Source organism: Aquarana catesbeiana, linkage group LG03 (genome assembly GCF_042186555.1).
Source record: "Aquarana catesbeiana isolate 2022-GZ linkage group LG03, ASM4218655v1, whole genome shotgun sequence".
Lineage (NCBI taxonomy): Eukaryota > Metazoa > Chordata > Amphibia > Anura > Ranidae > Aquarana > Aquarana catesbeiana.
In genome coordinates, this window is record NC_133326.1 from 620419064 (window position 1) to 620490180 (window position 71117).

Below are 71117 nucleotides of genomic sequence, written 5' to 3' on the forward strand. Positions count from 1 at the left end.
AATGTGGCCCTCCACCATCCACGCATTCACATACATTGAATGCCGGCCCTTAAGTGGAAAAAGGTTGCTGACCCCTGTCCAAAAGGATGAATATATATATTATACTAAGGCTATCCAATTCAATACTTGAAGCGCTTTATAATTAATTCTTACTATCAATATTATTCATGTTTTATCTTGCATATGTATGCACTACATAGCTCTAAGATTAACTTCAGCAATTTAGCAATATTATTTTCTAATTCAGTTGCATCATACAGCATCTAATCTTTTGAATGTAAAGCTTGTACAATTCAGATTCAAAGCCCTTTTCTCTCCTCCAAAAGATCTAGGCCATTCCAGCAAGTTCAAGAACAATGCAAATCAAAAAAACATTGGAAATGGAAAACACTGCAACGAAGCATTTAAAATATTTGTTTAATTCTAAATGTTTTTTTGCCTGCACTTCATTAAGTTGTTTACAAGGACTACTTAAGTCTGTGTATTAAAGTCAAAATCCACCATTTTCTGCACAAGTCTTATCTAAAACATTTTAGGGGCTCTACTGGAAAGCTTCAGCTCCATATTCCCATTGTTCAATTAGTGCTATCAAACAATAAAGAAAATGAAACAGATGTATTTTATTCATTATATTTTAATGGATAATAATCATACAATGACTGCACTGTAAACTACAAAATACATTTTAGGCAATAAAAAATATAAATATTTAAAAAAAGTATTTGCCCTTTATAAACCAGGTTTTATCTCCAGTTCATGGCAATAATGTAGGCCAGCAATGGAAGTTTCTTTTCTTCCTCTGGCTCCAGTTTTTAGCTTTTGAACTCTTTTTAACTTAAAGCAGAGAGTTCAGCAGGCCTTTCACCAGACACTGCAAAGTGCCATTATTCCTTTAAAGTCACTGCTTACTTTGCATCTTTTCAATACTTGTGACATATGTTTTAGCAGTTCCTCAATGACATCCACATTCTTCTACAATCATATCTTCGTGGTGTTTCATTACCACATCTCCATTGTCATTCATCAGCATAGACAAAGGTCTCATTTTCACTGGGGCACAGGAGGCACATTCAACTTTATCTGAATTGAATAGCTTCAGCAAACTCTGTAAAACAAAAAAATAGATATTTGTTAGTTTACAAATCTACCAGAAAATGATGATGCACACATCAAACAATCCACATATTTAGCACAGCAATATACAATTGATACATCTAACATTCCTCTAAATTAGACATGTCAAACTGGTTGGGCTTCATGCATCTCATCTACATCTTTCTTATGGCCCTCAGCCAATATGAGGATTACAATTGAACATAGCATTGGTTTACTGTAAGGTGAATTACATTAAAAAAACAAGGCTTTTTAATTGCCATGCTGATGCCTAAACATAACTGTAAGAGAAATTCCATAAAATGCTGCCCTTTATAGAGTTTATCCAGATTTGGACTCCGCATTTTTGAGTTTGACATGCCTGCCCTAAGGAGTCAGGCTAGTTGACACTCCTCTAAGGATCCATAAAGACCTATAAACCCATAATAAAAGTTACATGCAATATGCAATATTCCTCCAATGCTGTCCGTCTAATGGCACCCATTATTACGAAATACTGAATAGCACCAAATATTAAAGAATACTTGAAAAAGGCAAGGACAATTATCAGTAAAAAAAAATGACACTTACCATAATGTAAGCATGGTTGGTTGGTTTGAAGGGCTCACTTAGGGGAATGGGGCAGGCTCCTTCACATCTGTAGGCATTGAAATTCTTTGGGTGGATAATCAGATTTCCCCACCCGAACTTCTCAAAGTCCACCATCATATCAACCCTTTGACACAAGGGTTTTCCATCCTCCACGGTTCTGGATGGAAAGTGGTTCATTATGATGCTGTCTTTTGTATTTCTGTTCTTCCTGTGCCTTTTGATACCTTGTTCACTTTTGACTTCTGGTGACATCACATATTTAGAAGACTCCACTGTTTGGATGAGGTTGGGATATCCATTGACTTTAGCAGAAGGGTTGTCCTTTGTGAACACTATCAATAAAACTCTGTCAGTAGATATGTCTGTGCAACCGTTCTCATGATCCTTCTGAGATGAGGTTCCACCCCCCATGATATCATCATAATATGAAGTTTGACGAAGGTTGAGATAAGCATTCAAAATTTTAGTGAGGGTAAACACTTTCCAGGAGTCACCCATTGTTACAGAGGAATCAATGTGAAAAGACTGCAGAAGCAATCTCTTGGAACCTTGTTCGCTGTGGTAAATATGCAGTATCATATCTTGTGTTTTCTCTGTAGGAGAAAGTTGAATCCTAAACTCTGCCAATTGAATCTCATTACTGCTTGAGAGAGAGGACATGTCAAAGTAGAGTGATCGATGATTGTCCATCTTGGTGCATCCTGGGGAAGAAAGAACAAAAAACATGACATAAAAATCAATCTAATTATAAAAAGACATACTTCGTTTTTACAATATATGAATCTATGGTTAAAATATATTAATAAATATATAAATAAATAAATAGTATTAAATAAATAAATAATACATATATAAAAAAAATATTGTTATATAAAGCAATATTCTTTAAAATGATGTTTACTATTTAAAATAAATCTTTAGGCAGTAGGCGATGTATGTGAAACTGCTAAGGCAAATCTGTCATATATGAGGCATGTCAGGAGTGTTAAAGGGAAGACTAAAACTACAAAAGCACATACTTTTAAGTTAGTTTTATCACTGTTAGAGAATCGGCTATAAGAAATAAATTGCCCTTAATTAAAATGCCTGACACAAAAAGTGTTCTTGCCCTTCTCTGTGGAAGATAATCTAGCCCATCAATAATAAAATTATCATTACATTTAGGTAATAAATAAAGCAGCATGTTACATTGTTATATGGGAAAATATAGAGTTCCGTATTTACCTTTGGCAGTAAGTCTTAGGACAGTATCTGAATCTTGAAGGATGGAATGCTCCAGGCTGGACAGACCTGTGTCATTCCCCATAATGAGGCTCTGATAGAGCTGCATCATAAATGGTGAGTACTTCTTATTTGGAGAGTATGCCTGTCCATCAAGACTGCTTGAAGTTCTTAATCCATGGTTAGATTGTTGAAGAGGAATTCTTTTTTGGTTTTCTTGCATAAAGGCTGGCAATCCCTGGACCATGGAGATGGTTGTGAGGTAGAGAATGACATTCATCCAGGTCATTTCTTCTCAGATTTCCTGTACCCTCTCTTGACTTGTAATGTTTAGGAGATGTTCATCAGAAGATCTGCAAGCCTGAAGTGAAGTCCTTATGATTCCTTCATTTTTTTTATATGGTTGGATGAATAGGTCCCATGTTCACACCTGTGACCTTTGATGTCATTGACCTCAACATCAAAGACTATCAAGGTAACTGTCAGTTATCCTTTCATGTTAGTAACACATGCTCAAAATCCTATGAGCTAAATATGCATTATTTAAATGAGGTATGAAAATCTTTTGACAGTATCAAGTGAACAGAAACTATTATATTATTTTAATGTAGAAACTGAAACTTTGTCAGTAATATATTTATACACGTTTACATTTACACAAAATATATTTCTGAAATATTTTTGCCTTTAGTGAACAATATAATTCCAATCATAGAAATAACAGCAAATTATTGTAATGGATTGTAATTATTGTATATTATTATTTGTTTTGAGTAACAGAAGAAAAGTATTATATTGTATTATACTATATTATATTCTGTTTTCTTTAAGTGACGGGGACAAGTGTATGTTTGGTAGCATTTTAATTTTGAGTATGTAAAACATTGCTTTTAAGCATAGTATCCTGAAGTATGTTAGGTTATTTAACCAGTTCCCGCCCGCCCTATAGCGGATTGACGTCCGGGAAGTGGTTGTGTTATCCTGACTGGACGTCATATGACGTCCAGCAGGATAACATGCCGCAGCGCGCCCCCGGGGGCGCGCATCGCGGCGATCGGTGGAGCGGTGTGTCAGTCTGACACACCGCTACACTGATCTTGGTAAAAAGCCTCCGGCGGAGGCTCTTTACCACGTGATCAGCCGTGTCCAATCACGGCTGATCACGCTGTCAATAGGAAGAGCCGTTGATCGGCTCTTCCTCACTCGCGTCTGACAGACGCGATTAGAGGAGAGCCGATCGGCGGTTCTCCTGGCAGGGAGGGTCTGTGCTGATTGTTTATCAGCGCAGCCCCCCCTCAGATCACCACACTGGACCACCAGGGATCACCACTAGGACCACCAGGGAAGGGGCAACATGTGGATGGCCAGGTATGTACCCCATGGCCATCCACATGTGCCCAGTGTGCCCAGTCAGTGCCAATCAGTGCCCACAAATGGGCACTGATTGGCACCATTATGTTGCAGTGATGCCCAACAATGCCACCCTTAGGGGCATCACTGCAAACAACCAGTGCGGTCAGTGCCACCCATCAGTGTCCATTCATGCCACCTGTCAGTGCCCATCCGTGCCCATCAGTGCCCATCTATCAGTGCCCATCCATGCCCATCTGTGCCAACTATCAGTGCCACCCATAAGTAACCATCAATGCCACCTATGAGTGCCCATCAATGCCACCTATGAGTGCCCATCAGTGCCGCCTATAAGTGCCCATCTGTGCCACCTATGAGTGCCCATCAGTGCCGCTTACCAGTGCCACCTATCAGTGCCCATCAGTGCCGCCTATCAGTGCCCATCAGTGCCGCCTATCAGTGCCCATCATCAGTGCCCGTCAGTGCCACCTCATCAGTGCCACCTCATTGGTGCCACCTCATCAGTGCCCATCAGTGCCGCCGTATCAGTGCCAGTCAGTGCCCGTCAGTGCAGTCATATCAGTGCCCGTCGTTGAAGAAGAAAACGTACTTATTTACAAAAAAATTTTAACAGAAACAAAGAAAAACTTGTTTTTTTTCAAAATTTTCGGTCTTTTTTTATTTGTTGCGCAAAAAATAAAAACCGCAGAGGTGATCAAATACCACCAAAAGAAAGCTCTATTTGTGGGAACAAAATGATAAAAAATTTGTTTGGGTACAGTGTAGCATGACCGCGCAATTGTCATTCAAATTGCGACAGCGCTGAAAGCTGAAAATTGGTCTGGGCGGGAAGGTGTCTAAGTGCCTGGTATTGAAGTGGTTAAAGCATACTACCCATATATCACATTTAAATATTTTTTTTTACATTCAGATATAATAATAAATAATGGCTATTGAATATAAGTATATAATTGGGGACCTAATGCTACCAGGTAATGTTTACTAAGAATTTTCTTATTCTATTTTAATTTATATGTTTGTTTTTTGATATATACAGTACATACAATACTAACAATAATCACTTATTTATCATATACCATAAACAACTCAATGTTTGAAACATATTGCCAATTTATCATTTGGCTTATATTGACTGACATGTGCTCTCCTAATTGACCACATGATAGCATTTTGAGATTTTAACTATAAACTATTTAAACTATAAACTATACTGTATATGTTTTTTTTTTGCATGATCTACAAATATTAAACTGCAATTAAATATCATGAAAATCCACATTTTCTTTATGAATTGAAATAGCAGGGTACAAAAAAATCCCCTGCCACAAATTCTATTGATTAACTTAATAACAATTTCAGTGATAGAAATTATTCACATATGGTTAGAATAACCAGTATACTATCCCATAGACTCAATTTGTAAAGAAGAATAACCATTTGAGACATCATAAATAATTACAATGAACTATTTATTAGCTCTAATAGTTTATTTGTAGACTAGTATGCAATATGAAAAGCCTATGTATATGCAAAGCATCAATACATGACCCATATAATTACTTTATCATTTGACATATTAGTTTGATACTTTTGGCAAACCTGCTTTATGGAATATTATAGGGCTTTATATAACATTGCAAAATAATATATATATAAATGTATGCAATTCTAAAATTGTTTTATAATATGGAATTTGATTCAACAGTTTCTATCAATATAAAAAGTGTTTAAAAGACATTTAAAGTGTAATCATTCATTTTATAAACTATGTATACTTTTACGATTATACATTTAATGTTATAAATAATTAAGGCAAACCTACATATAGATATAGCAGATACTTAATCTTTGAATGTTGCTTTGATCTGCTGTTGTTGTAGACAGTCATTGCATGCACAACAATCAATTATGTCAAAACATCAACATTTAACACTTTACTTTAACACATAGTACACATGAAATGAAATCAGTATGTTCATTTTCTTTTATGGTTAGATTAAAGGACATATTTGTTTGACATTAAAGAACTAATCTACCCAACAGTGAAACTTCAGGGTTAAAGTGAAAGTATACAGTACTTTCAGTGAGGACATATTTTGTGTTAACTTTGTTCACTTTAAAATTTGGAGTGACTTTTACAAATTAAAATTTGGAGTGACTTTTACATTTTTAGATGTTTGCTATATTTTATTATTACGTCAAAATTAGCTGTTTCAGTCACTCAGCATAACTGCTCAATAGATATTTAGAAAGGCTATCAACAAAACAAATTATCTTTAGTCAGTCAGCTGACTCATAGACATCCATTGTGAGAAGGAGCAGTAAAGCACAACCATAGTGTAGCACTGCAAAGCAGGAAACAGAGTCTTCGTATGCCATGAGCAAATAATGCTGCTCCTATGTACATATATGATTACAAATCATGCATGGAAACACATCAAACATTAAATTGATAACTTTATTTACATCATGTTGATTTCTTTTACAGCTGTTCCTACAAATATCTGTAAAATGGCTATTCCAACCTATCAGTTGGCGTGCATCACAGTAACTTGTATGAAAAACATTTAATCATTAGGCTCTGGGGAAAGCTCATTTGCACAGTGCACTTGCCTTGCAAAGTGAACAGCCTATTTGCCTTTGGTAAATCAAGCCCAATGTATCCTTGTAGTACAACCTAAACTAACTTTAACCTCCCTGGCGGTATGATTATTTCTGATTTTAGGTGCTGAAAGCGGTACAATTATTTTGCACAGAAATTTGGCGTTTTATATTGTAGGCCTGTAATTCTTAGGAATAGTTCACTTGAATCTGTCCAAACAAGAGTCTAGTAGACATCCCGGGTATGATAAAGTTTGAAAAACGAAATAAAAAATTATAATATAATAAATAACTATAAATAATTATAACAAATAATAATATAATAATAATAAAAATTATTCAATAATGTAATCAAATCAAAAACACTGAAATTTGCTCAGTTGCAGAATTTTAGCTTTTGTTACTTTTAGTGTTTGATGACGGATCTCCTCACAAATCACTATCGCTCAATTCTGCGAGTGATTCTAATTTATTATCGCTTTTTTCTAGCTGGTCTAAAACCACTTTTGATGTAAAGAGACAGTTTTGGTTGCTATGGACAATCTCCAGTTTCCTGGCAGAAAGAACAGTTTTATATATATAAAACTGCATGCAGGACACTGGGCAGACCACTAGGGACAAAGGGGATGTGTAGTTATTTGATACAGTACTGTAATCTGTAAGATTACAGTATGCTGTATCTATACTGTGTGTTTCACTTTTGAATTTACCGCCGAACTCCGTCCCCGTGCGTCGCAACGCTCGCAGGGAACGGAGCTCGGCACTGTGAATCGAGCGAGACACAGCGGCTCGCCGATCACAGCGGGGAGACATCGCAGGAACCAGGGGACAAGGTAAGTATGCTCTTCCTGGATCCTGCGATGCAAGCCCGAGTCTGGCTCGGGGTTACCGCTTTTGGTATGAAAAATCCAACCCGAGCCAGACTCGGGAATACCGCCAGGGGGGTTAAATAATAAAAATTTATCTTACAACATTACAGGGTGGCCTCATTGATCGTTTGGTTTTTGGAAGATGCTGAAGTGTTAAACCATCTAACAGTTTCTTAGATCTTTCAGGAACTCTTTTGGTGAGATCTCTGTGTTAAGTCCCCGGGTATGCATAGTTCCTGTGGGCCTTATGAAGGGCTCCCACTCTGCCTGACTTTTTATTGATTTTGTATTATGTGAAATGTAACTGTAGGAGCTAGACAAGAGTAATGCCCCTCATACCAAATCTGTCAATGGCATGTACAATTTAAAAAAAACTGTCTAGGACATATGAAAATACCAAAAGATTATGACCTATTGCAATGAACACCATAGCCAATTACTTTCACATGTCATGTTCCATCTTAAAGGTTTAAAGGGTTCTCCTATTTTTTTCCTATTGCTGGATCCAAGTCTTCACACCTCCCACCTTTCATATTAATGATCCCAATATCAAATATTACCAGTGTCAATAATACAATTTGCACTTCTTCTGTTATTCAGGGCCCTCTGATTCCTTCTGTATACAAGGGGAACTGCACTCTGCTCACATAATTTGTAATACAAACATCTTTGCCATTCTGAAGCTTCCCTCCAACCACTTTGCATATTATTTCATATATACTGTGATTCTGTACTTGCCAAATATGCTGCAGAAATCTCCCTCCACCGAGTCTGGCTGCAACCATTTTAACTGTGGGCAGCTAAAGCTGCTGCCTGTTAACTTTCTGGATTTACACAGACACACAGAGGCACACCTTCAGCTCTACAGCTCTCATTAGCCCTCCTATGACTCATCCCCCCTCCCTTCCTGGCAAACTCTCACGAGAGTTAGAGAGAGAGCTGTTCATGATGTCATAAGCCTAGGCTTTTTACCAGACAAGAAACAGGAAGTGGGCTGTATAAGGATTTTACTGGCAGAATCTTTTTTTTACTATCCAACATTAAAACAACAAGGGCAGAAGATTTAATACATGGAAAGTTGAAAAAATTACTGAATGTCCGCTTTAAATTGTATATGTACTGTCTGTCCTTATTTTGTAAATCGCTGCGTGAACTGTTGGTGCTATTTATATACTGTATAATAACAATAATGTTGAGGAATTACAGATATTAGGTAACGTTAACACCAGTTTATATTAAATATTTTCTTTAAAAGTATGTGAGCTAGAAAATGACAAACCCATGTTATTATAAAAACATACATTCTCATTTTAACAAATCAAACTTAATCTATGAATACCACTGCACTTTAGGCAAAGCACAATACTTTTCTTTCCAAGTATCTCCTTAAGCAGGGGTCAGCAACCCATGGGCCGCACCCGGCCCACCACCATTTAATGTCCAGCCCGTCAGGGCCATGAGTAATTCACTGGCACCCAGGCTACGGAGATTTTTGCCACTGTCCTCTTCATTGGACAGCAGCGAGTGGCTGGTATCACAGGGCTGGATGGGGCAGGAACCACTGGAGTTAACTTTTTTCGTTAAACAGCAGGTGATTGGTTTCCAGGCGATCGTAGCAACCAATCACTAGCCTGTTAATGTAAAAAGTTAACTTCAGCAGTTACCACACTAATCCAGACCTGTGATGCCGATCTCTGCTCTGCTGCACATGTGTGTAAGGTAGGAGAGTTCTACCTACACAGTGTGTTTTTGTATGGGGATTGGGTGGGGTGGGGTTGGGTGCAGGGGGTAAGAGGACACTACAGTGGGGGCAGGAGACAGGGACACCATCACCCCTGGGGACAGGGACATCTTCTCCCCTGGGGACAGGGGCCCCTTCTCACCTGGGGACAGGAACTCCTTCTACCCTGTGGACAGGGACTCCTCTTACTTGGGGACAGAGTCCCCTTCTCCCCTGGGGACAGGGACCCCTTCTCTCCTGGGGATGTGACCCCATTACCCTGGTAATGGGGCCCCCATCTCCCCTAGTAACAGAGAACCCCTCCCCCTGGGGACCCCATTTCCCTAGGGACAGGGACCCCATCTCCCCTGGAGACAGGGACCCCTTTTCCCCTTAGGAAAGGGACCCCTCTCACTTGGGGACAGGGACTCCATCACCCCTGGGGACAGGGACCCCTTCTCACTTGGGGACAGGACCCCATCACCCCTGGGGATGGGGACCTATCTCCTCTAGTAATGGGGACCCCATCTCCCCTAAGGGCAGGAACCCCATTTTCCCTAGGGACAGGAACCCCATCTCCAGACCATGCTGACTGGCAGGGCTGGTGTCAGCCACCCTTGGGTACCAGGATGGGGGAGGGGGCAGTAAAATCTGAATCCCCAGCCACATGATCCCTCAGAGTCAACTTGCTTTTTATTAGTGAAGCACCTTAAAGTGAGGTAAACCTGTACTGGTATTATTACTATGTTAGGATTATTATTATCTTCATTTATTAGCAGGTGAATGTGGCCCTCCACCATCCACGCATTCACATACATTGAATGCCGGCCCTTAAGTGGAAAAAGGTTGCTGACCCCTGTCCAAAAGGATGAATATATATATTATACTAAGGCTATCCAATTCAATACTTGAATCTCTTTATAATTAATTCATACTATCAATATTATTCATGTTTTATCTTGCATATGTATGCACTACATAGCTCTAAGATTAACTTCAGCAATTTAGCAATATTATTTTCTAATTCAGTTGCATCATACAGCATCTAATCTTTTGAATGTAAAGCTTGTACAATTCAGATTCAAAGCCCTTTTCTCTCCTCCAAAAGATCTAGGCCATTCCAGCAAGTTCAAGAACAATGCAAATCAAAAAAACATTGGAAATGGAAAACACTGCAACGAAGCATTTAAAATATTTGTTTAATTCTAAATGTTTTTTTTGCCTGCACTTCATTAAGTTGTATACAAGGACTACTTAAGTCTGTGTATTAAAGTCAAAATCCACCATTTTCTGCACAAGTCTTATCTAAAACATTTTAGGGGCTCTACTGGAAAGCTTCAGCTCCATATTCCCATTGTTCAATTAGTGCTATCAAACAATAAAGAAAATGAAACAGATGTATTTTATTCATTATATTTTAATGGATAATAATCATACAATGACTGCACTGTAAACTACAAAATACATTTTAGGCAATAAAAAAATATAAATATTTAAAAAAAGTATTTGCCCTTTATAAACCAGGTTTTATCTCCAGTTCATGGCAATAATGTAGGCCAGCAATGGAAGTTTCTTTTCTTCCTCTGGCTCCAGTTTTTAGCTTTTGAACTCTTTTTAACTTAAAGCAGAGAGTTCAGCAGGCCTTTCACCAGACACTGCAAAGTGCCATTATTCCTTTAAAGTCACTGCTTACTTTGCATCTTTTCAATACTTGTGACATATGTTTTAGCAGTTCCTCAATGACATCCACATTCTTCTACAATCATATCTTCGTGGTGTTTCATTACCACATCTCCATTGTCATTCATCAGCATAGACAAAGGTCTCATTTTCACTGGGGCACAGGAGGCACATTCAACTTTATCTGAATTGAATAGCTTCAGCAAACTCTGTAAAACAAAAAAATAGATATTTGTTAGTTTACAAATCTACCAGAAAATGATGATGCACACATCAAACAATCCACATATTTAGCACAGCAATATACAATTGATACATCTAACATTCCTCTAAATTAGACATGTCAAACTGGTTGGGCTTCATGCATCTCATCTACATCTTTCTTATGGCCCTCAGCCAATATGAGGATTACAATTGAACATAGCATTGGTTTACTGTAAGGTGAATTACATTAAAAAAACAAGGCTTTTTAATTGCCATGCTGATGCCTAAACATAACTGTAAGAGAAATTCCATAAAATGCTGCCCTTTATAGAGTTTATCCAGATTTGGACTCCACATTTTTGAGTTTGACATGCCTGCCCTAAGGAGTCAGGCTAGTTGACACTCCTCTAAGGATCCATAAAGACCTATAAACCCATAATAAAAGTTACATGCAATATGTAATATTCCTCCAATGCTGTCCGTCTAATGGCACCCATTATTACGAAATACTGAATAGCACCAAATATTAAAGAATACTTGAAAAGGCAAAGACAATTATCAGTAAAAAAAAATGACACTTACCATAATGTAAGCATGGTTGGTTGGTTTGAAGGGCTCACTTAGGGGAATGGGGCAGGCTCCTTCACATCTGTAGGCATTGAAATTCTTCGGGTGGATAATCAGATTTCCCCACCCGAACTTCTCAAAGTCCACCATCATATCAACCCTTTGACACAAGGGTTTTCCATCCTCCACGGTTCTGGATGGAAAGTGGTTCATTATGATGCTGTCTTTTGTATTTCTGTTCTTCCTGTGCCTTTTGATACCTTGTTCACTTTTGACTTCTGGTGACATCACATATTTAGAAGACTCCACTGTTTGGATGAGGTTGGGATATCCATTGACTTTAGCAGAAGGGTTGTCCTTTGTGAACACTATCAATAAAACTCTGTCAGTAGATATGTCTGTGCAACCGTTCTCATGATCCTTCTGAGATGAGGTTCCACCCCCCATGATATCATCATAATATGAAGTTTGACGAAGGTTGAGATAAGCATTCAAAATTTTAGTGAGGGTAAACACTTTCCAGGAGTCACCCATTGTTACAGAGGAATCAATGTGAAAAGACTGCAGAAGCAATCTCTTGGAACCTTGTTCGCTGTGGTAAATATGCAGTATCATATCTTGTGTTTTCTCTGTAGGAGAAAGTTGAATCCTAAACTCTGCCAATTGAATCTCATTACTGCTTGAGAGAGAGGACATGTCAAAGTAGAGTGATCGATGATTGTCCATCTTGGTGCATCCTGGGGAAGAAAGAACAAAAAACATGACATAAAAATCAATCTAATTATAAAAAGACATACTTCGTTTTTACAATATATGAATCTATGGTTAAAATATATTAATAAATATATAAATAAATAAATAGTATTAAATAAATAAATAATACATATATAAAAAAAAATATTGTTATATAAAGCAATATTCTTTAAAATTATGTTTACTATTTAAAATAAATCTTTAGGCAGTAGGCGATGTATGTGAAACTGCTAAGGCAAATCTGTCATATATGAGGCATGTCAGGAGTGTTAAAGGGAAGACTAAAACTACAAAAGCACATACTTTTAAGTTAGTTTTATCACTGTTAGAGAATCAGCTATAAGAAATAAATTGCCCTTAATTAAAATGCCTGACACAAAAAGTGTTCTTGCCCTTCTCTGTGGAAGATAATCTAGCCCATCAATAATAAAATTATCATTACATTTAGGTAATAAATAAAGCAGCATGTTACATTGTTATATGGGAAAATATAGAGTTCCGTATTTACCTTTGGCAGTAAGTCTTAGGACAGTATCTGAATCTTGAAGGATGGAATGCTCCAGGCTGGACAGACCTGTGTCATTCCCCATAATGAGGCTCTGATAGAGCTGCATCATAAATGGTGAGTACTTCTTATTTGGAGAGTATGCCTGTCCATCAAGACTGCTTGAAGTTCTTAATCCATGGTTAGATTGTTGAAGAGGAATTCTTTTTTGGTTTTCTTGCATAAAGGCTGGCAATCCCTGGACCATGGAGATGGTTGTGAGGTAGAGAATGACATTCATCCAGGTCATTTCTTCTCAGATTTCCTGTACCCTCTCTTGACTTGTAATGTTTAGGAGATGTTCATCAGAAGATCTGCAAGCCTGAAGTGAAGTCCTTATGATTCCTTCATTTTTTTTATATGGTTGGATGAATAGGTCCCATGTTCACACCTGTGACCTTTGATGTCATTGACCTCAACATCAAAGACTATCAAGGTAACTGTCAGTTATAAAGTCATCCTTTCATGTTAGTAACACATGCTCAAAATCCTATGAGCTAAATATGCATTATTTAAATGAGGTATGAATATCTTTTGACAGTATCAAGTGAACAGAAACTATTATATTATTTTAATGTAGAAACTGAAACTTTGTCAGTAATATATTTATACACGTTTACATTTACACAAAATATATTTCTGAAATATTTTTGCCTTTAGTGAACAATTTAATTCCAATTATAGAAATAACAGCAAATTATTGTAATGGATTGTAATTATTGTATATTATTATTTGTTTTGAGTAACAGAAGAAAAGTATTATATTGTATTATACTATATTATATTCTGTTTTCTTTAAGTGACGGGGACAAGTGTATGTTTGGTAGCATTTTAATTTTGAGTATGTAAGACATTGCTTTTAAGCATAGTATCCTGAAGTATGTTAGGTTATTTAAAGCATACTACCCATATATCACATTTAAATATTTTTTTTTACATTCAGATATAATAATAAATAATGGCTATTGATTATAAGTATATAATTGGGGACCTAATGCTACCAGGTAATGTTTACTAAGAATTTTCTTATTCTATTTTAATTTATATGTTTGTTTTTTGATATATACAGTACATACAATACTAACAATAATCACTTATTTATCATATACCATAAACAACTCGATGTTTGAAACATATTGCCAATTTATCATTTGGCTTATATTGACTGACATGTGCTCGCCTAATTGACCACATGATAGCATTTTGAGATTTTAACTATAAACTATTTAAACTATAAACTATACTGTATATGTTTTTTTTTTTTGCATGATCTACAAATATTAAACTGCAATTAAATATCATGAAAATCCACATTTTCTTTATGAATTGAAATAGCAGGGTACAAAAAAATCCCCTGCCACAAATTCTAATGATTAACTTAATAACAATTTCAGTGATAGAAATTATTCACATATGGTTATAATAACCAGTATACTATCATATAGACTCAATTTGTAAAGAAGAATAACCATTTGAGACATCATAAATAATTACAATGAACTATTTATTAGCTCTAATAGTTTATTTGTAGACTAGTATGCAATATGAAAAGCCTATGTATATGCAAAGCATCAATACATGACCCATATAATTACTTTATCATTTGACATATTAGTTTGATACTTTTGGCAAACCTGCTTTATGGAATATTATAGGGCTTTATATAACATTGCAAAATAATATATATATAAATGTATGCAATTCTAAAATTGTTTTATAATATGGAATTTGATTCAACAGTTTCTATCAATATAAAAAGTGTTTAAAAGACATTTAAAGTGTAATCATTCATTTTATAAACTATGTGTACTTTTACGATTATACATTTAATGTTATAAATAATTAAGGCAAACCTACATATAGATATAGCAGATACTTAATCTTTGAATGTTGCTTTGATCTGCTGTTGTTGTAGACAGTCATTGCATGCACAACAATCAATTATGTCAAAACATCAACATTTAACACTTTACTTTAACACATAGTACACATGAAATGAAATCAGTATGTTCATTTTCTTTTATGGTTAGATTAAAGGACATATTTGTTTGACATTAAAGAACTAATCTACCCAACAGTGAAACTTCAGGGTTAAAGTGAAAGTATACAGTACTTTCAGTGAGGACATATTTTGTGTTAACTTTGTTCACTTTAAAATTTGGAGTGACTTTTACAAATTAAAATTTGGAGTGACTTTTACATTTTTAGATGTTTGCTATATTTTATTATTACGTCAAAATTAGCTGTTTCAGTCACTCAGCATAACTGCTCAATAGATATTTAGAAAGGCTATCAACAAAACAAATTATCTTTAGTCAGTCAGCTGACTCATAGACATCCATTGTGAGAAGGAGCAGTAAAGCACAACCATAGTGTAGCACTGCAAAGCAGGAAACAGTGTCTTCGTATGCCATGAGCAAATAATGCTGCTCCCATGTACATATATGATTACAAATCATGCATGGAAACACATCAAACATTAAATTGATAACTTTATTTACATCATGTTGATTTCTTTTACAGCTGTTCCTACAAATATCTGTAAAATGGCTATTCCAACCTATCAGTTGGCGTGCATCACAGTAACTTGTATGAAAAACATTTAATCATTAGGCTCTGGGGAAAGCTCATTTGCACAGTGCACTTGCCTTGCAAAGTGAACAGCCTATTTGCCTTTGGTAAATCAAGCCCAATGTATCCTTGTAGTACAACCTAAACTAACTTTAAATAATAAAAATTTATCTTACAACATTACAGGGTGGCCTCATTGATCGTTTGGTTTTTGGAAGATGCTGAAGTGTTAAACCATCTAACAGTTTCTTAGATCTTTCAGGAACTCTTTTGGTGAGATCTCTGTGTTAAGTCCCCGGGTATGCATAGTTCCTGTGGGCCTTATGAAGGGCTCCCACTCTGCCTGACTTTTTATTGATTTTGTATTATGTGAAATGTAACTGTAGGAGCTAGACAAGAGTAATGCCCCTCATACCAAATCTGTCAATGGCATGTACAATTTAAAAAAAACTGTCTAGGACATATGAAAATACCAAAAGATTATGACCTATTGCAATGAACACCATAGCCAATTACTTTCACATGTCATGTTCCATCTTAAAGGTTTAAAGGGTTCTCCTATTTTTTTCCTATTGCTGGATCCAAGTCTTCACACCTCCCACCTTTCATATTAATGATCCCAATATCAAATATTACCAGTGTCAATAATACAATTTGCACTTCTTCTGTTATTCAGGGCCCTCTGATTCCTTCTGTATACAAGAGGAACTGCACTCTGCTCACATAATTTGTAATACAAACATCTTTGCCATTCTGAAGCTTCCCTCCAACCACTTTGCATATTATTTCATATATACTGTGATTCTGTACTTGCCAAATATGCTGCAGAAATCTCCCTCCACCGAGTCTGGCTGCAACCATTTTAACTGTGGGCAGCTAAAGCTGCTGCCTGTTAACTTCCTGGATTTACACAGACACACAGAGGCACACCTCCAGCTCTACAGCTCTCATTAGCCCTCCTATGACTCATCCCCCCTCCCTTCCTGGCAAACTCTCACGAGAATTAGAGAGAGAGCTGTTCATGATGTCATAAGCCTAGGCTTTTTACCAGACAAGAAACAGAAAGTGGGCTGTATAAGGATTTTATTGGCAGAATCTTTTTTTTACTATCCAACATTAAAACAACAAGGGCAGAAGATTTAATACATGGAAAGTTGAAAAAATTACTGAATGTCCGCTTTAAATTGTATATGTACTGTCTGTCCTTATTTTGTAAATCGCTGCGTGAACTGTTGGTGCTATTTATATACTGTATAATAACAATAATGTTGAGGAATTACAGATATTAGGTAACGTTAACACCAGTTTATATTAAATATTTTCTTTAAAAGTATGTGAGCTAGAAAATGACAAACCCATGTTATTATAAAAACATACATTCTCATTTTAACAAATCAAACTTAATCTATGAATACCACTGCACTTTAGGCAAAGCACAATACTTTTCTTTCCAAGTATCTCCTAAAGCAGGGGTCAGCAACCCACGGGCCGCACCCGGCCCACCACCATTTAATGTCCAGCCCGTCAGGGCCATGAGTAATTCACTGGCACCCAGGCCACGGAGATTTTTGCCACTGTCCTCTTCATTGGACAGCAGCGAGTGGCTGGTATCACAGGGCTGGATGGGGCAGGAACCGCTGGAGTTAACTTTTTTCATTAAACAGCAGGTGATTGGTTTCCAGGCGATCGTAGCAACCAATCACTAGCCTGTTAATGTAAAAAGTTAACTTCAGCAGTTCCCACACTAATCCAGACCTGTGATGCCGATCTCTGCTCTGCTGCACATGTGTGTAAGGTAGGAGAGTTCTACCTACACAGTGTGTTTTTGTATGGGGATGGGGTGGGGTGGGGTGGGGTTGGGTTCAGGGGGTAAGAGGACACTACAGTGGGGGCAGGAGACAGGGACACCATCACCCCTGGGGACAGGGACATCTTCTCCCCTGGGGACAGGGGCCCCTTCTCACCTGGGGACAGGAACTCCTTCTACCCTGTGGACAGGGACTCCTCTCACTTGGGGACAGGGTCCCCTTTTCCCCTGGGGACAGGGACCCCTTCTCTCCTGGGGATGTGACCCCATTACCCTGGTAATGGGGCTCCCATCTCCCCTAGTAACAGAGAACCCCTCCCCCTGGGGACCCCATTTCCCTAGGGACAGGGACCCCATCTCCCCTGGAGACAGGGACCCCTTTTCCCCTGGGGAAAGGGACCCCTCTCACTTGGGGACAGGGACTCCATCACCCCTGGGGACAGGGACCCCTTCTCACTTGGGGACAGGACCCCATCACCTCTAGTAATGGGGACCCCATCTCCCCTAAGGGCAGGAACCCCATTTTCCCTAGGGACAGGAACCCCATCTCCAGACCATGCTGACTGGCAGGGCTGGTGTCAGCCACCCTTGGGTACCAGGATGGGGGAGGGGGCAGTAAAATCTGAATCTACAGCCACATGATCCCTCAGAGTCAACTGGCTTTTTATTAGTGAAGCACCTTAAAGTGAGGTAAACCTGTACTGGTATTATTACTATGTTAGGATTATTATTATCTTCATTTATTAGCAGGTGAATGTGGCCCTCCACCATCCACGCATTCACATACATTGAATGCCGGCCCTTAAGTGGAAAAAGGTTGCTGACCCCTGTCCAAAATGATAAATATATATTTTATACTAAGGCTATCCAATTCAATACTTGAAGCTCTTTATAATTAATTCTTACTATCAATATTATTCATGTTTTATCTTGCATATGTATGCACTACATAGCTCTAAGATTAACTTCAGCAATTTAGCAATATTATTTTCTAATTCAGTTGCATCATACAGCATGTAATCTTTTGAATGTAAAGCTTGTACAATTCAGATTCAAAGCCCTTTTCTCTCCTCCAAAAGATCTAGGCCATTCCAGCAAGTTCAAGAACAATGCAAATCAAAAAAACATTGGAAATAGAAAACACTGCAACGAAGCATTTAAAATATTTGTTTAATTCTAAATGTTTTTTTGCCTGCACTTCATTAAGTTGTATACAAGGACTACTTAAGTCTGTGTATTAAAGTCAAAATCCACCATTTTCTGCACAAGTCTTATCTAAAACATTTTAGGGGCTCTACTGGAAAGCTTCAGCTCCATATTCCCATTGTTCAATTAGTGCTATCAAACAATAAAGAAAATGAAACAGATGTATTTTATTCATTATATTTTAATGGATAATAATCATACAATGACTGCACTGTAAACTACAAAATACATTTTAGGCAATAAAAAAATATAAATATTTAAAAAAAGTATTTGCCCTTTATAAACCAGGTTTTATCTCCAGTTCATGGCAATAATGTAGGCCAGCAATGGAAGTTTCTTTTCTTCCTCTGGCTCCAGTTTTTAGCTTTTGAACTCTTTTTAACTTAAAGCAGAGAGTTCAGCAGGCCTTTCACCAGACACTGCAAAGTGCCATTATTCCTTTAAAGTCACTGCTTACTTTGCATCTTTTCAATACTTGTGACATATGTTTTAGCAGTTCCTCAATGACATCCACATTCTTCTACAATCATATCTTCGTGGTGTTTCATTACCACATCTCCATTGTCATTCATCAGCATAGACAAAGGTCTCATTTTCACTGGGGCACAGGAGGCACATTCAACTTTATCTGAATTGAATAGCTTCAGCAAACTCTGTAAAACAAAAAAATAGATATTTGTTAGTTTACAAATCTACCAGAAAACGATGATGCACACATCAAACAATCCACATATTTAGCACAGCAATATACAATTGATACATCTAACATTCCTCTAAATTAGACATGTCAAACTGGTTGGGCTTCATGCATCTCATCTACATCTTTCTTATGGCCCTCAGCCAATATGAGGATTACAATTGAACATAGCATTGGTTTACTGTAAGGTGAATTACATTAAAAAAACAAGGCTTTTTAATTGCCATGCTGATGCCTAAACATAACTGTAAGAGAAATTCCATAAAATGCTGCCCTTTATAGAGTTTATCCAGATTTGGACTCCACATTTTTGAGTTTGACATGCCTGCCCTAAGGAGTCAGGCTAGTTGACACTCCTCTAAGGATCCATAAAGACCTATAAACCCATAATAAAAGTTACATGCAATATGTAATATTCCTCCAATGCTGTCTGTCTAATGGCACCCATTATTATGAAATACTGAATAGCACCAAATATTAAAGAATACTTGAAAAAGGCAAAGACAATTATCAGTAAAAAAAAATGACACTTACCATAATGTAAGCATGGTTGGTTGGTTTGAAGGGCTCACTTAGGGGAATGGGGCAGGCTCCTTCACATCTGTAGGCATTGAAATTCTTCGGGTGGATAATCAGATTTCCCCACCCGAACTTCTCAAAGTCCACCATCATATCAACCCTTTGACACAAGGGTTTTCCATCCTCCACGGTTCTGGATGGAAAGTGGTTCATTATGATGCTGTCTTTTGTATTTCTGTTCTTCCTGTGCCTTTTGATACCTTGTTCACTTTTGACTTCTGGTGACATCACATATTTAGAAGACTCCACTGTTTGGATGAGGTTGGGATATCCATTGACTTTAGCAGAAGGGTTGTCCTTTGTGAACACTATCAATAAAACTCTGTCAGTAGATATGTCTGTGCAACCGTTCTCATGATCCTTCTGAGATGAGGTTCCACCCCCCATGATATCATCATAATATGAAGTTTGACGAAGGTTGAGATAAGCATTCAAAATTTTAGTGAGGGTAAACACTTTCCAGGAGTCACCCATTGTTACAGAGGAATCAATGTGAAAAGACTGCAGAAGCAATCTCTTGGAACCTTGTTCGCTGTGGTAAATATGCAGTATCATATCTTGTGTTTTCTCTGTAGGAGAAAGTTGAATCCTAAACTCTGCCAATTGAATCTCATTACTGCTTGAGAGAGAGGACATGTCAAAGTAGAGTGATCGATGATTGTCCATCTTGGTGCATCCTGGGGAAGAAAGAACAAAAAACATGACATAAAAATCAATCTAATTATAAAAAGACATACTTCGTTTTTACAATATATGAATCTATGGTTAAAATATATTAATAAATATATAAATAAATAAATAGTATTAAATAAATAAATAATACATATATAAAAAAAAATATTGTTATATAAAGCAATATTCTTTAAAATGATGTTTACTATTTAAAATAAATCTTTAGGCAGTAGGCGATGTATGTGAAACTGCTAAGGCAAATCTGTCATATATGAGGCATGTCAGGAGTGTTAAAGGGAAGACTAAAACTACAAAAGCACATACTTTTAAGTTAGTTTTATCACTGTTAGAGAATCAGCTATAAGAAATAAATTGCCCTTAATTAAAATGCCTGACACAAAAAGTGTTCTTGCCCTTCTCTGTGGAAGATAATCTAGCCCATCAATAATAAAATTATCATTACATTTAGGTAATAAATAAAGCAGCATGTTACATTGTTATATGGGAAAATATAGAGTTCCGTATTTACCTTTGGCAGTAAGTCTTAGGACAGTATCTGAATCTTGAAGGATGGAATGCTCCAGGCTGGACAGACCTGTGTCATTCCCCATAATGAGGCTCTGATAGAGCTGCATCATAAATGGTGAGTACTTCTTATTTGGAGAGTATGCCTGTCCATCAAGACTGCTTGAAGTTCTTAATCCATGGTTAGATTGTTGAAGAGGAATTCTTTTTTGGTTTTCTTGCATAAAGGCTGGCAATCCCTGGACCATGGAGATGGTTGTGAGGTAGAGAATGACATTCATCCAGGTCATTTCTTCTCAGATTTCCTGTACCCTCTCTTGACTTGTAATGTTTAGGAGATGTTCATCAGAAGATCTGCAAGCCTGAAGTGAAGTCCTTATGATTCCTTCATTTTTTTTATATGGTTGGATGAATAGGTCCCATGTTCACACCTGTGACCTTTGATGTCATTGACCTCAACATCAAAGACTATCAAGGTAACTGTCAGTTATAAAGTCATCCTTTCATGTTAGTAACACATGCTCAAAATCCTATGAGCTAAATATGCATTATTTAAATGAGGTATGAAAATCTTTTGACAGTATCAAGTGAACAGAAACTATTATATTATTTTAATGTAGAAACTGAAACTTTGTCAGTAATATATTTATACACGTTTACATTTACACAAAATATATTTCTGAAATATTTTTGCCTTTAGTGAACAATATAATTCCAATTATAGAAATAACAGCAAATTATTGTAATGGATTGTAATTATTGTATATTATTATTTGTTTTGAGTAACAGAAGAAAAGTATTATATTGTATTATACTATATTATATTCTGTTTTCTTTAAGTGACGGGGACAAGTGTATGTTTGGTAGCATTTTAATTTTGAGTATGTAAGACATTGCTTTTAAGCATAGTATCCTGAAGTATGTTAGGTTATTTAAAGCATACTACCCATATATCACATTTAAATATTTTTTTTTACATTCAGATATAATAATAAATAATGGCTATTGATTATAAGTATATAATTGGGGACCTAATGCTACCAGGTAATGTTTACTAAGAATTTTCTTATTCTATTTTAATTTATATGTTTGTTTTTTGATATATACAGTACATACAATACTAACAATAATCACTTATTTATCATATACCATAAACAACTCGATGTTTGAAACATATTGCCAATTTATCATTTGGCTTATATTGACTGACATGTGCTCTCCTAATTGACCACATGATAGCATTTTGAGATTTTAACTATAAACTATTTAAACTATAAACTATACTGTATATGTTTTTTTTTTTTGCATGATCTACAAATATTAAACTGCAATTAAATATCATGAAAATCCACATTTTCTTTATGAATTGAAATAGCAGGGTACAAAAAAATCCCCTGCCACAAATTCTAATGATTAACTTAATAACAATTTCAGTGATAGAAATTATTCACATATGGTTAGAATAACCAGTATACTATCATATAGACTCAATTTGTAAAGAAGAATAACCATTTGAGACATCATAAATAATTACAATGAACTATTTATTAGCTCTAATAGTTTATTTGTAGACTAGTATGCAATATGAAAAGCCTATGTATATGCAAAGCATCAATACATGACCCATATAATTACTTTATCATTTGACATATTAGTTTGATACTTTTGGCAAACCTGCTTTATGGAATATTATAGGGCTTTATATAACATTGCAAAATAATATATATATAAATGTATGCAATTCTAAAATTGTTTTATAATATGGAATTTGATTCAACAGTTTCTATCAATATAAAAAGTGTTTAAAAGACATTTAAAGTGTAATCATTCATTTTATAAACTATGTATACTTTTACGATTATACATTTAATGTTATAAATAATTAAGGCAAACCTACATATAGATATAGCAGATACTTAATCTTTGAATGTTGCTTTGATCTGCTGTTGTTGTAGACAGTCATTGCATGCACAACAATCAATTATGTCAAAACATCAACATTTAACACTTTACTTTAACACATAGTACACATGAAATGAAATCAGTATGTTCATTTTCTTTTATGGTTAGATTAAAGGACATATTTGTTTGACATTAAAGAACTAATCTACCCAACAGTGAAACTTCAGGGTTAAAGTGAAAGTATACAGTACTTTCAGTGAGGACATATTTTGTGTTAACTTTGTTCACTTTAAAATTTGGAGTGACTTTTACAAATTAAAATTTGGAGTGACTTTTACATTTTTAGATGTTTGCTATATTTTATTATTACGTCAAAATTAGCTGTTTCAGTCACTCAGCATAACTGCTCAATAGATATTTAGAAAGGCTATCAACAAAACAAATTATCTTTAGTCAGTCAGCTGACTCATAGACATCCATTGTGAGAAGGAGCAGTAAAGCACAACCATAGTGTAGCACTGCAAAGCAGGAAACAGAGTCTTCGTATGCCATGAGCAAATAATGCTGCTCCCATGTACATATATGATTACAAATCATGCATGGAAACACATCAAACATTAAATTGATAACTTTATTTACATCATGTTGATTTCTTTTACAGCTGTTCCTACAAATATCTGTAAAATGGCTATTCCAACCTATCAGTTGGCGTGCATCACAGTAACTTGTATGAAAAACATTTAATCATTAGGCTCTGGGGAAAGCTCATTTGCACAGTGCACTTGCCTTGCAAAGTGAACAGCCTATTTGCCTTTGGTAAATCAAGCCCAATGTATCCTTGTAGTACAACCTAAACTAACTTTAAATAATAAAAATTTATCTTACAACATTACAGGGTGGCCTCATTGATCGTTTGGTTTTTGGAAGATGCTGAAGTGTTAAACCATCTAACAGTTTCTTAGATCTTTCAGGAACTCTTTTGGTGAGATCTCTGTGTTAAGTCCCTGGGTATGCATAGTTCCTGTGGGCCTTATGAAGGGCTCCCACTCTGCCTGACTTTTTATTGATTTTGTATTATGTGAAATGTAACTGTAGGAGCTAGACAAGAGTAATGCCCCTCATACCAAATCTGTCAATGGCATGTACAATTAAAAAAAAAACTGTCTAGGACATATGAAAATACCAAAAGATTATGACCTATTGCAATGAACACCATAGCCAATTACTTTCACATGTCATGTTCCATCTTAAAGGTTTAAAGGGTTCTCCTATTTTTTTCCTATTGCTGGATCCAAGTCTTCACACCTCCCACCTTTCATATTAATGATCCCAATATCAAATATTACCAGTGTCAATAATACAATTTGCACTTCTTCTGTTATTCAGGGCCCTCTGATTCCTTCTGTATACAAGAGGAACTGCACTCTGCTCACATAATTTGTAATACAAACATCTTTGCCATTCTGAAGCTTCCCTCCAACCACTTTGCATATTATTTCATATATACTGTGATTCTGTACTTGCCAAATATGCTGCAGAAATCTCCCTCCACCGAGTCTGGCTGCAACCATTTTAACTGTGGGCAGCTAAAGCTGCTGCCTGTTAACTTCCTGGATTTACACAGACACACAGAGGCACACCTCCAGCTCTACAGCTCTCATTAGCCCTCCTATGACTCATCCCCCCTCCCTTCCTGGCAAACTCTCACGAGAGTTAGAGAGAGAGCTGTTCATGATGTCATAAGCCTAGGCTTTTTACCAGACAAGAAACAGAAAGTGGGCTGTATAAGGATTTTATTGGCAGAATCTTTTTTTACTATCCAACATTAAAACAACAAGGGCAGAAGATTTAATACATGGAAAGTTGAAAAAATTACTGAATGTCCGCTTTAAATTGTATATGTACTGTCTGTCCTTATTTTGTAAATCGCTGCGTGAACTGTTGGTGCTATTTATATACTGTATAATAACAATAATGTTGAGGAATTACAGATATTAGGTAACGTTAACACCAGTTTATATTAAATATTTTCTTTAAAAGTATGTGAGCTAGAAAATGACAAACCCATGTTATTATAAAAACATACATTCTCATTTTAACAAATCAAACTTAATCTATGAATACCACTGCACTTTAGGCAAAGCACAATACTTTTCTTTCCAAGTATCTCCTAAAGCAGGGGTCAGCAACCCACGGGCCGCACCCGGCCCACCACCATTTAATGTCCAGCCCGTCAGGGCCATGAGTAATTCACTGGCACCCAGGCCACGGAGATTTTTGCCACTGTCCTCTTCATTGGACAGCAGCGAGTGGCTGGTATCACAGGGCTGGATGGGGCAGGAACCGCTGAAGTTAACTTTTTTCGTTAAACAGCAGGTGATTGGTTTCCAGGCGATCGTAGCAACCAATCACTAGCCTGTTAATGTAAAAAGTTAACTTCAGCAGTTCCCACACTAATCCAGACCTGTGATGCCGAGCTCTGCTCTGCTGCACATGTGTGTAAGGTAGGAGAGTTCTACCTACATAGTGTGGGACCCCTTCTCTCCTGGGGATGTGACCCCATTACCCTGGTAATGGGGCCCCCATCTCCCCTAGTAACAGAGAACCCCTCCCCCTGGGGACCCCATTTCCCTAGGGACAGGGACCCCATCTCCCCTGGAGACAGGGACCCCTTTTCCCCTGGGGAAAGGGACCCCTCTCACTTGGGGACAGGGACTCCATCACCCCTGGGGACAGGGACCCCTTCTCACTTGGGGACAGGACCCCATCACCCCTGGGGACGGGGACCTATCTCCTCTAGTAATGGGGATCCCATCTCCCCTAAGGGCAGGAACCCCATTTTCCCTAGGGACAGGAACCCCATCTCCAGACCATGCTGACTGGCAGGGCTGGTGTCAGCCACCCTTGGGTACCAGGATGGGGGAGGGGGCAGTAAAATCTGAATCCCCAGCCACATGATCCCTCAGAGTCAACTGGCTTTTTATTAGTGAAGCACCTTAAAGTGAGGTAAACCTGTACTGGTATTATTACTATGTTAGGATTATTATTATCTTCATTTATTAGCAGGTGAATGTGGCCCTCCACCATCCACGCATTCACATACATTGAATGCCGGCCCTTAAGTGGAAAAAGGTTGCTGACCCCTGTCCAAAATGATGAATATATATATTATACTAAGGCTATCCAATTCAATACTTGAAGCTCTTTATAATTAATTCTTACTATCAATATTATTCATGTTTTATCTTGCATATGTATGCACTACATGGCTCTAAGATTAACTTCAGCAATTTAGCAATATTATTTTCTAATTCAGTTGCATCATACAGCATCTAATCTTTTGAATGTAAAGCTTGTACAATTCAGATTCAAAGCCCTTTTCTCTCCTCCAAAAGATCTAGGCCATTCCAGCAAGTTCAAGAACAATGCAAATCAAAAAAACATTGGAAATAGAAAACACTGCAACGAAGCATTTAAAATATTTGTTTAATTCTAAATGTTTTTTTGCCTGCACTTCATTAAGTTGTATACAAGGACTACTTAAGTCTGTGTATTAAAGTCAAAATCCACCATTTTCTGCACAAGTCTTATCTAAAACATTTTAGGGACTCTACTGGAAAGCTTCAGCTCCATATTCCCATTGTTCAATTAGTGCTATCAAACAATAAAGAAAATGAAACAGATGTATTTTATTCATTATATTTTAATGGATAATAATCATACAATGACTGCACTGTAAACTACAAAATACATTTTAGGCAATAAAAAAATATAAATATTTAAAAAAAGTATTTGCCCTTTATAAACCAGGTTTTATCTCCAGTTCATGGCAATAATGTAGGCCAGCAATGGAAGTTTCTTTTCTTCCTCTGGCTCCAGTTTTTAGCTTTTGAACTCTTTTTAACTTAAAGCAGAGAGTTCAGCAGGCCTTTCACCAGACACTGCAAAGTGCCATTATTCCTTTAAAGTCACTGCTTACTTTGCATCTTTTCAATACTTGTGACATATGTTTTAGCAGTTCCTCAATGACATCCACATTCTTCTACAATCATATCTTTGTGGTGTTTCATTACCACATCTCCATTGTCATTCATCAGCATAGACAAAGGTCTCATTTTCACTGGGGCACAGGAGGCACATTCAACTTTATCTGAATTGAATAGCTTCAGCAAACTCTGTAAAACAAAAAAATAGATATTTGTTAGTTTACAAATCTACCAGAAAATGATGATGCACACATCAAACAATCCACATATTTAGCACAGCAATATACAATTGATACATCTAACATTCCTCTAAATTAGACATGTCAAACTGGTTGGGCTTCATGCATCTCATCTACATCTTTCTTATGGCCCTCAGCCAATATGAGGATTACAATTGAACATAGCATTGGTTTACTGTAAGGTGAATTACATTAAAAAAACAAGGCTTTTTAATTGCCATGCTGATGCCTAAACATAACTGTAAGAGAAATTCCATAAAATGCTGCCCTTTATAGAGTTTATCCAGATTTGGACTCCACATTTTTGAGTTTGACATGCCTGCCCTAAGGAGTCAGGCTAGTTGACACTCCTCTAAGGATCCATAAAGACCTATAAACCCATAATAAAAGTTACATGCAATATGTAATATTCCTCCAATGCTGTCTGTCTAATGGCACCCATTATTACGAAATACTGAATAGCACCAAATATTAAAGAATACTTGAAAAAGGCAAAGACAATTATCAGTAAAAAAAAATGACACTTACCATAATGTAAGCATGGTTGGTTGGTTTGAAGGGCTCACTTAGGGGAATGGGGCAGGCTCCTTCACATCTGTAGGCATTGAAATTCTTCGGGTGGATAATCAGATTTCCCCACCCGAACTTCTCAAAGTCCACCATCATATCAACCCTTTGACACAAGGGTTTTCCATCCTCCACGGTTCTGGATGGAAAGTGGTTCATTATGATGCTGTCTTTTGTATTTCTGTTCTTCCTGTGCCTTTTGATACCTTGTTCACTTTTGACTTCTGGTGACATCACATATTTAGAAGACTCCACTGTTTGGATGAGGTTGGGATATCCATTGACTTTAGCAGAAGGGTTGTCCTTTGTGAACACTATCAATAAAACTCTGTCAGTAGATATGTCTGTGCAACCGTTCTCATGATCCTTCTGAGATGAGGTTCCACCCCCCATGATATCATCATAATATGAAGTTTGACGAAGGTTGAGATAAGCATTCAAAATTTTAGTGAGGGTAAACACTTTCCAGGAGTCACCCATTGTTACAGAGGAATCAATGTGAAAAGACTGCAGAAGCAATCTCTTGGAACCTTGTTCGCTGTGGTAAATATGCAGTATCATATCTTGTGTTTTCTCTGTAGGAGAAAGTTGAATCCTAAACTCTGCCAATTGAATCTCATTACTGCTTGAGAGAGAGGACATGTCAAAGTAGAGTGATCGATGATTGTCCATCTTGGTGCATCCTGGGGAAGAAAGAACAAAAAACATGACATAAAAATCAATCTAATTATAAAAAGACATACTTCGTTTTTACAATATATGAATCTATGGTTAAAATATATTAATAAATATATAAATAAATAAATAGTATTAAATAAATAAATAATACATATATAAAAAAAAATATTGTTATATAAAGCAATATTCTTTAAAATGATGTTTACTATTTAAAATAAATCTTTAGGCAGTAGGCGATGTATGTGAAACTGCTAAGGCAAATCTGTCATATATGAGGCATGTCAGGAGTGTTAAAGGGAAGACTAAAACTACAAAAGCACATACTTTTAAGTTAGTTTTATCACTGTTAGAGAATCAGCTATAAGAAATAAATTGCCCTTAATTAAAATGCCTGACACAAAAAGTGTTCTTGCCCTTCTCTGTGGAAGATAATCTAGCCCATCAATAATAAAATTATCATTACATTTAGGTAATAAATAAAGCAGCATGTTACATTGTTATATGGGAAAATATAGAGTTCCGTATTTACCTTTGGCAGTAAGTCTTAGGACAGTATCTGAATCTTGAAGGATGGAATGCTCCAGGCTGGACAGACCTGTGTCATTCCCCATAATGAGGCTCTGATAGAGCTGCATCATAAATGGTGAGTACTTCTTATTTGGAGAGTATGCCTGTCCATCAAGACTGCTTGAAGTTCTTAATCCATGGTTAGATTGTTGAAGAGGAATTCTTTTTTGGTTTTCTTGCATAAAGGCTGGCAATCCCTGGACCATGGAGATGGTTGTGAGGTAGAGAATGACATTCATCCAGGTCATTTCTTCTCAGATTTCCTGTACCCTCTCTTGACTTGTAATGTTTAGGAGATGTTCATCAGAAGATCTGCAAGCCTGAAGTGAAGTCCTTATGATTCCTTCATTTTTTTTATATGGTTGGATGAATAGGTCCCATGTTCACACCTGTGACCTTTGATGTCATTGACCTCAACATCAAAGACTATCAAGGTAACTGTCAGTTATAAAGTCATCCTTTCATGTTAGTAACACATGCTCAAAAGCCTATGAGCTAAATATGCATTATTTAAATGAGGTATGAAAATCTTTTGACAGTATCAAGTGAACAGAAACTATTATATTATTTTAATGTAGAAACTGAAACTTTGTCAGTAATATATTTATACACGTTTACATTTACACAAAATATATTTCTGAAATATTTTTGCCTTTAGTGAACAATATAATTCCAATTATAGAAATAACAGCAAATTATTGTAATGGATTGTAATTATTGTATATTATTTTTTGTTTTGAGTAACAGAAGAAAAGTATTATATTGTATTATACTATATTATATTCTGTTTTCTTTAAGTGACGGGGACAAGTGTATGTTTGGTAGCATTTTAATTTTGAGTATGTAAGACATTGCTTTTAAGCATAGTATCCTGAAGTATGTTAGGTTATTTAAAGCATACTACCCATATATCACATTTAAATATTTTTTTTACATTCAGATATAATAATAAATAATGGCTATTGATTATAAGTATATAATTGGGGACCTAATGCTACCAGGTAATGTTTACTAAGAATTTTCTTATTCTATTTTAATTTATATGTTTGTTTTTTGATATATACAGTACATACAATACTAACAATAATCACTTATTTATCATATACCATAAACAACTCGATGTTTGAAACATATTGCCAATTTATCATTTGGCTTATATTGACTGACATGTGCTCTCCTAATTGACCACATGATAGCATTTTGAGATTTTAACTATAAACTATTTAAACTATAAACTATACTGTATATGTTTTTTTTTTTTGCATGATCTACAAATATTAAACTGCAATTAAATATCATGAAAATCCACATTTTCTTTATGAATTGAAATAGCAGGGTACAAAAAAATCCCCTGCCACAAATTCTAATGATTAACTTAATAACAACTTCAGTGATAGAAATTATTCACATATGGTTAGAATAACCAGTATACTATCATATAGACTCAATTTGTAAAGAAGAATAACCATTTGAGACATCATAAATAATTACAATGAACTATTTATTAGCTCTAATAGTTTATTTGTAGACTAGTATGCAATATGAAAAGCCTATGTATATGCAAAGCATCAATACATGACCCATATAATTACTTTATCATTTGACATATTAGTTTGATACTTTTGGCAAACCTGCTTTATGGAATATTATAGGGCTTTATATAACATTGCAAAATAATATATATATAAATGTATGCAATTCTAAAATTGTTTTATAATATGGAATTTGATTCAACAGTTTCTATCAATATAAAAAGTGTTTAAAAGACATTTAAAGTGTAATCATTCATTTTATAAACTATGTATACTTTTACGATTATACATTTAATGTTATAAATAATTAAGGCAAACCTACATATAGATATAGCAGATACTTAATCTTTGAATGTTGCTTTGATCTGCTGTTGTTGTAGACAGTCATTGCATGCACAACAATCAATTATGTCAAAACATCAACATTTAACACTTTACTTTAACACATAGTACACATGAAATGAAATCAGTATGTTCATTTTCTTTTATGGTTAGATTAAAGGACATATTTGTTTGACATTAAAGAACTAATCTACCCAACAGTGAAACTTCAGGGTTAAAGTGAAAGTATACAGTACTTTCAGTGAGGACATATTTTGTGTTAACTTTGTTCACTTTAAAATTTGGAGTGACTTTTACAAATTAAAATTTGGAGTGACTTTTACATTTTTAGATGTTTGCTATATTTTATTATTACGTCAAAATTAGCTGTTTCAGTCACTCAGCATAACTGCTCAATAGATATTTAGAAAGGCTATCAACAAAACAAATTATCTTTAGTCAGTCAGCTGACTCATAGACATCCATTGTGAGAAGGAGCAGTAAAGCACAACCATAGTGTAGCACTGCAAAGCAGGAAACAGAGTCTTCGTATGCCATGAGCAAATAATGCTGCTCCCATGTACATATATGATTACAAATCATGCATGGAAACACATCAAACATTAAATTGATAACTTTATTTACATCATGTTGATTTCTTTTACAGCTGTTCCTACAAATATCTGTAAAATGGCTATTCCAACCTATCAGTTGGCGTGCATCACAGTAACTTGTATGAAAAACATTTAATCATTAGGCTCTGGGGAAAGCTCATTTGCACAGTGCACTTGCCTTGCAAAGTGAACAGCCTATTTGCCTTTGGTAAATCAAGCCCAATGTATCCTTGTAGTACAACCTAAACTAACTTTAAATAATAAAAATTTATCTTACAACATTACAGGGTGGCCTCATTGATCGTTTGGTTTTTGGAAGATGCTGAAGTGTTAAACCATCTAACAGTTTCTTAGATCTTTCAGGAACTCTTTTGGTGAGATCTCTGTGTTAAGTCCCCGGGTATGCATAGTTCCTGTGGGCCTTATGAAGGGCTCCCACTCTGCCTGACTTTTTATTGATTTTGTATTATGTGAAATGTAACTGTAGGAGCTAGACAAGAGTAATGCCCCTCATACCAAATCTGTCAATGGCATGTACAATTTAAAAAAAACTGTCTAGGACATATGAAAATACCAAAAGATTATGACCTATTGCAATGAACACCATAGCCAATTACTTTCACATGTCATGTTCCATCTTAAAGGTTTAAAGGGTTCTCCTATTTTTTTCCTATTGCTGGATCCAAGTCTTCACACCTCCCACCTTTCATATTAATGATCCCAATATCAAATATTACCAGTGTCAATAATACAATTTGCACTTCTTCTGTTATTCAGGGCCCTCTGATTCCTTCTGTATACAAGAGGAACTGCACTCTGCTCACATAATTTGTAATACAAACATCTTTGCCATTCTGAAGCTTCCCTCCAACCACTTTGCATATTATTTCATATATACTGTGATTCTGTACTTGCCAAATATGCTGCAGAAATCTCCCTCCACCGAGTCTGGCTGCAACCATTTTAACTGTGGGCAGCTAAAGCTGCTGCCTGTTAACTTCCTGGATTTACACAGACACACAGAGGCACACCTCCAGCTCTACAGCTCTCATTAGCCCTCCTATGACTCATCCCCCCTCCCTTCCTGGCAAACTCTCACGAGAGTTAGAGAGAGAGCTGTTCATGATGTCATAAGCCTAGGCTTTTTACCAGACAAGAAACAGAAAGTGGGCTGTATAAGGATTTTATTGGCAGAATCTTTTTTTACTATCCAACATTAAAACAACAAGGGCAGAAGATTTAATACATGGAAAGTTGAAAAAATTACTGAATGTCCGCTTTAAATTGTATATGTACTGTCTGTCCTTATTTTGTAAATCGCTGCGTGAACTGTTGGTGCTATTTATATACTGTATAATAACAATAATGTTGAGGAATTACAGATATTAGGTAACGTTAACACCAGTTTATATTAAATATTTTCTTTAAAAGTATGTGAGCTAGAAAATGACAAACCCACGTTATTATAAAAACATACATTCTCATTTTAACAAATCAAACTTAATCTATGAATACCACTGCACTTTAGGCAAAGCACAATACTTTTCTTTCCAAGTATCTCCTAAAGCAGGGGTCAGCAACCCACGGGCCGCACCCGGCCCACCACCATTTAATGTCCAGCCCGTCAGGGCCATGAGTAATTCACTGGCACCCAGGCCACGGAGATTTTTGCCACTGTCCTCTTCATTGGACAGCAGCGAGTGGCTGGTATCACAGGGCTGGATGGGGCAGGAACCGCTGGAGTTAACTTTTTTCGTTAAACAGCAGGTGATTGGTTTCCAGGCGATCGTAGCAACCAATCACTAGCCTGTTAATGTAAAAAGTTAACTTCAGCAGTTCCCACACTAATCCAGACCTGTGATGCCGAGCTCTGCTCTGCTGCACATGTGTGTAAGGTAGGAGAGTTCTACCTACACAGTGTGGGACCCCTTCTCTCCTGGGGATGTGACCCCATTACCCTGGTAATGGGGCCCCCATCTCCCCTAGTAACAGAGAACCCCTCCCCCTGGGGACCCCATTTCCCTAGGGACAGGGACCCCATCTCCCCTGGAGACAGGGACCCCTTTTCCCCTGGGGAAAGGGACCCCTCTCACTTGGGGACAGGGACTCCATCACCCCTGGGGACAGGGACCCCTTCTCACTTGGGGACAGGACCCCATCACCCCTGGGGACGGGGACCTATCTCCTCTAGTAATGGGGATCCCATCTCCCCTAAGGGCAGGAACCCCATTTTCCCTAGGGACAGGAACCCCATCTCCAGACCATGCTGACTGGCAGGGCTGGTGTCAGCCACCCTTGGGTACCAGGATGGGGGAGGGGGCAGTAAAATCTGAATCCCCAGCCACATGATCCCTCAGAGTCAACTGGCTTTTTATTAGTGAAGCACCTTAAAGTGAGGTAAACCTGTACTGGTATTATTACTATGTTAGGATTATTATTATCTTCATTTATTAGCAGGTGAATGTGGCCCTCCACCATCCACGCATTCACATACATTGAATGCCGGCCCTTAAGTGGAAAAAGGTTGCTGACCCCTGTCCAAAATGATGAATATATATATTATACTAAGGCTATCCAATTCAATACTTGAAGCTCTTTATAATTAATTCTTACTATCAATATTATTCATGTTTTATCTTGCATATGTATGCACTACATAGCTCTAAGATTAACTTCAGCAATTTAGCAATATTATTTTCTAATTCAGTTGCATCATACAGCATCTAATCTTTTGAATGTAAAGCTTGTACAATTCAGATTCAAAGCCCTTTTCTCTCCTCCAAAAGATCTAGGCCATTCCAGCAAGTTCAAGAACAATGCAAATCAAAAAAACATTGGAAATAGAAAACACTGCAACGAAGCATTTAAAATATTTGTTTAATTCTAAATGTTTTTTTGCCTGCACTTCATTAAGTTGTATACAAGGACTACTTAAGTCTGTGTATTAAAGTCAAAATCCACCATTTTCTGCACAAGTCTTATCTAAAACATTTTAGGGACTCTACTGGAAAGCTTCAGCTCCATATTCCCATTGTTCAATTAGTGCTATCAAACAATAAAGAAAATGAAACAGATGTATTTTATTCATTATATTTTAATGGATAATAATCATACAATGACTGCACTGTAAACTACAAAATACATTTTAGGCAATAAAAAAATATAAATATTTAAAAAAAGTATTTGCCCTTTATAAACCAGGTTTTATCTCCAGTTCATGGCAATAATGTAGGCCAGCAATGGAAGTTTCTTTTCTTCCTCTGGTTCCAGTTTTTAGCTTTTGAACTCTTTTTAACTTAAAGCAGAGAGTTCAGCAGGCCTTTCACCAGACACTGCAAAGTGCCATTATTCCTTTAAAGTCACTGCTTACTTTGCATCTTTTCAATACTTGTGACATATGTTTTAGCAGTTCCTCAATGACATCCACATTCTTCTACAATCATATCTTCGTGGTGTTTCATTACCACATCTCCATTGTCATTCATCAGCATAGACAAAGGTCTCATTTTCACTGGGGCACAGGAGGCACATTCAACTTTATCTGAATTGAATAGCTTCAGCAAACTCTGTAAAACAAAAAAATAGATATTTGTTAGTTTACAAATCTACCAGAAAATGATGATGCACACATCAAACAATCCACATATTTAGCACAGCAATATACAATTGATACATCTAACATTCCTCTAAATTAGACATGTCAAACTGGTTGGGCTTCATGCATCTCATCTACATCTTTCTTATGGTCCTCAGCCAATATGAGGATTACAATTGAACATAGCATTGGTTTACTGTAAGGTGAATTATATTAAAAAAACAAGGCTTTTTAATTGCCATGCTGATGCCTAAACATAACTGTAAGAGAAATTCCATAAAATGCTGCCCTTTATAGAGTTTATCCAGATTTGGACTCCACATTTTTGAGTTTGACATGCCTGCCCTAAGGAGTCAGGCTAGTTGACACTCCTCTAAGGATCCATAAAGACCTATAAACCCATAATAAAAGTTACATGCAATATGTAATATTCCTCCAATGCTGTCTGTCTAATGGCACCCATTATTACGAAATACTGAATAGCACCAAATATTAAAGAATACTTGAAAAAGGCAAAGACAATTATCAGTAAAAAAAAATGACACTTACCATAATGTAAGCATGGTTGGTTGGTTTGAAGGGCTCACTTAGGGGAATGGGGCAGGCTCCTTCACATCTGTAGGCATTGAAATTCTTCGGGTGGATAATCAGATTTCCCCACCCGAACTTCTCAAAGTCCACCATCATATCAACCCTTTGACACAAGGGTTTTCCATCCTCCACGGTTCTGGATGGAAAGTGGTTCATTATGATGCTGTCTTTTGTATTTCTGTTCTTCCTGTGCCTTTTGATACCTTGTTCACTTTTGACTTCTGGTGACATCACATATTTAGAAGACTCCACTGTTTGGATGAGGTTGGGATATCCATTGACTTTAGCAGAAGGGTTGTCCTTTGTGAACACTATCAATAAAACTCTGTCAGTAGATATGTCTGTGCAACCGTTCTCATGATCCTTCTGAGATGAGGTTCCACCCCCCATGATATCATCATAATATGAAGTTTGACGAAGGTTGAGATAAGCATTCAAAATTTTAGTGAGGGTAAACACTTTCCAGGAGTCACCCATTGTTACAGAGGAATCAATGTGAAAAGACTGCAGAAGCAATCTCTTGGAACCTTGTTCGCTGTGGTAAATATGCAGTATCATATCTTGTGTTTTCTCTGTAGGAGAAAGTTGAATCCTAAACTCTGCCAATTGAATCTCATTACTGCTTGAGAGAGAGGACATGTCAAAGTAGAGTGATCGATGATTGTCCATCTTGGTGCATCCTGGGGAAGAAAGAACAAAAAACATGACATAAAAATCAATCTAATTATAAAAAGACATACTTCGTTTTTACAATATATGAATCTATGGTTAAAATATATTAATAAATATATAAATAAATAAATAGTATTAAATAAATAAATAATACATATATAAAAAAAAATATTGTTATATAAAGCAATATTCTTTAAAATGATGTTTACTATTTAAAATAAATCTTTAGGCAGTAGGCGATGTATGTGAAACTGCTAAGGCAAATCTGTCATATATGAGGCATGTCAGGAGTGTTAAAGGGAAGACTAAAACTACAAAAGCACATACTTTTAAGTTAGTTTTATCACTGTTAGAGAATCAGCTATAAGAAATAAATTGCCCTTAATTAAAATGCCTGACACAAAAAGTGTTCTTGCCCTTCTCTGTGGAAGATAATCTAGCCCATCAATAATAAAATTATCATTACATTTAGGTAATAAATAAAGCAGCATGTTACATTGTTATATGGGAAAATATAGAGTTCCGTATTTACCTTTGGCAGTAAGTCTTAGGACAGTATCTGAATCTTGAAGGATGGAATGCTCCAGGCTGGACAGACCTGTGTCATTCCCCATAATGAGGCTCTGATAGAGCTGCATCATAAATGGTGAGTACTTCTTATTTGGAGAGTATGCCTGTCCATCAAGACTGCTTGAAGTTCTTAATCCATGGTTAGATTGTTGAAGAGGAATTCTTTTTTGGTTTTCTTGCATAAAGGCTGGCAATCCCTGGACCATGGAGATGGTTGTGAGGTAGAGAATGACATTCATCCAGGTCATTTCTTCTCAGATTTCCTGTACCCTCTCTTGACTTGTAATGTTTAGGAGATGTTCATCAGAAGATCTGCAAGCCTGAAGTGAAGTCCTTATGATTCCTTCATTTTTTTTATATGGTTGGATGAATAGGTCCCATGTTCACACCTGTGACCTTTGATGTCATTGACCTCAACATCAAAGACTATCAAGGTAACTGTCAGTTATAAAGTCATCCTTTCATGTTAGTAACACATGCTCAAAATCCTATGAGCTAAATATGCATTATTTAAATGAGGTATGAAAATCTTTTGACAGTATCAAGTGAACAGAAACTATTATATTATTTTAATGTAGAAACTGAAACTTTGTCAGTAATATATTTATACACGTTTACATTTACACAAAATATATTTCTGAAATATTTTTGCCTTTAGTGAACAATATAATTCCAATTATAGAAATAACAGCAAATTATTGTAATGGATTGTAATTATTGTATATTATTTTTTGTTTTGAGTAACAGAAGAAAAGTATTATATTGTATTATACTATATTATATTCTGTTTTCTTTAAGTGACGGGGACAAGTGTATGTTTGGTAGCATTTTAATTTTGAGTATGTAAGACATTGCTTTTAAGCATAGTATCCTGAAGTATGTTAGGTTATTTAAAGCATACTACCCATATATCACATTTAAATATTTTTTTTACATTCAGATATAATAATAAATAATGGCTATTGATTATAAGTATATAATTGGGGACCTAATGCTACCAGGTAATGTTTACTAAGAATTTTCTTATTCTATTTTAATTTATATGTTTGTTTTTTGATATATACAGTACATACAATACTAACAATAATCACTTATTTATCATATACCATAAACAACTCGATGTTTGAAACATATTGCCAATTTATCATTTGGCTTATATTGACTGACATGTGCTCTCCTAATTGACCACATGATAGCATTTTGAGATTTTAACTATAAACTATTTAAACTATAAACTATACTGTATATGTTTTTTTTTTTTTGCATGATCTACAAATATTAAACTGCAATTAAATATCATGAAAATCCACATTTTCTTTATGAATTGAAATAGCAGGGTACAAAAAAATCCCCTGCCACAAATTCTAATGATTAACTTAATAACAATTTCAGTGATAGAAATTATTCACATATGGTTAGAATAACCAGTATACTATCATATAGACTCAATTTGTAAAGAAGAATAACCATTTGAGACATCATAAATAATTACAATGAACTATTTATTAGCTCTAATAGTTTATTTGTAGACTAGTATGCAATATGAAAAGCCTATGTATATGCAAAGCATCAATACATGACCCATATAATTACTTTATCATTTGACATATTAGTTTGATACTTTTGGCAAACCTGCTTTATGGAATATTATAGGGCTTTATATAACATTGCAAAATAATATATATATAAATGTATGCAATTCTAAAATTGTTTTATAATATGGAATTTGATTCAACAGTTTCTATCAATATAAAAAGTGTTTAAAAGACATTTAAAGTGTAATCATTCATTTTATAAACTATGTATACTTTTACGATTATACATTTAATGTTATAAATAATTAAGGCAAACCTACATATAGATATAGCAGATACTTAATCTTTGAATGTTGCTTTGATCTGCTGTTGTTGTAGACAGTCATTGCATGCACAACAATCAATTATGTCAAAACATCAACATTTAACACTTTACTTTAACACATAGTACACATGAAATGAAATCAGTATGTTCATTTTCTTTTATGGTTAGATTAAAGGACATATTTGTTTGACATTAAAGAACTAATCTACCCAACAGTGAAACTTCAGGGTTAAAGTGAAAGTATACAGTACTTTCAGTGAGGACATATTTTGTGTTAACTTTGTTCACTTTAAAATTTGGAGTGACTTTTACAAATTAAAATTTGGAGTGACTTTTACATTTTTAGATGTTTGCTATATTTTATTATTACGTCAAAATTAGCTGTTTCAGTCACTCAGCATAACTGCTCAATAGATATTTAGAAAGGCTATCAACAAAACAAATTATCTTTAGTCAGTCAGCTGACTCATAGACATCCATTGTGAGAAGGAGCAGTAAAGCACAACCATAGTGTAGCACTGCAAAGCAGGAAACAGAGTCTTCGTATGCCATGAGCAAATAATGCTGCTCCCATGTACATATATGATTACAAATCATGCATGGAAACACATCAAACATTAAATTGATAACTTTATTTACATCATGTTGATTTCTTTTACAGCTGTTCCTACAAATATCTGTAAAATGGCTATTCCAACCTATCAGTTGGCGTGCATCACAGTAACTTGTATGAAAAACATTTAATCATTAGGCTCTGGGGAAAGCTCATTTGCACAGTGCACTTGCCTTGCAAAGTGAACAGCCTATTTGCCTTTGGTAAATCAAGCCCAATGTATCCTTGTAGTACAACCTAAACTAACTTTAAATAATAAAAATTTATCTTACAACATTACAGGGTGGCCTCATTGATCGTTTGGTTTTTGGAAGATGCTGAAGTGTTAAACCATCTAACAGTTTCTTAGATCTTTCAGGAACTCTTTTGGTGAGATCTCTGTGTTAAGTCCCCGGGTATGCATAGTTCCTGTGGGCCTTATGAAGGGCTCCCACTCTGCCTGACTTTTTATTGATTTTGTATTATGTGAAATGTAACTGTAGGAGCTAGACAAGAGTAATGCCCCTCATACCAAATCTGTCAATGGCATGTACAATTTAAAAAAAACTGTCTAGGACATATGAAAATACCAAAAGATTATGACCTATTGCAATGAACACCATAGCCAATTACTTTCACATGTCATGTTCCATCTTAAAGGTTTAAAGGGTTCTCCTATTTTTTTCCTATTGCTGGATCCAAGTCTTCACACCTCCCACCTTTCATATTAATGATCCCAATATCAAATATTACCAGTGTCAATAATACAATTTGCACTTCTTCTGTTATTCAGGGCCCTCTGATTCCTTCTGTATACAAGAGGAACTGCACTCTGCTCACATAATTTGTAATACAAACATCTTTGCCATTCTGAAGCTTCCCTCCAACCACTTTGCATATTATTTCATATATACTGTGATTCTGTACTTGCCAAATATGCTGCAGAAATCTCCCTCCACCGAGTCTGGCTGCAACCATTTTAACTGTGGGCAGCTAAAGCTGCTGCCTGTTAACTTCCTGGATTTACATAGACACACAGAGGCACACCTCCAGCTCTACAGCTCTCATTAGCCCTCCTATGACTCATCCCCCCTCCCTTCCTGGCAAACTCTCACGAGAGTTAGAGAGAGAGAGCTGTTCATGATGTCATAAGCCTAGGCTTTTTACCAGACAAGAAACATGAAGTGGGCTGTATAAGGATTTTACTGGCAGAATCTTTTTTTTACTATCCAACATTAAAACAACAAGGGCAGAAGATTTAATACATGGAAAGTTGACAAAATTACTGAATGTCCGCTTTAAATTGTATATATACTGTCTGTCCTTATTTTGTAAATCGCTGCGTGAACTGTTGGTGCTATTTATATACTGTATAATAACAATAATGTTGAGGAATTACAGATATTAGGTAACGTTAACACCAGTTTATATTAAATATTTTCTTTAAAAGTATGTGAGCTAGAAAATGACAAACCCATGTTATTATAAAAACATACATTCTCATTTTAACAAATCAAACTTAATCTATGAATACCACTGCACTTTAGGCAAAGCACAATACTTTTTTTTCCAAGTATCTCCTAAAGCAGGGGTCAGCAACCCACGGGCCGCACCCGGCCCACCACCATTTAATGTCCAGCCTGTCAGGGCCATGAGTAATTCACTGGCACCCAGGCCACGGAGATTTTTGCCACTGTCCTCTTCATTGGACAGCAGCGAGTGGCTGGTATCACAGGGCTGGATGGGGCAGGAACCGCTGGAGTTAACTTTTTTCGTTAAACAGCAGGTGATTGGTTTCCAGGCGATCGTAGCAACCAATCACTAGCCTGTTAATGTAAAAAGTTAACTTCAGCAGTTCCCACACTAATCCAGACCTGTGATGCCGATCTCTGCTCTGCTGCACATGTGTGTAAGGTAGGAGAGTTCTACCTACACAGTGTGTTTTTGTATGGGGGTGGGGTGGGGTTGGGTGCAGGGGGTAAGAGGACACTACAGTGGGGGCAGGAGACAGGGACACCATCACCCCTGGGGACAGGGACATCTTCTCCCCTGGGGACAGGGGCCCCTTCTCACCTGGGGACAGGAACTCCTTCTACCCTGTGGACAGGGACTCCTCTCACTTGGGGACAGGGTCCCCTTCTCCCCTGGGGACAGGGACCCCTTCTCTCCTGGGGATGTGACCCCATTACCCTGGTAATGGGGCCCCCATCTCCCCTAGTAACAGAGAACCCCTCCCCCTGGGGACCCCATTTCCCTAGGGACAGGGACCCCATCTCCCCTGGAGACAGGGACCCCTTTTCCCCTGGGGAAAGGGACCCCTCTCACTTGGGGACAGGGACTCCATCACCCCTGGGGACAGGGACCCCTTCTCACTTGGGGACAGGACCCCATCACCCCTGGGGACGGGGACCTATCTCCTCTAGTAATGGGGACCCCATCTCCCCTAAGGGCAGGAACCCCATTTTCCCTAGGGACAGGAACCCCATCTCCAGACCATGCTGACTGGCAGGGCTGGTGTCAGCCACCCTTGGGTACCAGGATGGGGGAGGGGGCAGTAAAATCTGAATCCCCAGCCACATGATCCCTCAGAGTCAACTGGCTTTTTATTAGTGAAGCACCTTAAAGTGAGGTAAACCTGTACTGGTATTATTACTATGTTAGGATTATTATTATCTTCATTTATTAGCAGGTGAATGTGGCCCTCCACCATCCACGCATTCACATACATTGAATGCCGGCCCTTAAGTGGAAAAAGGTTGCTGACCCCTGTCCAAATTGATGAATATATATATTATACTAAGGCTATCCAATTCAATACTTGAAGCTCTTTATAATTAATTCTTACTATCAATATTATTCATGTTTTATCTTGCATATGTATGCACTACATAGCTCTAAGATTAACTTCAGCAATTTAGCAATATTATTTTCTAATTCAGTTGCATCATACAGCATCTAATCTTTTGAATGTAAAGCTTGTACAATACAGATTCAAAGCCCTTTTCTCTCCTCCAAAAGATCTAGGCCATTCCAGCAAGTTCAAGAACAATGCAAATCAAAAAAACATTGGAAATAGAAAACACTGCAACGAAGCATTTAAAATATTTGTTTAATTCTAAATGTTTTTTTGCCTGCACTTCATTAAGTTGTATACAAGGACTACTTAAGTCTGTGTATTAAAGTCAAAATCCACCATTTTCTGCACAAGTCTTATCTAAAACATTTTAGGGGCTCTACTGGAAAGCTCCAGCTCCATATTCCCATTGTTCAATTAGTGCTATCAAACAATAAAGAAAATGAAACAGATGTATTTTATTCATTATATTTTAATGGATAATAATCATACAATGACTGCACTGTAAACTACAAAATACATTTTAGGCAATAAAAAAATATAAATATTTAAAAAAAGTATTTGCCCTTTATAAACCAGGTTGTATCTGCAGTTCATTGCAATAATGTAGGCCAGCAATGGAAGTTTCTTTTCTTCCTCTGGCTCCAGTTTTTAGCTTTTGAACTCTTTTTAACTTAAAGCAGAGAGTTCAGCAGGCCTTTCACCAGACACTGCAAAGTGCCATTATTCCTTTAAAGTCACTGCTTACTTTGCATCTTTTCAATACTTGTGACATATGTTTTAGCAGTTCCTCAATGACATCCACATTCTTCTACAATCATATCTTCGTGGTGTTTCATTACCACATCTCCATTGTCATTCATCAGCATAGACAAAGGTCTCATTTTCACTGGGGCACAGGAGGCACATTCAACTTTATCTGAATTGAATAGCTTCAGCAAACTCTGTAAAACAAAAAAATAGATATTTGTTAGTTTACAAATCTACCAGAAAATGATGATGCACACATCAAACAATCCACATATTTAGCACAGCAATATACAATTGATACATCTAACATTCCTCCAAATTAGACATGTCAAACTGGTTGGGCTTCATGCATCTCATCTACATCTTTCTTATGGCCCTCAGCCAATATGAGGATTACAATTGAACATAGCATTGGTTTACTGTAAGGTGAATTACATTAAAAAAACAAGGCTTTTTAATTGCCATGCTGATGCCTAAACATAACTGTAAGAGAAATTCCATAAAATGCTGCCCTTTATAGAGTTTATCCAGATTTGGACTCCACATTTTTGAGTTTGACATGCCTGCCCTAAGGAGTCAGGCTAGTTGACACTCCTCTAAGGATCCATAAAGACCTATAAACCCATAATAAAAGTTACATGCAATATGTAATATTCCTCCAATGCTGTCTGTCTAATGGCACCCATTATTACGAAATACTGAATAGCACCAAATATTAAAGAATACTTGAAAAAGGCAAAGACAATTATCAGTAAAAAAAAATGACACTTACCATAATGTAAGCATGGTTGGTTGGTTTGAAGGGCTCACTTAGGGGAATGGGGCAGGCTCCTTCACATCTGTAGGCATTGAAATTCTTCGGGTGGATAATCAGATTTCCCCACCCGAACTTCTCAAAGTCCACCATCATATCAACCCTTTGACACAAGGGTTTTCCATCCTCCACGGTTCTGGATGGAAAGTGGTTCATTATGATGCTGTCTTTTGTATTTCTGTTCTTCCTGTGCCTTTTGATACCTTGTTCACTTTTGACTTCTGGTGACATCACATATTTAGAAGACTCCACTGTTTGGATGAGGTTGGGATATCCATTGACTTTAGCAGAAGGGTTGTCCTTTGTGAACACTATCAATAAAACTCTGTCAGTAGATATGTCTGTGCAACCGTTCTCATGATCCTTCTGAGATGAGGTTCCACCCCCCATGATATCATCATAATATGAAGTTTGACGAAGGTTGAGATAAGCATTCAAAATTTTAGTGAGGGTAAACACTTTCCAGGAGTCACCCATTGTTACAGAGGAATCAATGTGAAAAGACTGCAGAAGCAATCTCTTGGAACCTTGTTCGCTGTGGTAAATATGCAGTATCATATCTTGTGTTTTCTCTGTAGGAGAAAGTTGAATCCTAAACTCTGCCAATTGAATCTCATTACTGCTTGAGAGAGAGGACATGTCAAAGTAGAGTGATCGATGATTGTCCATCTTGGTGCATCCTGGGGAAGAAAGAACAAAAAACATGACATAAAAATCAATCTAATTATAAAAAGACATACTTCGTTTTTACAATATATGAATCTATGGTTAAAATATATTAATAAATATATAAATAAATAAATAGTATTAAATAAATAAATAATACATATATAAAAAAAAAATATTGTTATATAAAGCAATATTCTTTAAAATGATGTTTACTATTTAAAATAAATCTTTAGGCAGTAGGCGATGTATGTGAAACTGCTAAGGCAAATCTGTCATATATGAGGCATGTCAGGAGTGTTAAAGGGAAGACTAAAACTACAAAAGCACATACTTTTAAGTTAGTTTTATCACTGTTAGAGAATCAGCTATAAGAAATAAATTGCCCTTAATTAAAATGCCTGACACAAAAAGTGTTCTTGCCCTTCTCTGTGGAAGATAATCTAGCCCATCAATAATAAAATTATCATTACATTTAGGTAATAAATAAAGCAGCATGTTACATTGTTATATGGGAAAATATAGAGTTCCGTATTTACCTTTGGCAGTAAGTCTTAGGACAGTATCTGAATCTTGAAGGATGGAATGCTCCAGGCTGGACAGACCTGTGTCATTCCCCATAATGAGGCTCTGATAGAGCTGCATCATAAATGGTGAGTACTTCTTATTTGGAGAGTATGCCTGTCCATCAAGACTGCTTGAAGTTCTTAATCCATGGTTAGATTGTTGAAGAGGAATTCTTTTTTGGTTTTCTTGCATAAAGGCTGGCAATCCCTGGACCATGGAGATGGTTGTGAGGTAGAGAATGACATTCATCCAGGTCATTTCTTCTCAGATTTCCTGTACCCTCTCTTGACTTGTAATGTTTAGGAGATGTTCATCAGAAGATCTGCAAGCCTGAAGTGAAGTCCTTATGATTCCTTCATTTTTTTTATATGGTTGGATGAATAGGTCCCATGTTCACACCTGTGACCTTTGATGTCATTGACCTCAACATCAAAGACTATCAAGGTAACTGTCAGGTATAAAGTCATCCTTTCATGTTAGTAACACATGCTCAAAATCCTATGAGCTAAATATGCATTATTTAAATGAGGTATGAAAATCTTTTGACAGTATCAAGTGAACAGAAACTATTATATTATTTTAATGTAGAAACTGAAACTTTGTCAGTAATATATTTATACACGTTTACATTTACACAAAATATATTTCTGAAATATTTTTGCCTTTAGTGAACAATATAATTCCAATTATAGAAATAACAGCAAATTATTGTAATGGATTGTAATTATTGTATATTATTATTTGTTTTGAGTAACAGAAGAAAAGTATTATATTGTATTATACTATATTATATTCTGTTTTCTTTAAGTGACGGGGACAAGTGTATGTTTGGTAGCATTTTAATTTTGAGTATGTAAGACATTGCTTTTAAGCATAGTATCCTGAAGTATGTTAGGTTATTTAAAGCATACTACCCATATATCACATTTAAATATTTTTTTTTACATTCAGATATAATAATAAATAATGGCTATTGATTATAAGTATATAATTGGGGACCTAATGCTACCAGGTAATGTTTACTAAGAATTTTCTTATTCTATTTTAATTTATATGTTTGTTTTTTTTATATATACAGTACATACAATACTAACAATAATCACTTATTTATCATATACCATAAACAACTCGATGTTTGAAACATATTGCCAATTTATCATTTGGCTTGTATTGACTGACATGTGCTCTCCTAATTGACCACATGATAGCATTTTGAGATTTTAACTATAAACTATTTAAACTATAAACTATACTGTATATGTTTTTTTTTTTTGCATGATCTACAAATATTAAACTGCAATTAAATATCATGAAAATCCACATTTTCTTTATGAATTGAAATAGCAGGGTACAAAAAAATCCCCTGCCACAAATTCTAATGATTAACTTAATAACAATTTCAGTGATAGAAATTATTCACATATGGTTAGAATAACCAGTATACTATCATATAGACTCAATTTGTAAAGAAGAATAACCATTTGAGACATCATAAATAATTACAATGAACTATTTATTAGCTCTAATAGTTTATTTGTAGACTAGTATGCAATATGAAAAGCCTATGTATATGCAAAGCATCAATACATGACCCATATAATTACTTTATCATTTGACATATTAGTTTGATACTTTTGGCAAACCTGCTTTATGGAATATTATAGGGCTTTATATAACATTGCAAAATAATATATATATAAATGTATGCAATTCTAAAATTGTTTTATAATATGGAATTTGATTCAACAGTTTCTATCAATATAAAAAGTGTTTAAAAGACATTTAAAGTGTAATCATTCATTTTATAAACTATGTATACTTTTACGATTATACATTTAATGTTATAAATAATTATGGCAAACCTACATATAGATATAGCAGATACTTAATCTTTGAATGTTGCTTTGATCTGCTGTTGTTGTAGACAGTCATTGCATGCACAACAATCAATTATGTCAAAACATCAACATTTAACACTTTACTTTAACACATAGTACACATGAAATGAAATCAGTATGTTCATTTTCTTTTATGGTTAGATTAAAGGACATATTTGTTTGACATTAAAGAACTAATCTACCCAACAGTGAAACTTCAGGGTTAAAGTGAAAGTATACAGTACTTTCAGTGAGGACATATTTTGTGTTAACTTTGTTCACTTTAACATTTGGAGTGACTTTTACAAATTAAAATTTGGAGTGACTTTTACATTTTTAGATGTTTGCTATATTTTATTATTACGTCAAAATTAGCTGTTTCAGTCACTCAGCATAACTGCTCAATAGATATTTAGAAAGGCTATCAACAAAACAAATTATCTTTAGTCAGTCAGCTGACTCATAGACATCCATTGTGAGAAGGAGCAGTAAAGCACAACCATAGTGTAGCACTGCAAAGCAGGAAACAGAGTCTTCGTATGCCATGAGCAAATAATGCTGCTCCCATGTACATATATGATTACAAATCATGCATGGAAACACATCAAACATTAAATTGATAACTTTATTTACATCATGTTGATTTCTTTTACAGCTGTTCCTACAAATATCTGTAAAATGGCTATTCCAACCTATCAGTTGGCGTGCATCACAGTAACTTGTATGAAAAACATTTAATCATTAGGCTCTGGGGAAAACTCATTTGCACAGTGCACTTGCCTTGCAAAGTGAACAGCCTATTTGCCTTTGGTAAATCAAGCCCAATGTATCCTTGTAGTACAACCTAAACTAACTTTAAATAATAAAAATTTATCTTACAACATTACAGGGTGGCCTCATTGATCGTTTGGTTTTTGGAAGATGCTGAAGTGTTAAACCATCTAACAGTTTCTTAGATCTTTCAGGAACTCTTTTGGTGAGATCTCTGTGTTAAGTCCCCGGGTATGCATAGTTCCTGTGGGCCTTATGAAGGGCTCCCACTCTGCCTGACTTTTTATTGATTTTGTATTATGTAAAATGTAACTGTAGGAGCTAGACAAGAGTAATGCCCCTCATACCAAATCTGTCAATGGCATGTACAATTTAAAAAAAACTGTCTAGGACATATGAAAATACCAAAAGATTATGACCTATTGCAATGAACACCATAGCCATTTACTTTCACATGTCATGTTCCATCTTAAAGGTTTAAAGGGTTCTCCTATTTTTTTCCTATTGCTGGATCCAAGTCTTCACACCTCCCACCTTTCATATTAATGATCCCAATATCAAATATTACCAGTGTCAATAATACAATTTGCACTTCTTCTGTTATTCAGGGCCCTCTGATTCCTTCTGTATACAAGAGGAACTGCACTCTGCTCACATAATTTGTAATACAAACATCTTTGCCATTCTGAAGCTTCCCTCCAACCACTTTGCATATTATTTCATATATACTGTGATTCTGTACTTGCCAAATATGCTGCAGAAATCTCCCTCCACCGAGTCTGGCTGCAACCATTTTAACTGTGGGCAGCTAAAGCTGCTGCCTGTTAACTTCCTGGATTTACACAGACACACAGAGGCACACCTCCAGCTCTACAGCTCTCATTAGCCCTCCTATGACTCATCCCCCCTCCCTTCCTGGCAAACTCTCACGAGAGTTAGAGAGAGAGCTGTTCATGATGTCATAAGCCTAGGCTTTTTACCAGACAAGAAACAGGAAGTGGGCTGTATAAGGATTTTACTGGCAGAATCTTTTTTTTACTATCCAACATTAAAACAACAAGGGCAGAAGATTTAATACATGGAAAGTTGAAAAAATTACTGAATGTCCGCTTTAAATTGTATATGTACTGTCTGTCCTTATTTTGTAAATCGCTGCGTGAACTGTTGGTGCTATTTATATACTGTATAATAACAATAATGTTGAGGAATTACAGATATTAGGTAACGTTAACACCAGTTTATATTAAATATTTTCTTTAAAAGTATGTGAGCTAGAAAATGACAAACCCATGTTATTATAAAAACATACATTCTCATTTTAACAAATCAAACTTAATCTATGAATACCACTGCACTTTAGGCAAAGCACAATACTTTTCTTTCCAAGTATCTCCTAAAGCAGGGGTCAGCAACCCACGGGCCGCACCCGGCCCACCACCATTTAATGTCCAGCCCGTCAGGGCCATGAGTAATTCACTGGCACCCAGGCCACGGAGATTTTTGCCACTGTCCTCTTCATTGGACAGCAGCGAGTGGCTGGTATCACAGGGCTGGATGGGGCAGGAACCGCTGGAGTTACCTTTTTTCGTTAAACAGCAGGTGATTGGTTTCCAGGCGATCGTAGCAACCAATCACTAGCCTGTTAATGTAAAAAGTTAACTTCAGCAGTTCCCACACTAATCCAGACCTGTGATGCCGAGCTCTGCTCTGCTGCACATGTGTGTAAGGTAGGAGAGTTCTACCTACACAGTGTGTTTTTGTATGGGGATGGGGTGGGGTGGGGTGGGGTTGGGTTCAGGGGGTAAGAGGACACTACAGTGGGGGCAGGAGACAGGGACACCATCACCCCTGGGGACAGGGACATCTTCTCCCCTGGGGACAGGGGCCCCTTCTCACCTGGGGACAGGAACTCCTTCTACCCTGTGGACAGGGACTCCTCTCACTTGGGGACAGGGTCCCCTTCTCCCCTGGGGACAGGGACCCCTTCTCTCCTGGGGATGTGACCCCATTACCCTGGTAATGGGGCCCCCATCTCCCCTAGTAACAGAGAACCCCTCCCCCTGGGGACCCCATTTCCCTAGGGACAGGGACCCCATCTCCCCTGGAGACAGGGACCCCTTTTCCCCTGGGGAAAGGGACCCCTCTCACTTGGGGACAGGGACTCCATCACCCCTGGGGACAGGGACCCCTTCTCACTTGGGGACAGGACCCCATCACCCCTGGGGACGGGGACCTATCTCCTCTAGTAATGGGGACCCCATCTCCCCTAAGGGCAGGAACCCCATTTTCCCTAGGGACAGGAACCCCATCTCCAGACCATGCTGACTGGCAGGGCTGGTGTCAGCCACCCTTGGGTACCAATATGGGGGTGGGGGCAGTAAAATCTGAATCCCCAGCCACATGATCCCTCAGAGTCAACTGGCTTTTTATTAGTGAAGCACCTTAAAGTGAGGTAAACCTGTACTGGTATTATTACTATGTTAGGATTATTATTATCTTCATTTATTAGCAGGTGAATGTGGCCCTCCACCATCCACGCATTCACATACATTGAATGCCGGCCCTTAAGTGGAAAAAGGTTGCTGACCCCTGTCCAAAATGATGAATATATATATTATACTAAGGCTATCCAATTCAATACTTGAAGCTCTTTATAATTAATTCTTACTATCAATATTATTCATGTTTTATCTTGCATATGTATGCACTACATAGCTCTAATTAGCAATTTAGCAATATTATTTTCTAATTCAGTTGCATCATACAGCATCTAATCTTTTGAATGTAAAGCTTGTACAATACAGATTCAAAGCCCTTTTCTCTCCTCCAAAAGATCTAGGCCATTCCAGCAAGTTCAAGAACAATGCAAATCAAAAAAACATTGGAAATAGAAAACACTGCAACAAAGCATTTAAAATATTTGTTTAATTCTAAATGTTTTTTTGCCTGCACTTCATTAAGTTGTATACAAGGACTACTTAAGTCTGTGTATTAAAGTCAAAATCCACCATTTTCTGCACAAGTCTTATCTAAAACATTTTAGGGGCTCTACTGGAAAGCTTCAGCTCCATATTCCCATTGTTCAATTAGTGCTATCAAACAATAAAGAAAATGAAACAGATGTATTTTATTCATTATATTTTAATGGATAATAATCATACAATGACTGCACTGTAAACTACAAAATACATTTTAGGCAATAAAAAAATATAAATATTTAAAAAAAGTATTTGCCCTTTATAAACCAGGTTTTATCTCCAGTTCATGGCAATAATGTAGGCCAGCAATGGAAGTTTCTTTTCTTCCTCTGGCTCCAGTTTTTAGCTTTTGAACTCTTTTTAACTTAAAGCAGAGAGTTCAGCAGGCCTTTCACCAGACACTGCAAAGTGCCATTATTCCTTTAAAGTCACTGCTTACTTTGCATCTTTTCAATACTTGTGACATATGTTTTAGCAGTTCCTCAATGACATCCACATTCTTCTACAATCATATCTTCGTGGTGTTTCATTACCACATCTCCATTGTCATTCATCAGCATAGACAAAGGTCTCATTTTCACTGGGGCACAGGAGGCACATTCAACTTTATCTGAATTGAATAGCTTCAGCAAACTCTGTAAAACAAAAAAATAGATATTTGTTAGTTTACAAATCTACCAGAAAATGATGATGCACACATCAAACAATCCACATATTTAGCACAGCAATATACAATTGATACATCTAACATTCCTCTAAATTAGACATGTCAAACTGGTTGGGCTTCATGCATCTCATCTACATCTTTCTTATGGCCCTCAGCCAATATGAGGATTACAATTGAACATAGCATTGGTTTACTGTAAGGTGAATTACATTAAAAAAACAAGGCTTTTTAATTGCCATGCTGATGCCTAAACATAACTGTAAGAGAAATTCCATAAAATGCTGCCCTTTATAGAGTTTATCCAGATTTGGACTCCACATTTTTGAGTTTGACATGCCTGCCCTAAGGAGTCAGGCTAGTTGACACTCCTCTAAGGATCCATAAAGACCTATAAACCCATAATAAAAGTTACATGCAATATGTAATATTCCTCCAATGCTGTCTGTCTAATGGCACCCATTATTACGAAATACTGAATAGCACCAAATATTAAAGAATACTTGAAAAAGGCAAAGACAATTATCAGTAAAAAAAAATGACACTTACCATAATGTAAGCATGGTTGGTTGGTTTGAAGGGCTCACTTAGGGGAATGGGGCAGGCTCCTTCACATCTGTAGGCATTGAAATTCTTTGGGTGGATAATCAGATTTCCCCACCCGAACTTCTCAAAGTCCACCATCATATCAACCCTTTGACACAAGGGTTTTCCATCCTCCACGGTTCTGGATGGAAAGTGGTTCATTATGATGCTGTCTTTTGTATTTCTGTTCTTCCTGTGCCTTTTGATACCTTGTTCACTTTTGACTTCTGGTGACATCACATATTTAGAAGACTCCACTGTTTGGATGAGGTTGGGATATCCATTGACTTTAGCAGAAGGGTTGTCCTTTGTGAACACTATCAATAAAACTCTGTCAGTAGATATGTCTGTGCAACCGTTCTCATGATCCTTCTGAGATGAGGTTCCACCCCCCATGATATCATCATAATATGAAGTTTGACGAAGGTTGAGATAAGCATTCAAAATTTTAGTGAGGGTAAACACTTTCCAGGAGTCACCCATTGTTACAGAGGAATCAATGTGAAAAGACTGCAGAAGCAATCCTTTGGAACCTTGTTCGCTGTGGTAAATATGCAGTATCATATCTTGTGTTTTCTCTGTAGGAGAAAGTTGAATCCTAAACTCTGCCAATTGAATCTCATTACTGCTTGAGAGAGAGGACATGTCAAAGTAGAGTGATCGATGATTGTCCATCTTGGTGCATCCTGGGGAAGAAAGAACAAAAAACATGACATAAAAATCAATCTAATTATAAAAAGACATACTTCGTTTTTACAATATATGAATCTATGGTTAAAATATATTAATAAATATATAAATAAATAAATAGTATTAAATAAATAAATAATACATATATAAAAAAAAATATTGTTATATAAAGCAATATTCTTTAAAATGATGTTTACTATTTAAAATAAATCTTTAGGCAGTAGGCGATGTATGTGAAACTGCTAAGGCAAATCTGTCATATATGAGGCATGTCAGGAGTGTTAAAGGGAAGACTAAAACTACAAAAGCACATACTTTTAAGTTAGTTTTATCACTGTTAGAGAATCAGCTATAAGAAATAAATTGCCCTTAATTAAAATGCCTGACACAAAAAGTGTTCTTGCCCTTCTCTGTGGAAGATAATCTAGCCCATCAATAATAAAATTATCATTACATTTAGGTAATAAATAAAGCAGCATGTTACATTGTTATATGGGAAAATATAGAGTTCCGTATTTACCTTTGGCAGTAAGTCTTAGGACAGTATCTGAATCTTGAAGGATGGAATGCTCCAGGCTGGACAGACCTGTGTCATTCCCCATAATGAGGCTCTGATAGAGCTGCATCATAAATGGTGAGTACTTCTTATTTGGAGAGTATGCCTGTCCATCAAGACTGCTTGAAGTTCTTAATCCATGGTTAGATTGTTGAAGAGGAATTCTTTTTTGGTTTTCTTGCATAAAGGCTGGCAATCCCTGGACCATGGAGATGGTTGTGAGGTAGAGAATGACATTCATCCAGGTCATTTCTTCTCAGATTTCCTGTACCCTCTCTTGACTTGTAATGTTTAGGAGATGTTCATCAGAAGATCTGCAAGCCTGAAGTGAAGTCCTTATGATTCCTTCATTTTTTTTATATGGTTGGATGAATAGGTCCCATGTTCACACCTGTGACCTTTGATGTCATTGACCTCAACATCAAAGACTATCAAGGTAACTGTCAGTTATAAAGTCATCCTTTCATGTTAGTAACACATGCTCAAAAGCCTATGAGCTAAATATGCATTATTTAAATGAGGTATGAAAATCTTTTGACAGTATCAAGTGAACAGAAACTATTATATTATTTTAATGTAGAAACTGAAACTTTGTCAGTAATATATTTATACACGTTTACATTTACACAAAATATATTTCTGAAATATTTTTGCCTTTAGTGAACAATATAATTCCAATTATAGAAATAACAGCAAATTATTGTAATGGATTGTAATTATTGTATATTATTTTTTGTTTTGAGTAACAGAAGAAAAGTATTATATTGTATTATACTATATTATATTCTGTTTTCTTTAAGTGACGGGGACAAGTGTATGTTTGGTAGCATTTTAATTTTGAGTATGTAAGACATTGCTTTTAAGCATAGTATCCTGAAGTATGTTAGGTTATTTAAAGCATACTACCCATATATCACATTTAAATATTTTTTTTACATTCAGATATAATAATAAATAATGGCTATTGATTATAAGTATATAATTGGGGACCTAATGCTACCAGGTAATGTTTACTAAGAATTTTCTTATTCTATTTTAATTTATATGTTTGTTTTTTGATATATACAGTACATACAATACTAACAATAATCACTTATTTATCATATACCATAAACAACTCGATGTTTGAAACATATTGCCAATTTATCATTTGGCTTATATTGACTGACATGTGCTCTCCTAATTGACCACATGATAGCATTTTGAGATTTTAACTATAAACTATTTAAACTATAAACTATACTGTATATGTTTTTTTTTTTTGCATGATCTACAAATATTAAACTGCAATTAAATATCATGAAAATCCACATTTTCTTTATGAATTGAAATAGCAGGGTACAAAAAAATCCCCTGCCACAAATTCTAATGATTAACTTAATAACAACTTCAGTGATAGAAATTATTCACATATGGTTAGAATAACCAGTATACTATCATATAGACTCAATTTGTAAAGAAGAATAACCATTTGAGACATCATAAATAATTACAATGAACTATTTATTAGCTCTAATAGTTTATTTGTAGACTAGTATGCAATATGAAAAGCCTATGTATATGCAAAGCATCAATACATGACCCATATAATTACTTTATCATTTGACATATTAGTTTGATACTTTTGGCAAACCTGCTTTATGGAATATTATAGGGCTTTATATAACATTGCAAAATAATATATATATAAATGTATGCAATTCTAAAATTGTTTTATAATATGGAATTTGATTCAACAGTTTCTATCAATATAAAAAGTGTTTAAAAGACATTTAAAGTGTAATCATTCATTTTATAAACTATGTATACTTTTACGATTATACATTTAATGTTATAAATAATTAAGGCAAACCTACATATAGATATAGCAGATGCTTAATCTTTGAATGTTGCTTTGATCTGCTGTTGTTGTAGACAGTCATTGCATGCACAACAATCAATTATGTCAAAACATCAACATTTAACACTTTACTTTAACACATAGTACACATGAAATGAAATCAGTATGTTCATTTTCTTTTATGGTTAGATTAAAGGGCATATTTGTTTGACATTAAAGAACTAATCTACCCAACAGTGAAACTTCAGGGTTAAAGTGAAAGTATACAGTACTTTCAGTGAGGACATATTTTGTGTTAACTTTGTTCACTTTAAAATTTGGAGTGACTTTTACAAATTAAAATTTGGAGTGACTTTTACATTTTTAGATGTTTGCTATATTTTATTATTACGTCAAAATTAGCTGTTTCAGTCACTCAGCATAACTGCTCAATAGATATTTAGAAAGGCTATCAACAAAACAAATTATCTTTAGTCAGTCAGCTGACTCATAGACATCCATTGTGAGAAGGAGCAGTAAAGCACAACCATAGTGTAGCACTGCAAAGCAGGAAACAGAGTCTTCGTATGCCATGAGCAAATAATGCTGCTCCCATGTACATATATGATTACAAATCATGCATGGAAACACATCAAACATTAAATTGATAACTTTATTTACATCATGTTGATTTCTTTTACAGCTGTTCCTACAAATATCTGTAAAATGGCTATTCCAACCTATCAGTTGGCGTGCATCACAGTAACTTGTATGAAAAACATTTAATCATTAGGCTCTGGGGAAAGCTCATTTGCACAGTGCACTTGCCTTGCAAAGTGAACAGCCTATTTGCCTTTGGTAAATCAAGCCCAATGTATCCTTGTAGTACAACCTAAACTAACTTTAAATAATAAAAATTTATCTTACAACATTACAGGGTGGCCTCATTGATCGTTTGGTTTTTGGAAGATGCTGAAGTGTTAAACCATCTAACAGTTTCTTAGATCTTTCAGGAACTCTTTTGGTGAGATCTCTGTGTTAAGTCCCCGGGTATGCATAGTTCCTGTGGGCCTTATGAAGGGCTCCCACTCTGCCTGACTTTTTATTGATTTTGTATTATGTGAAATGTAACTGTAGGAGCTAGACAAGAGTAATGCCCCTCATACCAAATCTGTCAATGGCATGTACAATTTAAAAAAAACTGTCTAGGACATATGAAAATACCAAAAGATTATGACCTATTGCAATGAACACCATAGCCAATTACTTTCACATGTCATGTTCCATCTTAAAGGTTTAAAGGGTTCTCCTATTTTTTTCCTATTGCTGGATCCAAGTCTTCACACCTCCCACCTTTCATATTAATGATCCCAATATCAAATATTACCAGTGTCAATAATACAATTTGCACTTCTTCTGTTATTCAGGGCCCTCTGATTCCTTCTGTATACAAGAGGAACTGCACTCTGCTCACATAATTTGTAATACAAACATCTTTGCCATTCTGAAGCTTCCCTCCAACCACTTTGCATATTATTTCATATATACTGTGATTCTGTACTTGCCAAATATGCTGCAGAAATCTCCCTCCACCGAGTCTGGCTGCAACCATTTTAACTGTGGGCAGCTAAAGCTGCTGCCTGTTAACTTCCTGGATTTACACAGACACACAGAGGCACACCTCCAGCTCTACAGCTCTCATTAGCCCTCCTATGACTCATCCCCCCTCCCTTCCTGGCAAACTCTCACGAGAGTTAGAGAGAGAGCTGTTCATGATGTCATAAGCCTAGGCTTTTTACCAGACAAGAAACAGAAAGTGGGCTGTATAAGGATTTTATTGGCAGAATCTTTTTTTACTATCCAACATTAAAACAACAAGGGCAGAAGATTTAATACATGGAAAGTTGAAAAAATTACTGAATGTCCGCTTTAAATTGTATATGTACTGTCTGTCCTTATTTTGTAAATCGCTGCGTGAACTGTTGGTGCTATTTATATACTGTATAATAACAATAATGTTGAGGAATTACAGATATTAGGTAACGTTAACACCAGTTTATATTAAATATTTTCTTTAAAAGTATGTGAGCTAGAAAATGACAAACCCACGTTATTATAAAAACATACATTCTCATTTTAACAAATCAAACTTAATCTATGAATACCACTGCACTTTAGGCAAAGCACAATACTTTTCTTTCCAAGTATCTCCTAAAGCAGGGGTCAGCAACCCACGGGCCGCACCCGGCCCACCACCATTTAATGTCCAGCCCGTCAGGGCCATGAGTAATTCACTGGCACCCAGGCCACGGAGATTTTTGCCACTGTCCTCTTCATTGGACAGCAGCGAGTGGCTGGTATCACAGGGCTGGATGGGGCAGGAACCGCTGGAGTTAACTTTTTTCGTTAAACAGCAGGTGATTGGTTTCCAGGCGATCGTAGCAACCAATCACTAGCCTGTTAATGTAAAAAGTTAACTTCAGCAGTTCCCACACTAATCCAGACCTGTGATGCCGAGCTCTGCTCTGCTGCACATGTGTGTAAGGTAGGAGAGTTCTACCTACACAGTGTGGGACCCCTTCTCTCCTGGGGATGTGACCCCATTACCCTGGTAATGGGGCCCCCATCTCCCCTAGTAACAGAGAACCCCTCCCCCTGGGGACCCCATTTCCCTAGGGACAGGGACCCCATCTCCCCTGGAGACAGGGACCCCTTTTCCCCTGGGGAAAGGGACCCCTCTCACTTGGGGACAGGGACTCCATCACCCCTGGGGACAGGGACCCCTTCTCACTTGGGGACAGGACCCCATCACCCCTGGGGACGGGGACCTATCTCCTCTAGTAATGGGGATCCCATCTCCCCTAAGGGCAGGAACCCCATTTTCCCTAGGGACAGGAACCCCATCTCCAGACCATGCTGACTGGCAGGGCTGGTGTCAGCCACCCTTGGGTACCAGGATGGGGGAGGGGGCAGTAAAATCTGAATCCCCAGCCACATGATCCCTCAGAGTCAACTGGCTTTTTATTAGTGAAGCACCTTAAAGTGAGGTAAACCTGTACTGGTATTATTACTATGTTAGGATTATTATTATCTTCATTTATTAGCAGGTGAATGTGGCCCTCCACCATCCACGCATTCACATACATTGAATGCCGGCCCTTAAGTGGAAAAAGGTTGCTGACCCCTGTCCAAAATGATGAATATATATATTATACTAAGGCTATCCAATTCAATACTTGAAGCTCTTTATAATTAATTCTTACTATCAATATTATTCATGTTTTATCTTGCATATGTATGCACTACATAGCTCTAAGATTAACTTCAGCAATTTAGCAATATTATTTTCTAATTCAGTTGCATCATACAGCATCTAATCTTTTGAATGTAAAGCTTGTACAATTCAGATTCAAAGCCCTTTTCTCTCCTCCAAAAGATCTAGGCCATTCCAGCAAGTTCAAGAACAATGCAAATCAAAAAAACATTGGAAATAGAAAACACTGCAACGAAGCATTTAAAATATTTGTTTAATTCTAAATGTTTTTTTGCCTGCACTTCATTAAGTTGTATACAAGGACTACTTAAGTCTGTGTATTAAAGTCAAAATCCACCATTTTCTGCACAAGTCTTATCTAAAACATTTTAGGGACTCTACTGGAAAGCTTCAGCTCCATATTCCCATTGTTCAATTAGTGCTATCAAACAATAAAGAAAATGAAACAGATGTATTTTATTCATTATATTTTAATGGATAATAATCATACAATGACTGCACTGTAAACTACAAAATACATTTTAGGCAATAAAAAAATATAAATATTTAAAAAAAGTATTTGCCCTTTATAAACCAGGTTTTATCTCCAGTTCATGGCAATAATGTAGGCCAGCAATGGAAGTTTCTTTTCTTCCTCTGGTTCCAGTTTTTAGCTTTTGAACTCTTTTTAACTTAAAGCAGAGAGTTCAGCAGGCCTTTCACCAGACACTGCAAAGTGCCATTATTCCTTTAAAGTCACTGCTTACTTTGCATCTTTTCAATACTTGTGACATATGTTTTAGCAGTTCCTCAATGACATCCACATTCTTCTACAATCATATCTTCGTGGTGTTTCATTACCACATCTCCATTGTCATTCATCAGCATAGACAAAGGTCTCATTTTCACTGGGGCACAGGAGGCACATTCAACTTTATCTGAATTGAATAGCTTCAGCAAACTCTGTAAAACAAAAAAATAGATATTTGTTAGTTTACAAATCTACCAGAAAATGATGATGCACACATCAAACAATCCACATATTTAGCACAGCAATATACAATTGATACATCTAACATTCCTCTAAATTAGACATGTCAAACTGGTTGGGCTTCATGCATCTCATCTACATCTTTCTTATGGTCCTCAGCCAATATGAGGATTACAATTGAACATAGCATTGGTTTACTGTAAGGTGAATTACATTAAAAAAACAAGGCTTTTTAATTGCCATGCTGATGCCTAAACATAACTGTAAGAGAAATTCCATAAAATGCTGCCCTTTATAGAGTTTATCCAGATTTGGACTCCACATTTTTGAGTTTGACATGCCTGCCCTAAGGAGTCAGGCTAGTTGACACTCCTCTAAGGATCCATAAAGACCTATAAACCCATAATAAAAGTTACATGCAATATGTAATATTCCTCCAATGCTGTCTGTCTAATGGCACCCATTATTACGAAATACTGAATAGCACCAAATATTAAAGAATACTTGAAAAAGGCAAAGACAATTATCAGTAAAAAAAAATGACACTTACCATAATGTAAGCATGGTTGGTTGGTTTGAAGGGCTCACTTAGGGGAATGGGGCAGGCTCCTTCACATCTGTAGGCATTGAAATTCTTCGGGTGGATAATCAGATTTCCCCACCCGAACTTCTCAAAGTCCACCATCATATCAACCCTTTGACACAAGGGTTTTCCATCCTCCACGGTTCTGGATGGAAAGTGGTTCATTATGATGCTGTCTTTTGTATTTCTGTTCTTCCTGTGCCTTTTGATACCTTGTTCACTTTTGACTTCTGGTGACATCACATATTTAGAAGACTCCACTGTTTGGATGAGGTTGGGATATCCATTGACTTTAGCAGAAGGGTTGTCCTTTGTGAACACTATCAATAAAACTCTGTCAGTAGATATGTCTGTGCAACCGTTCTCATGATCCTTCTGAGATGAGGTTCCACCCCCCATGATATCATCATAATATGAAGTTTGACGAAGGTTGAGATAAGCATTCAAAATTTTAGTGAGGGTAAACACTTTCCAGGAGTCACCCATTGTTACAGAGGAATCAATGTGAAAAGACTGCAGAAGCAATCTCTTGGAACCTTGTTCGCTGTGGTAAATATGCAGTATCATATCTTGTGTTTTCTCTGTAGGAGAAAGTTGAATCCTAAACTCTGCCAATTGAATCTCATTACTGCTTGAGAGAGAGGACATGTCAAAGTAGAGTGATCGATGATTGTCCATCTTGGTGCATCCTGGGGAAGAAAGAACAAAAAACATGACATAAAAATCAATCTAATTATAAAAAGACATACTTCGTTTTTACAATATATGAATCTATGGTTAAAATATATTAATAAATATATAAATAAATAAATAGTATTAAATAAATAAATAATACATATATAAAAAAAAATATTGTTATATAAAGCAATATTCTTTAAAATGATGTTTACTATTTAAAATAAATCTTTAGGCAGTAGGCGATGTATGTGAAACTGCTAAGGCAAATCTGTCATATATGAGGCATGTCAGGAGTGTTAAAGGGAAGACTAAAACTACAAAAGCACATACTTTTAAGTTAGTTTTATCACTGTTAGAGAATCAGCTATAAGAAATAAATTGCCCTTAATTAAAATGCCTGACACAAAAAGTGTTCTTGCCCTTCTCTGTGGAAGATAATCTAGCCCATCAATAATAAAATTATCATTACATTTAGGTAATAAATAAAGCAGCATGTTACATTGTTATATGGGAAAATATAGAGTTCCGTATTTACCTTTGGCAGTAAGTCTTAGGACAGTATCTGAATCTTGAAGGATGGAATGCTCCAGGCTGGACAGACCTGTGTCATTCCCCATAATGAGGCTCTGATAGAGCTGCATCATAAATGGTGAGTACTTCTTATTTGGAGAGTATGCCTGTCCATCAAGACTGCTTGAAGTTCTTAATCCATGGTTAGATTGTTGAAGAGGAATTCTTTTTTGGTTTTCTTGCATAAAGGCTGGCAATCCCTGGACCATGGAGATGGTTGTGAGGTAGAGAATGACATTCATCCAGGTCATTTCTTCTCAGATTTCCTGTACCCTCTCTTGACTTGTAATGTTTAGGAGATGTTCATCAGAAGATCTGCAAGCCTGAAGTGAAGTCCTTATGATTCCTTCATTTTTTTTATATGGTTGGATGAATAGGTCCCATGTTCACACCTGTGACCTTTGATGTCATTGACCTCAACATCAAAGACTATCAAGGTAACTGTCAGTTATAAAGTCATCCTTTCATGTTAGTAACACATGCTCAAAATCCTATGAGCTAAATATGCATTATTTAAATGAGGTATGAAAATCTTTTGACAGTATCAAGTGAACAGAAACTATTATATTATTTTAATGTAGAAACTGAAACTTTGTCAGTAATATATTTATACACGTTTACATTTACACAAAATATATTTCTGAAATATTTTTGCCTTTAGTGAACAATATAATTCCAATTATAGAAATAACAGCAAATTATTGTAATGGATTGTAATTATTGTATATTATTTTTTGTTTTGAGTAACAGAAGAAAAGTATTATATTGTATTATACTATATTATATTCTGTTTTCTTTAAGTGACGGGGACAAGTGTATGTTTGGTAGCATTTTAATTTTGAGTATGTAAGACATTGCTTTTAAGCATAGTATCCTGAAGTATGTTAGGTTATTTAAAGCATACTACCCATATATCACATTTAAATATTTTTTTTACATTCAGATATAATAATAAATAATGGCTATTGATTATAAGTATATAATTGGGGACCTAATGCTACCAGGTAATGTTTACTAAGAATTTTCTTATTCTATTTTAATTTATATGTTTGTTTTTTGATATATACAGTACATACAATACTAACAATAATCACTTATTTATCATATACCATAAACAACTCGATGTTTGAAACATATTGCCAATTTATCATTTGGCTTATATTGACTGACATGTGCTCTCCTAATTGACCACATGATAGCATTTTGAGATTTTAACTATAAACTATTTAAACTATAAACTATACTGTATATGTTTTTTTTTTTTTTGCATGATCTACAAATATTAAACTGCAATTAAATATCATGAAAATCCACATTTTCTTTATGAATTGAAATAGCAGGGTACAAAAAAATCCCCTGCCACAAATTCTAATGATTAACTTAATAACAATTTCAGTGATAGAAATTATTCACATATGGTTAGAATAACCAGTATACTATCATATAGACTCAATTTGTAAAGAAGAATAACCATTTGAGACATCATAAATAATTACAATGAACTATTTATTAGCTCTAATAGTTTATTTGTAGACTAGTATGCAATATGAAAAGCCTATGTATATGCAAAGCATCAATACATGACCCATATAATTACTTTATCATTTGACATATTAGTTTGATACTTTTGGCAAACCTGCTTTATGGAATATTATAGGGCTTTATATAACATTGCAAAATAATATATATATAAATGTATGCAATTCTAAAATTGTTTTATAATATGGAATTTGATTCAACAGTTTCTATCAATATAAAAAGTGTTTAAAAGACATTTAAAGTGTAATCATTCATTTTATAAACTATGTATACTTTTACGATTATACATTTAATGTTATAAATAATTAAGGCAAACCTACATATAGATATAGCAGATACTTAATCTTTGAATGTTGCTTTGATCTGCTGTTGTTGTAGACAGTCATTGCATGCACAACAATCAATTATGTCAAAACATCAACATTTAACACTTTACTTTAACACATAGTACACATGAAATGAAATCAGTATGTTCATTTTCTTTTATGGTTAGATTAAAGGACATATTTGTTTGACATTAAAGAACTAATCTACCCAACAGTGAAACTTCAGGGTTAAAGTGAAAGTATACAGTACTTTCAGTGAGGACATATTTTGTGTTAACTTTGTTCACTTTAAAATTTGGAGTGACTTTTACAAATTAAAATTTGGAGTGACTTTTACATTTTTAGATGTTTGCTATATTTTATTATTACGTCAAAATTAGCTGTTTCAGTCACTCAGCATAACTGCTCAATAGATATTTAGAAAGGCTATCAACAAAACAAATTATCTTTAGTCAGTCAGCTGACTCATAGACATCCATTGTGAGAAGGAGCAGTAAAGCACAACCATAGTGTAGCACTGCAAAGCAGGAAACAGAGTCTTCGTATGCCATGAGCAAATAATGCTGCTCCCATGTACATATATGATTACAAATCATGCATGGAAACACATCAAACATTAAATTGATAACTTTATTTACATCATGTTGATTTCTTTTACAGCTGTTCCTACAAATATCTGTAAAATGGCTATTCCAACCTATCAGTTGGCGTGCATCACAGTAACTTGTATGAAAAACATTTAATCATTAGGCTCTGGGGAAAGCTCATTTGCACAGTGCACTTGCCTTGCAAAGTGAACAGCCTATTTGCCTTTGGTAAATCAAGCCCAATGTATCCTTGTAGTACAACCTAAACTAACTTTAAATAATAAAAATTTATCTTACAACATTACAGGGTGGCCTCATTGATCGTTTGGTTTTTGGAAGATGCTGAAGTGTTAAACCATCTAACAGTTTCTTAGATCTTTCAGGAACTCTTTTGGTGAGATCTCTGTGTTAAGTCCCCGGGTATGCATAGTTCCTGTGGGCCTTATGAAGGGCTCCCACTCTGCCTGACTTTTTATTGATTTTGTATTATGTGAAATGTAACTGTAGGAGCTAGACAAGAGTAATGCCCCTCATACCAAATCTGTCAATGGCATGTACAATTTAAAAAAAACTGTCTAGGACATATGAAAATACCAAAAGATTATGACCTATTGCAATGAACACCATAGCCAATTACTTTCACATGTCATGTTCCATCTTAAAGGTTTAAAGGGTTCTCCTATTTTTTTCCTATTGCTGGATCCAAGTCTTCACACCTCCCACCTTTCATATTAATGATCCCAATATCAAATATTACCAGTGTCAATAATACAATTTGCACTTCTTCTGTTATTCAGGGCCCTCTGATTCCTTCTGTATACAAGAGGAACTGCACTCTGCTCACATAATTTGTAATACAAACATCTTTGCCATTCTGAAGCTTCCCTCCAACCACTTTGCATATTATTTCATATATACTGTGATTCTGTACTTGCCAAATATGCTGCAGAAATCTCCCTCCACCGAGTCTGGCTGCAACCATTTTAACTGTGGGCAGCTAAAGCTGCTGCCTGTTAACTTCCTGGATTTACATAGACACACAGAGGCACACCTCCAGCTCTACAGCTCTCATTAGCCCTCCTATGACTCATCCCCCCTCCCTTCCTGGCAAACTCTCACGAGAGTTAGAGAGAGAGCTGTTCATGATGTCATAAGCCTAGGCTTTTTACCAGACAAGAAACATGAAGTGGGCTGTATAAGGATTTTACTGGCAGAATCTTTTTTTTACTATCCAACATTAAAACAACAAGGGCAGAAGATTTAATACATGGAAAGTTGACAAAATTACTGAATGTCCGCTTTAAATTGTATATATACTGTCTGTCCTTATTTTGTAAATCGCTGCGTGAACTGTTGGTGCTATTTATATACTGTATAATAACAATAATGTTGAGGAATTACAGATATTAGGTAACGTTAACACCAGTTTATATTAAATATTTTCTTTAAAAGTATGTGAGCTAGAAAATGACAAACCCATGTTATTATAAAAACATACATTCTCATTTTAACAAATCAAACTTAATCTATGAATACCACTGCACTTTAGGCAAAGCACAATACTTTTTTTTCCAAGTATCTCCTAAAGCAGGGGTCAGCAACCCACGGGCCGCACCCGGCCCACCACCATTTAATGTCCAGCCTGTCAGGGCCATGAGTAATTCACTGGCACCCAGGCCACGGAGATTTTTGCCACTGTCCTCTTCATTGGACAGCAGCGAGTGGCTGGTATCACAGGGCTGGATGGGGCAGGAACCGCTGGAGTTAACTTTTTTCGTTAAACAGCAGGTGATTGGTTTCCAGGCGATCGTAGCAACCAATCACTAGCCTGTTAATGTAAAAAGTTAACTTCAGCAGTTCCCACACTAATCCAGACCTGTGATGCCGATCTCTGCTCTGCTGCACATGTGTGTAAGGTAGGAGAGTTCTACCTACACAGTGTGTTTTTGTATGGGGGTGGGGTGGGGTTGGGTGCAGGGGGTAAGAGGACACTACAGTGGGGGCAGGAGACAGGGACACCATCACCCCTGGGGACAGGGACATCTTCTCCCCTGGGGACAGGGGCCCCTTCTCACCTGGGGACAGGAACTCCTTCTACCCTGTGGACAGGGACTCCTCTCACTTGGGGACAGGGTCCCCTTCTCCCCTGGGGACAGGGACCCCTTCTCTCCTGGGGATGTGACCCCATTACCCTGGTAATGGGGCCCCCATCTCCCCTAGTAACAGAGAACCCCTCCCCCTGGGGACCCCATTTCCCTAGGGACAGGGACCCCATCTCCCCTGGAGACAGGGACCCCTTTTCCCCTGGGGAAAGGGACCCCTCTCACTTGGGGACAGGGACTCCATCACCCCTGGGGACAGGGACCCCTTCTCACTTGGGGACAGGACCCCATCACCCCTGGGGACGGGGACCTATCTCCTCTAGTAATGGGGACCCCATCTACCCTAAGGGCAGGAACCCCATTTTCCCTAGGGACAGGAACCCCATCTCCAGACCATGCTGACTGGCAGGGCTGGTGTCAGCCACCCTTGGGTACCAGGATGGGGGAGGGGGCAGTAAAATCTGAATCCCCAGCCACATGATCCCTCAGAGTCAACTGGCTTTTTATTAGTGAAGCACCTTAAAGTGAGGTAAACCTGTACTGGTATTATTACTATGTTAGGATTATTATTATCTTCATTTATTAGCAGGTGAATGTGGCCCTCCACCATCCACGCATTCACATACATTGAATGCCGGCCCTTAAGTGGAAAAAGGTTGCTGACCCCTGTCCAAATTGATGAATATATATATTATACTAAGGCTATCCAATTCAATACTTGAAGCTCTTTATAATTAATTCTTACTATCAATATTATTGATGTTTTATCTTGCATATGTATGCACTACATAGCTCTAAGATTAACTTCAGCAATTTAGCAATATTATTTTCTAATTCAGTTGCATCATACAGCATCTAATCTTTTGAATGTAAAGCTTGTACAATACAGATTCAAAGCCCTTTTCTCTCCTCCAAAAGATCTAGGCCATTCCAGCAAGTTCAAGAACAATGCAAATCAAAAAAACATTGGAAATAGAAAACACTGCAACGAAGCATTTAAAATATTTGTTTAATTCTAAATGTTTTTTTGCCTGCACTTCATTAAGTTGTATACAAGGACTACTTAAGTCTGTGTATTAAAGTCAAAATCCACCATTTTCTGCACAAGTCTTATCTAAAACATTTTAGGGGCTCTACTGGAAAGCTCCAGCTCCATATTCCCATTGTTCAATTAGTGCTATCAAACAATAAAGAAAATGAAACAGATGTATTTTATTCATTATATTTTAATGGATAATAATCATACAATGACTGCACTGTAAACTACAAAATACATTTTAGGCAATAAAAAAATATAAATATTTAAAAAAAGTATTTGCCCTTTATAAACCAGGTTGTATCTGCAGTTCATTGCAATAATGTAGGCCAGCAATGGAAGTTTCTTTTCTTCCTCTGGCTCCAGTTTTTAGCTTTTGAACTCTTTTTAACTTAAAGCAGAGAGTTCAGCAGGCCTTTCACCAGACACTGCAAAGTGCCATTATTCCTTTAAAGTCACTGCTTACTTTGCATCTTTTCAATACTTGTGACATATGTTTTAGCAGTTCCTCAATGACATCCACATTCTTCTACAATCATATCTTCGTGGTGTTTCATTACCACATCTCCATTGTCATTCATCAGCATAGACAAAGGTCTCATTTTCACTGGGGCACAGGAGGCACATTCAACTTTATCTGAATTGAATAGCTTCAGCAAACTCTGTAAAACAAAAAAATAGATATTTGTTAGTTTACAAATCTACCAGAAAATGATGATGCACACATCAAACAATCCACATATTTAGCACAGCAATATACAATTGATACATCTAACATTCCTCTAAATTAGACATGTCAAACTGGTTGGGCTTCATGCATCTCATCTACATCTTTCTTATGGCCCTCAGCCAATATGAGGATTACAATTGAACATAGCATTGGTTTACTGTAAGGTGAATTACATTAAAAAAACAAGGCTTTTTAATTGCCATGCTGATGCCTAAACATAACTGTAAGAGAAATTCCATAAAATGCTGCCCTTTATAGAGTATATCCAGATTTGGACTCCACATTTTTGAGTTTGACATGCCTGCCCTAAGGAGTCAGGCTAGTTGACACTCCTCTAAGGATCCATAAAGACCTATAAACCCATAATAAAAGTTACATGCAATATGTAATATTCCTCCAATGCTGTCTGTCTAATGGCACCCATTATTACGAAATACTGAATAGCACCAAATATTAAAGAATACTTGAAAAAGGCAAAGACAATTATCAGTAAAAAAAAATGACACTTACCATAATGTAAGCATGGTTGGTTGGTTTGAAGGGCTCACTTAGGGGAATGGGGCAGGCTCCTTCACATCTGTAGGCATTGAAATTCTTCGGGTGGATAATCAGATTTCCCCACCCGAACTTCTCAAAGTCCACCATCATATCAACCCTTTGACACAAGGGTTTTCCATCCTCCACGGTTCTGGATGGAAAGTGGTTCATTATGATGCTGTCTTTTGTATTTCTGTTCTTCCTGTGCCTTTTGATACCTTGTTCACTTTTGACTTCTGGTGACATCACATATTTAGAAGACTCCACTGTTTGGATGAGGTTGGGATATCCATTGACTTTAGCAGAAGGGTTGTCCTTTGTGAACACTATCAATAAAACTCTGTCAGTAGATATGTCTGTGCAACCGTTCTCATGATCCTTCTGAGATGAGGTTCCACCCCCCATGATATCATCATAATATGAAGTTTGACGAAGGTTGAGATAAGCATTCAAAATTTTAGTGAGGGTAAACACTTTCCAGGAGTCACCCATTGTTACAGAGGAATCAATGTGAAAAGACTGCAGAAGCAATCTCTTGGAACCTTGTTCGCTGTGGTAAATATGCAGTATCATATCTTGTGTTTTCTCTGTAGGAGAAAGTTGAATCCTAAACTCTGCCAATTGAATCTCATTACTGCTTGAGAGAGAGGACATGTCAAAGTAGAGTGATCGATGATTGTCCATCTTGGTGCATCCTGGGGAAGAAAGAACAAAAAACATGACATAAAAATCAATCTAATTATAAAAAGACATACTTCGTTTTTACAATATATGAATCTATGGTTAAAATATATTAATAAATATATAAATAAATAAATAGTATTAAATAAATAAATAATACATATATAAAAAAAAAATATTGTTATATAAAGCAATATTCTTTAAAATGATGTTTACTATTTAAAATAAATCTTTAGGCAGTAGGCGATGTATGTGAAACTGCTAAGGCAAATCTGTCATATATGAGGCATGTCAGGAGTGTTAAAGGGAAGACTAAAACTACAAAAGCACATACTTTTAAGTTAGTTTTATCACTGTTAGAGAATCAGCTATAAGAAATAAATTGCCCTTAATTAAAATGCCTGACACAAAAAGTGTTCTTGCCCTTCTCTGTGGAAGATAATCTAGCCCATCAATAATAAAATTATCATTACATTTAGGTAATAAATAAAGCAGCATGTTACATTGTTATATGGGAAAATATAGAGTTCCGTATTTACCTTTGGCAGTAAGTCTTAGGACAGTATCTGAATCTTGAAGGATGGAATGCTCCAGGCTGGACAGACCTGTGTCATTCCCCATAATGAGGCTCTGATAGAGCTGCATCATAAATGGTGAGTACTTCTTATTTGGAGAGTATGCCTGTCCATCAAGACTGCTTGAAGTTCTTAATCCATGGTTAGATTGTTGAAGAGGAATTCTTTTTTGGTTTTCTTGCATAAAGGCTGGCAATCCCTGGACCATGGAGATGGTTGTGAGGTAGAGAATGACATTCATCCAGGTCATTTCTTCTCAGATTTCCTGTACCCTCTCTTGACTTGTAATGTTTAGGAGATGTTCATCAGAAGATCTGCAAGCCTGAAGTGAAGTCCTTATGATTCCTTCATTTTTTTTATATGGTTGGATGAATAGGTCCCATGTTCACACCTGTGACCTTTGATGTCATTGACCTCAACATCAAAGACTATCAAGGTAACTGTCAGGTATAAAGTCATCCTTTCATGTTAGTAACACATGCTCAAAATCCTATGAGCTAAATATGCATTATTTAAATGAGGTATGAAAATCTTTTGACAGTATCAAGTGAACAGAAACTATTATATTATTTTAATGTAGAAACTGAAACTTTGTCAGTAATATATTTATACACGTTTACATTTACACAAAATATATTTCTGAAATATTTTTGCCTTTAGTGAACAATATAATTCCAATTATAGAAATAACAGCAAATTATTGTAATGGATTGTAATTATTGTATATTATTATTTGTTTTGAGTAACAGAAGAAAAGTATTATATTGTATTATACTATATTATATTCTGTTTTCTTTAAGTGACGGGGACAAGTGTATGTTTGGTAGCATTTTAATTTTGAGTATGTAAGACATTGCTTTTAAGCATAGTATCCTGAAGTATGTTAGGTTATTTAAAGCATACTACCCATATATCACATTTAAATATTTTTTTTTACATTCAGATATAATAATAAATAATGGCTATTGATTATAAGTATATAATTGGGGACCTAATGCTACCAGGTAATGTTTACTAAGAATTTTCTTATTCTATTTTAATTTATATGTTTGTTTTTTTTATATATACAGTACATACAATACTAACAATAATCACTTATTTATCATATACCATAAACAACTCGATGTTTGAAACATATTGCCAATTTATCATTTGGCTTGTATTGACTGACATGTGCTCTCCTAATTGACCACATGATAGCATTTTGAGATTTTAACTATAAACTATTTAAACTATAAACTATACTGTATATGTTTTTTTTTTTGCATGATCTACAAATATTAAACTGCAATTAAATATCATGAAAATCCACATTTTCTTTATGAATTGAAATAGCAGGGTACAAAAAAATCCCCTGCCACAAATTCTAATGATTAACTTAATAACAATTTCAGTGATAGAAATTATTCACATATGGTTAGAATAACCAGTATACTATCATATAGACTCAATTTGTAAAGAAGAATAACCATTTGAGACATCATAAATAATTACAATGAACTATTTATTAGCTCTAATAGTTTATTTGTAGACTAGTATGCAATATGAAAAGCCTATGTATATGCAAAGCATCAATACATGACCCATATAATTACTTTATCATTTGACATATTAGTTTGATACTTTTGGCAAACCTGCTTTATGGAATATTATAGGGCTTTATATAACATTGCAAAATAATATATATATAAATGTATGCAATTCTAAAATTGTTTTATAATATGGAATTTGATTCAACAGTTTCTATCAATATAAAAAGTG

At 36.1% G+C, this 71117-nt stretch overlaps 9 protein-coding genes across 9 annotated transcripts; all 9 read right to left on the reverse strand.

The window, feature by feature from the left end:
* Window positions 1-952: 952 nt before the first annotated feature.
* Window positions 953-3214, reverse strand: LOC141134677 (nodal homolog 2-A-like). Its single transcript, XM_073624120.1, has 3 exons — window positions 2929-3214; window positions 1684-2405; window positions 953-1105 (listed from the first exon to the last, which is right to left on the reverse strand). Exons 1-3 carry the CDS (start codon window positions 3212-3214, stop codon window positions 953-955), a joined length of 1161 nt encoding a protein of 386 aa, XP_073480221.1.
* An 8008-nt stretch (window positions 3215-11222) lies between these two features.
* LOC141134678 (nodal homolog 2-A-like) lies at window positions 11223-13484 on the reverse strand. Its single transcript, XM_073624121.1, has 3 exons — window positions 13199-13484; window positions 11953-12674; window positions 11223-11375 (listed from the first exon to the last, which is right to left on the reverse strand). Exons 1-3 carry the CDS (start codon window positions 13482-13484, stop codon window positions 11223-11225), a joined length of 1161 nt encoding a protein of 386 aa, XP_073480222.1.
* A 5834-nt stretch (window positions 13485-19318) lies between these two features.
* On the reverse strand, window positions 19319-21581 carry LOC141134679 (nodal homolog 2-A-like). The gene is made up of 3 exons (XM_073624122.1): window positions 21296-21581; window positions 20050-20771; window positions 19319-19471 (listed from the first exon to the last, which is right to left on the reverse strand). Exons 1-3 carry the CDS (start codon window positions 21579-21581, stop codon window positions 19319-19321), a joined length of 1161 nt encoding a protein of 386 aa, XP_073480223.1.
* Window positions 21582-27215: 5634 nt separating this feature from the next.
* LOC141134680 (nodal homolog 2-A-like) lies at window positions 27216-29478 on the reverse strand. The gene is made up of 3 exons (XM_073624123.1): window positions 29193-29478; window positions 27947-28668; window positions 27216-27368 (listed from the first exon to the last, which is right to left on the reverse strand). Exons 1-3 carry the CDS (start codon window positions 29476-29478, stop codon window positions 27216-27218), a joined length of 1161 nt encoding a protein of 386 aa, XP_073480224.1.
* A 5632-nt stretch (window positions 29479-35110) lies between these two features.
* Window positions 35111-37373, reverse strand: LOC141134681 (nodal homolog 2-A-like). Its single transcript, XM_073624124.1, has 3 exons — window positions 37088-37373; window positions 35842-36563; window positions 35111-35263 (listed from the first exon to the last, which is right to left on the reverse strand). The coding sequence occupies exons 1-3, from the start codon at window positions 37371-37373 to the stop codon at window positions 35111-35113; spliced, it is 1161 nt and encodes a 386-aa protein (XP_073480225.1).
* Window positions 37374-43222: 5849 nt separating this feature from the next.
* Window positions 43223-45486, reverse strand: LOC141134682 (nodal homolog 2-A-like). Its single transcript, XM_073624126.1, has 3 exons — window positions 45201-45486; window positions 43954-44675; window positions 43223-43375 (listed from the first exon to the last, which is right to left on the reverse strand). The coding sequence occupies exons 1-3, from the start codon at window positions 45484-45486 to the stop codon at window positions 43223-43225; spliced, it is 1161 nt and encodes a 386-aa protein (XP_073480227.1).
* A 5850-nt stretch (window positions 45487-51336) lies between these two features.
* On the reverse strand, window positions 51337-53599 carry LOC141134683 (nodal homolog 2-A-like). Its single transcript, XM_073624127.1, has 3 exons — window positions 53314-53599; window positions 52068-52789; window positions 51337-51489 (listed from the first exon to the last, which is right to left on the reverse strand). Exons 1-3 carry the CDS (start codon window positions 53597-53599, stop codon window positions 51337-51339), a joined length of 1161 nt encoding a protein of 386 aa, XP_073480228.1.
* A 5632-nt stretch (window positions 53600-59231) lies between these two features.
* LOC141134684 (nodal homolog 2-A-like) lies at window positions 59232-61494 on the reverse strand. Its single transcript, XM_073624128.1, has 3 exons — window positions 61209-61494; window positions 59963-60684; window positions 59232-59384 (listed from the first exon to the last, which is right to left on the reverse strand). Exons 1-3 carry the CDS (start codon window positions 61492-61494, stop codon window positions 59232-59234), a joined length of 1161 nt encoding a protein of 386 aa, XP_073480229.1.
* A 5848-nt stretch (window positions 61495-67342) lies between these two features.
* On the reverse strand, window positions 67343-69606 carry LOC141134685 (nodal homolog 2-A-like). Its single transcript, XM_073624129.1, has 3 exons — window positions 69321-69606; window positions 68074-68795; window positions 67343-67495 (listed from the first exon to the last, which is right to left on the reverse strand). The coding sequence occupies exons 1-3, from the start codon at window positions 69604-69606 to the stop codon at window positions 67343-67345; spliced, it is 1161 nt and encodes a 386-aa protein (XP_073480230.1).
* Window positions 69607-71117: the final 1511 nt, after the last annotated feature.

What these genes read in the sequence shown, in the direction of transcription:
- LOC141134677 (XM_073624120.1), bottom strand. Translation starts at nt 3,214, where the DNA reads ATGACCTGGATGAATGTCATTCTCTACCTCACAACCATCTCCATGGTC. An exon ending in CCTAAGACTTACTGCCAAAG is followed by an intron (nt 2,406 to 2,928) that starts GTAAATACGGAA and finishes TTTCTTCCCCAG; the next exon opens with GATGCACCAAGATGGACAAT. An exon ending in CCAACCATGCTTACATTATG is followed by an intron (nt 1,106 to 1,683) that starts GTAAGTGTCATT and finishes TTTGTTTTACAG; the next exon opens with AGTTTGCTGAAGCTATTCAA.
- LOC141134678 (XM_073624121.1), bottom strand. Translation starts at nt 13,484, where the DNA reads ATGACCTGGATGAATGTCATTCTCTACCTCACAACCATCTCCATGGTC. An exon ending in CCTAAGACTTACTGCCAAAG is followed by an intron (nt 12,675 to 13,198) that starts GTAAATACGGAA and finishes TTTCTTCCCCAG; the next exon opens with GATGCACCAAGATGGACAAT. An exon ending in CCAACCATGCTTACATTATG is followed by an intron (nt 11,376 to 11,952) that starts GTAAGTGTCATT and finishes TTTGTTTTACAG; the next exon opens with AGTTTGCTGAAGCTATTCAA.
- LOC141134679 (XM_073624122.1), bottom strand. Translation starts at nt 21,581, where the DNA reads ATGACCTGGATGAATGTCATTCTCTACCTCACAACCATCTCCATGGTC. An exon ending in CCTAAGACTTACTGCCAAAG is followed by an intron (nt 20,772 to 21,295) that starts GTAAATACGGAA and finishes TTTCTTCCCCAG; the next exon opens with GATGCACCAAGATGGACAAT. An exon ending in CCAACCATGCTTACATTATG is followed by an intron (nt 19,472 to 20,049) that starts GTAAGTGTCATT and finishes TTTGTTTTACAG; the next exon opens with AGTTTGCTGAAGCTATTCAA.
- LOC141134680 (XM_073624123.1), bottom strand. Translation starts at nt 29,478, where the DNA reads ATGACCTGGATGAATGTCATTCTCTACCTCACAACCATCTCCATGGTC. An exon ending in CCTAAGACTTACTGCCAAAG is followed by an intron (nt 28,669 to 29,192) that starts GTAAATACGGAA and finishes TTTCTTCCCCAG; the next exon opens with GATGCACCAAGATGGACAAT. An exon ending in CCAACCATGCTTACATTATG is followed by an intron (nt 27,369 to 27,946) that starts GTAAGTGTCATT and finishes TTTGTTTTACAG; the next exon opens with AGTTTGCTGAAGCTATTCAA.
- LOC141134681 (XM_073624124.1), bottom strand. Translation starts at nt 37,373, where the DNA reads ATGACCTGGATGAATGTCATTCTCTACCTCACAACCATCTCCATGGTC. An exon ending in CCTAAGACTTACTGCCAAAG is followed by an intron (nt 36,564 to 37,087) that starts GTAAATACGGAA and finishes TTTCTTCCCCAG; the next exon opens with GATGCACCAAGATGGACAAT. An exon ending in CCAACCATGCTTACATTATG is followed by an intron (nt 35,264 to 35,841) that starts GTAAGTGTCATT and finishes TTTGTTTTACAG; the next exon opens with AGTTTGCTGAAGCTATTCAA.
- LOC141134682 (XM_073624126.1), bottom strand. Translation starts at nt 45,486, where the DNA reads ATGACCTGGATGAATGTCATTCTCTACCTCACAACCATCTCCATGGTC. An exon ending in CCTAAGACTTACTGCCAAAG is followed by an intron (nt 44,676 to 45,200) that starts GTAAATACGGAA and finishes TTTCTTCCCCAG; the next exon opens with GATGCACCAAGATGGACAAT. An exon ending in CCAACCATGCTTACATTATG is followed by an intron (nt 43,376 to 43,953) that starts GTAAGTGTCATT and finishes TTTGTTTTACAG; the next exon opens with AGTTTGCTGAAGCTATTCAA.
- LOC141134683 (XM_073624127.1), bottom strand. Translation starts at nt 53,599, where the DNA reads ATGACCTGGATGAATGTCATTCTCTACCTCACAACCATCTCCATGGTC. An exon ending in CCTAAGACTTACTGCCAAAG is followed by an intron (nt 52,790 to 53,313) that starts GTAAATACGGAA and finishes TTTCTTCCCCAG; the next exon opens with GATGCACCAAGATGGACAAT. An exon ending in CCAACCATGCTTACATTATG is followed by an intron (nt 51,490 to 52,067) that starts GTAAGTGTCATT and finishes TTTGTTTTACAG; the next exon opens with AGTTTGCTGAAGCTATTCAA.
- LOC141134684 (XM_073624128.1), bottom strand. Translation starts at nt 61,494, where the DNA reads ATGACCTGGATGAATGTCATTCTCTACCTCACAACCATCTCCATGGTC. An exon ending in CCTAAGACTTACTGCCAAAG is followed by an intron (nt 60,685 to 61,208) that starts GTAAATACGGAA and finishes TTTCTTCCCCAG; the next exon opens with GATGCACCAAGATGGACAAT. An exon ending in CCAACCATGCTTACATTATG is followed by an intron (nt 59,385 to 59,962) that starts GTAAGTGTCATT and finishes TTTGTTTTACAG; the next exon opens with AGTTTGCTGAAGCTATTCAA.
- LOC141134685 (XM_073624129.1), bottom strand. Translation starts at nt 69,606, where the DNA reads ATGACCTGGATGAATGTCATTCTCTACCTCACAACCATCTCCATGGTC. An exon ending in CCTAAGACTTACTGCCAAAG is followed by an intron (nt 68,796 to 69,320) that starts GTAAATACGGAA and finishes TTTCTTCCCCAG; the next exon opens with GATGCACCAAGATGGACAAT. An exon ending in CCAACCATGCTTACATTATG is followed by an intron (nt 67,496 to 68,073) that starts GTAAGTGTCATT and finishes TTTGTTTTACAG; the next exon opens with AGTTTGCTGAAGCTATTCAA.